Source organism: Furipterus horrens, unplaced genomic scaffold (genome assembly GCF_987537825.1).
Source record: "Furipterus horrens unplaced genomic scaffold, mFurHor1.1.pri manual_scaffold_5, whole genome shotgun sequence".
NCBI lineage: Eukaryota > Metazoa > Chordata > Mammalia > Chiroptera > Furipteridae > Furipterus > Furipterus horrens.
In genome coordinates, this window is record NW_028327175.1 from 202,035,459 (window position 1) to 202,106,077 (window position 70,619).

The following is a 70,619-nucleotide window of genomic DNA, read 5'->3' on the forward strand; positions in this document are numbered from 1 at the left end:
CACCTGTTTCTGCCGCCGGGGGGCAGGGTCGTGCGGGAGACAGGGACGGGGACCCTGAGCTCCCAGAGGGCCCCACTGTTGGCTCGGCCGCCGTTTGGGAACAGGGGCCCTGTGGTCTGGTCTCCTCCGAAGTTTCCGGGCTGTGAGGCAAGGCCACGCCCCGTGCCTGGATGGGGTGTCGCGGACGACAGAGAGGGACTTCCTCTCCTCGTCCTCCGCTAACGGGACGTCCAGCGGTTCTCGATGGAAAAAGTTACCTGAGCCTCCGCGGCTGCGTCCTGGATAGTGTGTGGCCATTTTGCCCTTCAGAGAGCAGCCCCACAGAGAACAAAGAGCAGCCCCCCAGGAAGAGCTCGGGCTGGGCCTCAGTGACGCCCCTCCAGGGGTCGGGGAGGAGGGGCCGCGGCTCTGGGCGCCTGGCTGATGGTTCCAGGTCCGCCTGAGAGCGGCTGTCAGGTGTGACCTGCATGTCTGCTTGTTCTGAGTGAGGACCGAAAGCCAGGTGTCCACTGACACCCGCAGACCCACGGGCCGAGGCAGCCTCCACATGACACCCCCTCATTTCTGTGCCACAGTAACAGGATTGGGGGCGCCTAGGCCCCCGCGTGTGTTCTCCTGCCGTGGGTGTGGGAACGTGGACACGAGATGACAAGATTGGGGACACCTGGGCCCCGGGTATATGTTTTCTCTCTATGGGCACAGGGACATGCACGCAGTTCAGACAGGCCCCGCTCCACACAGGGCCACGCGCTCAGGAGTGGACACCCTGGCGGCCACCTCAAAGCCGATGACGGTGGGTCGTGCTGAGTGGCCGCGTCAGACAGACACTCCTGTAGGTTTTAGGGAAGAACCAGAAATGGTTTGCAGCGAGGCCATTTTTCTGTCCCTGCGCAGGGCGAATGGGCGGGAGAAGTCTGTCTCCAGTTTAATGTTTTCAACTAGTTACAGTTAAACGTTCTGATATTCAAATGCCTACGCACGGGAAAGGCCACGTGCTCTTGCTGACCGGGGGCGACGGCTGCCCGAGGGCTGGGGTGGGGAACCCTGCCGTCCTGACCCCCACTCCCTCCGGTCCTTTCCTGTCACCTAAGGGGCTCTGTACCAGCCTCCCCGGGATCCGGCCTCGGAGCACCCAGGGTGAGTCGGTGAGCTGAACGTGCGTGGAGCTGCGCCCTGGGTGCTCCCACAAGATGGCTCCTGTTCCAGGCAGCGGCCCCGACGGCCACGGGAGGTTTGTAGATGTCTGCACGGGGCGCGGGGGCCGAGGGAGGCAGACGCCCCGGGAACCGGGGACACATAGCCGCCCAGCGGAGGAAGGACAGACGGACAGGGTCCTGCCACTTTCCCGGCTGACCGGTTGGCCTGGCCGCTTGGAGCGGAGAGCACCCTCCCGAAAGCCCCACCCCCGGGCCCGGAGGCGACTCGTCCAGGAGCTGCGTACAGCTCCCCGGGGCAACGGGAAAGAGAGGAACACTTTCTCCAGGGAAAAAGGGCGTTCCACGCGGTCATTTAAAACAGGGTGCTTAAAGCGTAAGCGTGCCCCGAAGGGAAGTGGGAGCGCGCTGTGCGTGGGCGGAGCAGGTGAGGGTGGGGGAGGGGAGCAGGCCGCCCTGGCAGTGAGTCTGGCTGGGCTGGGCGTGGCCAGGGGTGCAGGGCGTCGGGGCCAAGTCACCGGCAGCCTGGGCCCCCCACCCCACCGGTGCTCCTTCCCAGCACCGATCGCCGCCTGCTCCCTGGGGGGCAGGCAGGGTCTCTCCGGGAAGGCCGTCGGGAAGGCCGCCAGGCAGGGCCGGCGCCCAGGCAGGGCCAGCAGCCTCGGCCAGGGCGGAGAGGGCGGCATCGTCAACACTAAATGAAGGGCTCCTTCGCTCTTGAAGAAGCAGAATCTAATTACCTCCTTGTCAGCGCCGGTGGCAGCTGAGGAAGAGGGAAGAGGAGGAGGAGCAGATGGAGCGCCGGCCACAGGTGCGTTTGCGGAAAGCTCAATTTTCTGGTTCTTCCTGGCGCTCATATTTCTTTCTTCTGCCGAGCGTTTCGCTTACTTCATTTATAATAAATAACCCCTAAGTACATCCTGTATTTGCTCACAAGACAGAGTCAGAAATCATGAGAAAATACCACAAAGAAAAATTTTGTCTTGGGAAGGGAGAGCAGGCTTTCCCCAGGAGCACAGCGCGGCGCTCCTGGGCGTTTTCTCAGCTCCCCGAGGTGTGCGTCCAGCTGACACACAGCCCCGTCACACGCGCGCGCGCATACTCTCACGCGTGCAGGTACACACACGCATGCACACAAACACGCAGACAGGCACACTCACATACCCATGCACTCACACACACAAGTGAGCACAGGTGCACAGGGCACGTGTGTGATGCATGTGTCCACGCACACATGTGCGCAACTGCACAGGCACCTGGGCATGTACTGTGTGCATGCATGCCCATGGTCATGCATGTGCCCGGGTGCATGCGCACACCGCACACATGTGTGCATGGACACATGTGTGCACACACATGCACGTGCACACCGCTGCATGCAGGTGTTTCTCAGGAGGAAAGGCCCTTTGGCCTGGGGGTTCCTTCTGCACTAACCTGCAGGAGGCATCCTGACAGCTATGTCCGTGCTTCACTGGTGTCAGGGTCATCATGGCCATGGGGGTGACGAAGCCAAGGCTGATCAGAGTGGTTCTGCTCTGCCCTGGGGTGTCACTCAGTGACAGGGTGGCCCCCTGCAGGAGACCACAGATCCACATGCCAGTGATCATGGCATCACAATACCCTCCCTGGGATTTCCTCCCAAACATCCACGGTTCAGAAACACAGATGGGGAAATGGAAAAAGGAGGACATTACAGGCCCCAGTGGATTTTAACTCAAATGTCATCCTCAGGTTGGTGACGTCTGGAGTCACATGTTGAGGCTTCTGAAGGTCCCAGGCTGGCGGTCTGTCCACTGCTGGGGTGGGGGAGGGGGCGTGGGCCTCCTCCTCCCTCCTCCTGTGCCCTGTGGGGTAGATGCAGCAGGGAAAATGGCTGAAGGGCTTCCCCTCTTTTAGAAAAGAGCTTTCCCGTGTGGGTGTCGTGGTCCTTTGCCGGGTCTCAGGCTGCTGCCGACGCCTCCACCTTCAGTGCCACCCTGCCGCCCTCCAGCCGGGCAGGCCAGGGGTCTGCCGCTCCACAGCGGTCCCCAGCCTCTGCGGCTGCATGTCCCTGTCCTTGGCCACTGTCCAACGCCCGCCCTCCGAGGGCACACACAGCCCAGAAACGAAGCGAGCACTGATGGGCAGCTGTGTCTGCTACAAAGGCTCCGTCTCTTCTCCCTGCAGAGTCTTTATTCTCTCAGATGCCAACAGGATTTCATCCAACCAGCTATCCCACGACTTCGATTTTGCTGCTGTTTAGGCTAAATAATGGACCTCTGGGGTGCTTCTCAACATTCCACAAAGACGAGAGTTTTCTGAGTGATTTGTTCAATATAAGGATGTCCCGCCCCCCACCCCCGGGCCGATGGAGGAGAGGCTGGGGGGCTGTGTGTGGACAGGCCCCGGAGCGCTGTCCCGAGGCAGCCGGTGGGCAGTGGGTGCCCACCCTCCTCCCCCGCCCGCTCCCTGCGGCAACAATAAGGCCACAGGTTAGCCCTTGCTGAAGCAGGACTTTGTCTGCTATGCGGGGGTGAACAGTGTCCCCAGATTCATGTTCACCCAGAGCCTCTGCTGTGGCCTTGTCTGGAAAGAGGGTCTTCGCTGATTTCAGTAGTTGAGATGAGGCCCCACTGGAGCAGGGCGGGCTTTAATCCAGGGTGGCTGGTGTCCCTGTATGAGGAGGAGAAGAGACATGGAGGGAAGGAGCCACGTGAGGACGGACACAGAGGCAGAAGGGATGTGTGTACAGCCCAGCAACCCCGGGACTGCCGGCAGCCACCGGCAGCCAGGAGAGGAGGAGGCAGGTCCCCCTGGGCACCTCTCTCCAGAAGGAGCCCACGCTGCTGATGCAGCGATTTCGGCCTGTGGCCCCTAGCACCGTGCCGGACCACGTCTCTGTCACACCAGGCGCCCAGCCGTGGCGGCGTGAGACGGCAGCCCCAGGACCCGCATGGCTGCCGCCTGCAAAGCTGTGTCCGGGAAGCAGCCTGACCCTTTCCGGGAGGACAGTCCGGGGGCACAGCCCTGCCCACTGCCCACGCACCCCCCAGCAATGGCTTTGGGGTCCGGAAGGAGGAGGGGCCCCGGTACTCAGGAGGAAACACCTCCGGTGTCCAGCTGAAAAGCAGCTCGTACACACACGGAAAACAGGGCTGTCTTGGTCATCAGGGCAAATGCACGTGTGAAAAGTGATTCCATATGGGAACAAGGCCACCTCAGAAAACGAAGAGAACATCCGTCGGAGGAGAGGATCTGGTGTCACTCACGGGTGTGCACTTGAGTCTGTCTCTCTAAAGGGAAGTAATAGTAACCCAGATAGCTCATCCAAGGGTGACACTGTACTCGTCACAGCTGTCATTGTGGCAGCACCTGCCTGTTTTCAGTCCCAGGTGGAGGTGAAATAAACTGGCCTGACTTCCTCCTCGGTGGCTTCGAGAGCGGAGAAGCCAGGGTGGGCAGGCACATCGAGGACCCGGGTCCTCCTGCAGCAACTGGCCAGGGCACGCGTGGAGGGACCCACGCCAGGGGGCGGAGCACACGCCTGGGACCCTGTCCACCCTCCATCCCCAGCTTCTCTGCATTGAGCACCCCTCGCTCTGGCCCCAGATGCAGCAGAGAGATCTTCCTGCTCCACACGGTGGCACCTAGGATATTTCAAAGCTGTTTATATTAAACACTAATAACATTACACGTGTTTCCCCGGTGCTTTGCCTACGATTTCGCTGCTGTTTAGACTAATTAACGTACAAAGTTTTGGTTCTTGAACCTGAAGTGTCCTTTCACGGGTCCCCCGCACCTGACGTAAATGTCTTTGTAGAAGGAAGGGCCTCTCCTTTGGGAGTGGGGGAGGGAAGTCAAGGGCGAATCGGTCCGCCCACGATAAAGCCTGCCGTGCGTGACCCCGGCCCGCAGCGGGGAGGCCTGCAGCCCCTCACCGTCCTGCACAACCCGGGGGCCTGCTGTCCCAGGGGAGCCTGTCCTAAGTTTCCCCTTTGGGGCGCTGGCTCTGCCATTAGCTCGGTGTCGGCTTCCAACGAGAGACCACCTCTGCCTGCAGGGCCGGACCGCGGCCCAGAGCCCGCCGGTCGGAGAGCCCAGGGAGACCTCACCCCGCCAGGCCAGGCCCTCCGGGGGGGCTTCCTCTGGCGTCTTGCTGGTAAACGCCTCCCGTTTGTGTCTTCTCCGTCCTCTCACATGGCGACAGCACTCAGACTCGGTCACGGCGGAAGTGGTTCTGAGGGCCGGCCAGTGTCTGGGTGCTGGTCCCGGGGCAGGTCCCGGCAGCCTCGCTCGCTCGGCGTGGCCCCGGGGCGCCCCTCTGTGGTGGGAGGGCTCGTGGGAGTGGGTGAGTTGGGGGCCCTGAGGCCGCACCCCTTTAAGGCAGAACATCCCGTCCAGGCAGGGCCGAGTGGCGGGGGCGCCGCTGCCCGTGGTCCCCCTGACGGACCCGGGGCCACGCGTGTTTGCGGCAGGGCCACGCGGGCTCCTCCTGGGAGGTGGCTCCCGGACACTGGGCGGTGCCCCTCCTCAGGCCCCCGGCTGGCGCCCCCGTCCCCGCGTCTCTGGGCCTTGGGGGCTGCAGCCGCCTCCCTGTGACCTGAGCTTCTGTGTGTGTGTGTGTGTGTGTGTGTGTGTACACGTGTGTGTGCGGGTCTCCTCGCAGGGTTTGCTCTTAGAATCCCTAATGTGGCCGAGTTTATTTTCCATATTTGACTGTACGCTGTCTCCCGTCAGCTACGCTCTTCGGCACGTGGCTTTGCTGTCCCCCACCTCGAGATGGAGCTGGTGCCCCTCGTCTCCCCCTTGAACCAGGGGGGCAGGGGCTCGCTTTGTGGCCGAGCATGCGTCCACCATGACAGCAGCATGGGCCTTCCGGGGCCCCTCCCTTGCCCGGCATCACGGAGACCTCCTAAGGCCCGTGCACCCCGGAGCTCAGACAGGGCCGTGGCCTCTCCTGCTCACTGGAGCTCAGGTGCCCGCTCCAGCAGAGCCGTCACCACGCAGACCTGCACCGGTTTGCCTTTGAAATGGACACTGGCTCGCAACAGAGGCGCCGAGTCAGGAAACCGCGAGGCTAAACGCCGCTTGTCGGGAAAGGCTGCCGGGACATCACGTGTTTATTGGAAGGCCCTTTGCGCATTCTCCCTGCCTCTGACCCGCTCCGAGGTACCGCCAAGTGGGGTGATGAACCCAACCGGAGTCAGGAACAGACAGCACAGAAGGCTCCTCTCCCCGGATGCTTGTCCCTGGCACCCGACTGTCGCTGAGCGGGCCGCGCCTCCATGCCAGGCCAGCTCGCTGTGCACGGAGCCTTCCGCTCCCACCGCCTAGCACCCCACCCCCGGCCCCGGGGTCAGCAGCCAGACGTCCTGAAGCTGGGACCAGGCGGACCGTTGGCCACGGGTAGGTCCTGGGACGGCCGCAGACAGGGCAGCTGGCGTGGAGATGGGCTGGAGGTGGAGAGAAAGTTATGCGTTAAGTGAACCTGGGGGAGAACGCTCACCGGTTTCCGCTTCTGGAGGCTGAGCCCCGTATCACGGCCTCGCGTTGCACCCCACCCAACAGAGGACGTGGGAACCAGCGATGGGGGGGGGGGGGGCGGGCTGCCCGCAGCGCCTGCGGCTGGGGCCACGCTTTCCTGCCGGCGCCCTGGGCCGCGCGCACCGACCGCGGGCAAAGCCGCCTCCCGAGCAGGTGAGTCTCCCGTCCTCACGCGACACCGGGCGCCGCTCTGCCAATCAAACGCCTTCTTCAGACATGGCTTACGTTCTGAATCTGGTCCGGCCCCGCGGAAATAAATGGGCTCTATCCCACGAACTAAACTGCGCTGCCGCGAATTCCACGGGCTCTGGCTGAACCCGCGCCCGTCCACGGGGCCCGGCCTTGCACGCACCCGTTTCAATGCTTGTCTTCAGCAGCCTCATTTGCTTTAATCGCGTCTGCGTCTGCATTCATTAGTTAGAGTTTAATATTTACCTTTAATTTAAATGTAAGAAGTCTCATCTCAATGTTGCTCCCGGGTAAAAAATGGCTTCCCTTCCTTTTCTCCTAAAGCCCATGTTTCCCAAGAAATCAAACGGAGCAGCCTCAGTCATCAGTCTCAATTTACTTTTTAAAAAGTTTAAACAGCAAGAAACGAAAACTCATGGATACTGTTTGCACGTGAACATGCCTGTAAATGATAACGTGAGTGGGTCACTTATTGTCGAGGGAAAGAAAATCTTATAAAAACCGAAAGGAAGTTTCCATCGAAGGCAGCCAGGTGGGCGCTGCTGACGCTGTTTCTGAGGCTCCCTGGTCATTCGTCCGCAAGGGCGTTACTGATGCTCTCACCCCCGCCGCTTGCTCAGAGCCAGGGTCTCTGCAGGGGTGGGGGTGGGGTGGAGCCCGCCTTCTGGGGCCCCTGCCTGAGCTTCTCTGCCCACGCACGCTGGGCAACAGCGCTCCTGCCTCGCTTGGGTGACCCCACGATCAGGGGGACAGTTTGAGGGCTGAATCTGTGTGACTGCTGGGTCCACAGACCACGTCCTGGGGCCGCTGCCAGGGCAGGAAGGTCATGCGGGAGGTCTCAACCCCACAGCCCCTGGGGCGGAGGAGCCAGACCCCAGCACCCGGTGCCTCTCGGCTTCCAGATGCTGCCAGCCACCCCCGCTCATATCTGAACCCTGCTCACGTGTCCCAGCAAGGCCACCACCACAGTGACGCTGCACCTCCAGCACACCCACCGCTTAGCTCGCGGCCGGCATCCCAGCGGCCCTCAGGACAGCACCGGGGGCAGGGGACCCCTTGTAGGGACGGTGGGAGCCCACGTCAGAGCCAGGCGCAGCGGCCTCAAGCCCAGTGTTTCCAGAAGCAGCCTCACTGGCAGCCGGGCTTTGCAGGTGGGCCGAGCTGGACTGGGGCTCAGTGCTCATGAGCACGGGGTGTGACCCTGGTTTCTCCTGAGCGATGCTCGGATGAGCCAGGAGGGGAGTCTGCCCTGCGACCAGCCACCCCTGCGGCCGGGCTGGTGGGGAGCCCCGGCGTCTCCGATGCCATGGCTGAGTGAGCTCGTAGTCCTGGGCACTGTCGGGCGCCTCCTAGGCTCTGGGGAGACCCAGTGACCAAATCAACCCTCTTGCTGTGACCCTGCTTGATCAGCACCAGACACAAGTGACCTTCGGCCCTTTCCGCTCCGCGGGTCCCGGGGCAATGCCCGCAGTCCCGGTGCTGGTGCTGGATGGCGCGTCCCGAAGGCACGGAGAACAGCACCTCCCCCACCGCTTCCTCGGGGCCCCCGTCTGTGGCCCCAGTGTCCGTGCACCTTTCACCGGGTGTCTCCGTGCAGATGGCCCCTTGTGGGGCAACAGCTGACGGGAGCATCGTTCCTCGTCAAGGTGGCAGCTCCGCTTGCTTTCCTCTTTTTTTTTCTTCAAGTATATTTCATTGATTATGTCATTACAGTTGTCCCAATTTTACCCCTTTGCTCCCCTTTGCTCCCCTCTGCCCAGTATCCCCCTTCCCTCCAGCAACCCCACCCCCCTTAGTTCATGCCCATGGGTCGTGCATGTAAGTTCTTTGGCTTCACTCTTTCCTATGTTATTCTTAACTCCCCCCTGTCTGTTTTGTACCAGCCAATTATGCTTCTTAGTCCCTGCACCATGTCCCCATTTCTCCCCTCCCCCTCCCAGCTGACAACCCTCCAAATGATCCCCACACCTAGGATTCTGTTCCTGTTCTGGTTTGCTTCGTTGGATTTTGTTTTTATTTTTTAGATTCAGTCGTCGTTAGTTGTGAGTTTGTTGTCATTTTAATGTTCATAGTTTTGATCTTTTCTTAAGTAAGTCCTTTTGACATTTCATATGATAATGGCTTGGTGATGATGAACTCCTTTAGCTTCACCTTGTCTGGGAAGCACTTTATCTGCCCTTCCATTCTAAGTGATAGCTTTGCTGGATAGAGTAATCTTGGTTGTAGGTCCTTGCTTTTTATCACCTTGAATACTTCTTGCCAGTCCCTTCTTGCCTGCAAAGTTTCTTTTGAAAAATCAGCTGAGAGTCTTATAGGAACACCTTTGTGGGTAACTCTCTGCTTTTCTCTTGCTGCTTCTAAGAGTCTCTCGTTATCTTTCACCTTTGGCATTTTAATGATGATGTGTCTTGATGTGGTCCTCTTTGGGTCCAGCTCGTCCGGGACTGTCCATGCTTCCTCGACTTGTATGTCTTTTTCCTTCACCAAATTTGGGAAGTTTTCTTTCATTTTTTTTCACATAAGCTTTCAATTTCTTGCTCTTCCTGTTCTCCTTCTGGCACCTGTATGATTTAGATGTTGGCACGTTTAAAGTTGTCCCAGAGGTTCCTAAGCCTCTCCTCATTTTTCTCAATTCTTGTTTCCTCATTCTGCACTGGTTGACTGTTGTTTTCTTCCTTATGTTCCAGGTTATTGATTTGAACCCCGGTTTCCTTCCCTTCACCATTGGTTTTATGTGGATTTTCCTTCATTTCATTTAGCATAGCCTTCACTTCTTCCCTGATGTGTTTGCCATACTCAAGCATATCTGTCAAGCCTGTGAGCATCTTTATCACCCGTGTTTTGAACTCTTCATCTGTTAGGTTGTCTATCTCCTCGTCTGTTAGGTTGGCTATCTCCTCGTCTGTTAGGTTGGCTATCTCCTCGTCTCTCAGTTCTCTCACTGGAACCTTGATCCATTCCCTCTTTTGGGCCATACTTCTCTGCCTCCTCAACTTGACAGGCTCCTGTGTGTGTTTGCCTCTGTGTCCCAGGTAGAGCTGTCGCACCTGTTACATTGTAAGAGGTGGAGCCTTAGGTTTCGTCAGCACAGGGTGACCCATCTCACCATGTTGTGGTGCTGTATGTGGGGGAGGGAGGGGTCAGAGAGGGAACAATGCTGCCTTCCAAGCACTCGCCCCTTTTCCAAGCACTTCTCCCACTTACGTATGAGATTAGCACCCCTCTAGCTGTTGCCCTGGTCGTCATTCCCAGAGTCGGTGGGTCTGTGGATGTTCTAGGACTGTGGGGCCCTTTAAACAAGCGGACTCTGCTGAGAGACCAGCAGTTTCTGCCTCCGCCCCAACCCCCACGGGTCTGCACAGTCAGAAGCAATGAGGCTTGATTTTCCCCGGCGCTGCCGGTGCTGGGACCGTGAGCTGTGCATTCTGTTCTGGTGCTGGGAGCTCTCCCCAGGTGTCCCTCCCCACTTTTTAAAATGTGTGACTGTGCTTTCTGCGGGCCTGCTGTTGCTGCCACCACCGCCACCACACCTCGTCCTCTCCACCCCGGCTCTGCCCCTCCTACCTGTCTGGGTATTTCTTCTTTATATCTTTGTTGGTTGGACTTCCATGCAGCTTGATTTTTCTGGAACTTCTGATTATACCTAGTTTTGAAGTAGTTGTATTCCTCCTTAACTATGGAGGGAGATGCAGCTTGTCTGTCTAGGCCTCCATCTTGGCCCGAAGTCTGCTTTCCTCTTAATGAAGCATCGTGACCTTGAAACCTGGAGTTCCCTGGGCCACCGACCCAGCCGCGTGGAGCACTGTGCTTCAAAGCAGCTAACCGGTGAGTTCCAGAGTGGCGTGCGGGACCGACAGACGGGCTGAGTGTAGAGCGAGCCGCAGGGACACAGAGACATGTGAGCAGCGTCTGCAGATCAGGTGCAGGGAGGGGACATGTGCGCAGCCGGGGTAAGGCGGGGGAGCTGGCTGCCTTTTGTCAGCCCACCTCCAGAGAGCCACAACTGAGGAGCAGAACCATGTTTCCGGTTTCTGTTCTGACCCGATAGGGTTGCCGGGTGTCACCGCTGTTCTAGGAGATGCTCCGGCCCATGTGTGTCATTTGCACCCAGGAGGACATGCCCTCGTCTGTGCGAGGAGCCCGCGGGCACTGCCTATCGGGCCGGAGCCCAGCTGGAGCGTGCGGCTGCTGAGGGTGCTGGGGGAAGCCTCACCTGGTGTGACTTGTGGGGAACCAGAGGTCAGCCCTACCCTGGCCACCCCGTGAGGACCCAGCAGAGGGGTTGCGATCTGCAGTTTGGGGGATCCAAGCTTAGGCTCCTTGCTGCATGCAGAGGAGGCTCTTCAGGGCCTGGAAGGGCACTGACCCTGAGCATGGCTGTCTTGGCAGGGAGGCCGGGAAGCGTATTTCAGTTGTGCCCCGGTCCTGAGGCTGGTGAGCTCGTCCCGCTGAGGCGCTCGGGGCCTCTGCTGCCCCCGGGCCCCCCAGCCTCTTCCTATGCCAGAGCTCTGCATGCGTGTGTGGATGTGCGTGCCTGCCTGTGTGCGGAGGTGTGCATCTCCTCCCAGAGGGCATGTTCTGGACGATGAGGCCGGGCCCTTCCTCCCCCCCGGGCAGCACCAGCCGAGCTTAGCAGGGCTCTGCACACAGGAGCCAGCGGGTGGGCCTTCGCTATTTAAAATATAACGCCGCGCGCAGCAGAGCCCCAACTTCATAATGCCCACATAGATGTTTAAAAACCATGAAAACGGTTGGTTGCTAAGGAAACTGCTTCTTGTAAATTGTCAGTTAGAGGTTATGGCAAAGATAGCCTTTGTTTGGGTGGAAAATGACTCCCCCAAACTGGGGGGGATCACACAGGCACTAATAGACGTGCCCCGAAACCACAGACATGGCCGAGTGTTCACGCCCAGACGTGCCTGTGATCTCTCAACCGCTTTGTAAAACCGCATGAAACATGGACTCTAAGCTCCGAGCAGACTGAGAAAGAGGGAACAAGACAGGAGAGACCGTCACCGCTAAGACCCAGGCAGCCGCCCCCGACAGCCGCGCCCCGACTGGAAACACCAGGCGCAATCGAAACTACAAATTGGAATCTCGTTGAAAGTACCAGCAGGACTTTTGTGGGAATTAACTAGTGGATTCTGGAGCTTACATGGTGACGTGGAGTGAAGAGCAGGCAGCGAGGAAAATAAAGGCTACCTTTTTTAAATCGCAGGCATTTCCGTGACCAGATCCTGAGGCATATTATGAAGCAATAGCTGCTGAGACAGCCCAGGGCCAGAGCTGCCCCGACCTGGTTGTCTGGTTTGTGACACAGATGAGCTGTGACGGGGCTGACGGGGGCCGGTCGCTCGACAGAGTGCTGAGGGTCCAGGAGTGTCTCCAAGGGGAAGATGAACACTGACCCGTACTTCATACTGTGCGCAAAAGGAGGGAACCCTGAGTAGATGGAAAATGTGCGTGTGACAGAGGACAGACCTGCCAGGGGGTAAGCAGGAAACCCCTCGAAGACCTCGGAGCAGGCGAAGATTCCCTAGTCATGAAACAACAGGCATTCACCCTCAAGGAAACGCTCGATAAATCAGACTGCACTGAAATAGACATTTCCTCACCAAAAGTCTCCACGAGGGACGTGGAAAAGCAAGTTACGGAGTAGGCAGAGGCGGCGACAAGGCCGGTGACATGGAAGCAGACGCGCCCTGGGACAGGCCAGCGATGCCACCCATCCCTAGGAAAGAGGGAGGCAGACGAAGGTTTTTTAAATGGACCACCTTGACCAGGAGGTGCTTTATGAAAATGGCCGTCCACATTGGCACTGATCGTGAAAAGGTGTCCGATGTCAGAGGTCGTGTAGAGGTGCAAGTTAGAACCGTAACCGAATTCAGACCGCACCCCGAGAACAGGCCGGCGAGAGGCCAGGCAGCAGGCAGCGTCGGGGGGCACCCGGGGCGCGGGGCTGTGGTCGGGTGTTGGACGGCCACTCTGAGAGCAGGTGGGGTTGTCCCTGAAAGCTGGTCAGGGGCGCGCTGTGCCGTCCGGCGATTCTCATAGGTGGTCAGCCCAGGGAGGGGTGTGAACACGCTACCGTGAGACACGGCAGGCCGGCCCTGCAGCACTTCCACATACATGCACAGGCACCCCCACATGGCACAGACACAGGTATTCCCACGTGGCATATGTGCCTGCGCACAGATACACCCACACAGCACACATGCACACACGGATATTCCCACACAGCACACACAACACACACATGCACACAGATACACGCATGTGTCGCCTTGCAGCCCGGGCGGCTGACTCGCTTTGCTGGCTGCAGTGACGAGAACGCCCGTGGCAGGCAAACTCGGATGAACGCGGTCAGCTGTCCTATAGTGGCCGGGGCAGCCTTGGGGGCCGCGCTGAAACAAAGAAATGCTCAGCACGTGGGAAGACGGCGAGAAGCCGGGCCAGGTTCACGGTCCTGCCCACGCACCGCTTTAACGCCTGTGTGGCAGGAGTGCGCAGGGATCCCAAACGACTGACTCATTTGCACAGCTGACGAGCGGTCACGGAAGCGGGGCTGGATCCCTGGTTGCCCAGGGACCGAGAAGGCGCAGGCCCGCTCTCCTCGCTGGGTCCCGGGGAAGCACAGTGGCGTTACGCTCAGTTTTCGCCGGAGCCCGTACGCGAGGCCTCTCACTCGGGACTGGGGGCACCCTTCAGACTGAGCTGGTGACAGCGGGGCCTTTGATCACTGAGGGGCTCGCCATGTGCCTTTCGCAAGAGAGGGAAGCGGGGGTGGGGCACCCCGTCCTCCATCCCTGCAGCCTGTGCGGCCCTCGTGCCTGCCTCAGCCTGCCCTTCACTGGGGGCTGCAGGGCCCCGCGTGGCCAGCGCCTCCGCCGGGCGCTGTCTGCGGTGTGCAGGCCACGGTCGGAGCCACCAGGGGCTGCGCTCCCCGGCCCCTCCTCCGTCTTGGATTCGTCCATCTGGGCCCGGCCGCCCTCCAGACCCGGCACGGCCCAGACTGCAGTGGGAGGCCTCCTGGGCTTGGCCCTGGCCTGGAACGGGGGCTCCAGCACAGGGTCTGAAAACTGAGGCCCATCCAGGGCCCGGCCATGGTGGGTGCGAGCCAGGCTCTGTGGAGGCTTTGTGGTGTGACCGGGAAGGGCAGGTGGGGCCGGAAGGCAGGTGAACAAATGAGAGGAGGTGCAGGAGGTGTCATCGCGCTGCAGAGTGTGACTGTCGTGGGGACTGTGTGTGCACGTGTGTGCACATGTGTGCATGTGAGTGTGCTGTGTGGGAATATCTGCGTGCGTATGTGTGCTATGTGGGGAGATCTGTGTGCATGTGTGTGCCCTGTGGGTATATCTGTGTGTGCACATGTGTGCACGCTGTGTTGGGATCGCTGCGTGTGCACATGTGTGCACGTGTTCATGCATGTGGGCTGTGGGTATAACTGTGTGTACATGTGTGCACGCTGTGTGTGAACATGTGCTTGTGTGTGGGCTATGTGGGTATAACTGCATGTACATGTGTGCACACTGTGTGTGAACATGTGCTTGTGTGTGGGCTATGTGGGTATAACTGCGTGCACATGTGTGCATGTGTGTGTGCTGTGTGGGAATATATGCGTGTGTATGTGTGCTGTGTGGGTATATCACTGTGTGCACGTGTGTGCATGCTGTGTGGGGATCGCAGTGTGTGCACACGTGTTCATGTGTGTGGACTGTGGGTATAACTGTGTGTACATGTGTGCATGCTGTGTGGGGATCTCTGTGTGTGCACATGTGTATGCTGTGAGGGTATATCTGTGTGCATATCTGTGTGCCATGTGGGAAAATATCTGTGCATGTGTGTGCTGTCCCGTGGGCAGGACTCGGAGCACCCGCTGGGCACTTCCTTTCGGCTCTGATGTAGAGCGTGCGGGTCCCCACTCAGCCTCACAGCGAGGAGAAGCTGCCCACGTGGGGCCCGTGGCTTCTCTCGGACCCGGCAGAGGAGAGCGGCCGCAGCAAACCTGTTCCTGGAGAGCGAGGCAGGCCCAGAGGTTCCAGCCGGGGACAAGCCCGCGGCCACCCCTGGCAGGAAGATGGATGGGCTGCTGGCGGCTCATGCGTGTGAGGGTGACGCCCTCCTGGGGGCTATAGTTTGGGGGGCACCTTCATGGATTTAACCTCCAGGAAGCCCACCATGTTCTCAGAGAGGGGAGCCGAGGGAAAATCCTCATGGTTCTGACAAGGTGGGGGGCGGGGGGCGGGGGGCGAGTAACCACACAGAAACAAGTCCAGCGTGGTCTCCGTGAGCAAGGAGAAAAGCCTTCCTCCACGTGGGGGGGCAAGCACCCCATTCCAGCCCCTGGAACTTCCTGCCTCTCCCATGACAAACTTGTGACAATGAAGTGCAGGGTCTCGGGCCCCCTGAGGGATACAGATCTAGTCGTGAGGTCGTGGAATAGCCTGTCCTCCACCTTCCCTTCCCATCCCGTCCACGAGGGACCGGCATAGTCACAGCATAACACGGCCAGAGTCCCTGAAAGCACAGACTCGATGGAGAAGGGGCTCCTAGGGAACCCAAACCCAACGGAGAGACAGACGAGGACGCTGAGCACAGTGACACACAGGAGGTATTAATCTAACCAGGTCAGTAATCCCCTACATGTAAAGGATAAAACAAACACCCACGGTCCCCCGCAGCTGTACATAAATGCCCGTGTAGATTAATAAGCAACGACAGGAGACAAACATCCATGCGGAACAGTTCCAGGTGATGCACGTAGCCGCGGTCCCCCTGCTCCGTGAGAGGGGCGCACAGTGACTGCCTTAGCAATACCAGCAGTGACTGGTCCTTGAGTTGACCTGAGGAGGGGGTGCTGAACCTCTGTGACCTTTCTCCCCAGAAATCGTGACCCCAGGCCACCCACAAAAAATCGGACAAATTACAACGTGGGACATCCCACCAAATATCTGACCGGTGCTCTTCAGACGTTCAAGGGCATCAGAAACAAGAGCGTCAGAGAAACTGTCTCAGCCAAAAGGGGCGCAGGAGAGGGACGGAATGGAATGTGGTGTCATGGGGGTCCTTGCCATTCGTCAATCAGGGATCTCGCTGCCACTTCAGTTAATAATTGTGTATCAAAACTGTTTATTAATTGTAATGAAGTTGCTCTGTGGTTGAAGATGGTGGAAGGGGTAGCAGGTGCCAGCGTGGGGAAGTCTGTATGCGCTGCTCGGCCTTCCTGTGAATCTAAACTGTTCTTAAAACCTACTTAAACGCGAGCAGGAGAGGGCGGTTACCAGCGATGGCAGTCACGGCGCATTTATAACGCGCCAGACCCCGGGCCGAGCGTTTGACATGCGTCACCTGCTTTGTTGAAACATCTTAGCTTGGAAGAAGGCGTCCCTCTCCCCTTCCACAGGGAGGAAACTGAGGCCCGCAGAGTGAGCCAGCAGCGGCTGGGCGCAAAGCCTAACCTCTGACCCCGCACCCTGTGCCCACCCGGCTGTACTGCACACTCCGCCCTCTCCGGAACCAGCCACGGGGTCACCTCTGCCGCTCATTCCCCCCAGTCCCTCCTGTGCGGTCTGGCGCCTGGTCCCCGGAGGCAGGTGGAACACCCCCGGCGGGCGCGCACACCCAGCCCCGCCTGCTCTACTGTGCGCGCGCCCCGGAGCCTGGGTGGCCTGTCCCCCCCTGTCCCCCCATTCACACTCTGTGCTCCCAGGTTCTGCTCACCATCTGCACTGAGCCAGGCCTCGCCCTCAGCACCTGGGAACAGCATTCGCAGGGGGCAGTGGCTCTTCAGGGCAGGCACCTGCGCCCTAAAATAACACGCATGTACATCAGCTCAGCTTGCGGCCGTTCCTGGTCAATGCCTGTGTGAGGCGCCCTCAGAGAAGGATGCCCTCCCCCACAGGTGCACACGGGCACACACACAGGTGCCCGTGCATACACACATGTGCACATGCACCCAGGTGCGCACACATACTTTCACACATTCTTTCTACACAGCTGCCATGGGCTCTGGCATAGTTTGGGTGCAGGACAAAGACTACATGTCTTTTTAAAATTTTTACTGAATTTATTGGGGTGATGTTGGCTGACAAAGGTATACAGGTTTCAGGGGTACAATTCTATAAAACGCCACCTGTTTATTGTATTGTGTGTTCATCACCCCAAATCAAGTCTCCTTCCATCACCACTTATCCCCCTTACCCACTTCTATCTGCCCCCCCCATTCCCCTGGCCATCGCCCTGCTGTTGTCGGGGTATCTTCACTAATCCCTTCACGTTTCCCACCCAGCCCCCACCCCGTCCGCTGTGACAGCTGCCAGTCTGTCCTCTGCACCTGTGAGTCTGTCTCTATTCTGCTTGTTAGTTTATTTTGTCATCAGATCACACCTATGAGTGAGATCATATGGTATTTGTCTTTCATCTGCCTTATTTCACTCAGCAGAATACTTTTCAGGTCCATCCATGCTGTGGCAAAAGGTAAGATTTCATTCCTTTTTACAGCTGAGTAGGATTCCCTTGTGTAAATGTCCCCCAGTGGTTTTATCCACTCATCTACTGACGGGCACTTGGGTTGCTTCCATACCTTGGCGATCATAAATAATTTTGTAATGAACATAGGGGTGCATATATTTTTTCAAACCAGTGTTTCAGGTTTCTGTGGATTTATTTCCAGGAGTGGAATCGCTGGATCAAAAGGCAGCTCCGTTTTAAAGTTAAACTCCATCCTGGTTTCCACAGCGGCTGCCCCCACCTGCGTTCCCGCCAGCAGTGCGCTGGGGTCTCCTTTCTCCGCATTCCTGCCAGCACTTGTCGTTTGTGGATCTATTGATAGTCATTCTGATAGGCGTGAGGTGGCATCTCGTGGTGGTTTTAATTTGCATCTCCCTAATGATGAGTGACGTGGAACATTTTTCATCTGTCTATTGGCCGTCTGTGTGTCCTCTTTGGAGAAGTGTCTATTCAGGTCCTTGGCCCATTTTCTAATTGAATTGTTATTATTTTTATTTTTGGCGGGGTGTTGAGTTATATAAGTGCTTTATAAATTTTTGATATTAACCCACTATCAGATGTACCTTTGGTGAACACGTTCTCCCATTCAGGGGGCTGACTTTTCACTTGTTGATGGTCTCCTGTGCTGTGCAAAAGCTGTTCAGTTTGATGTGGTCCCATCTGTTTATTGCTTCTTTTGCTTCCCTTGCCCAAGGAGATATATCAGAAAAAATATTGCTACGAGCAATATCTGAGATTTTACTGCCTATGTCTTTTTCTAGGGTTTTTATGGTTTGGAGTTTTGCGTTTCAGCCTTTGGTCGTTTTGAGTTTATCCTGGCGTGCAGTGTGAGATGGCGGTCCACTTTCATCATGTGTGCGTGGCCGTCCCGTGTCCCCAGCGCTGCCCGCCACACAGACGTCTCTACGATGTCTGTTTCAGTTTGAAGTGATGGACTCCTGGCACCGCTCGTCAGCTCTCCGCAGCGCCAGGTCCCTCTGACCGTGTTTGAAGTTGGTACTTTCTGCATTTACCTCGTGATTGGGAGCAAAGCCCCGGGCATGCAGGTGACACACAGGGACATGCAGGGCACACACGGGCGACATGCAGGGGACACATGTGTGACATACAGGGGGTATGTGTGTGACATATGGGAAGCGTTCAGGGCATACACATGGGATGCTGGGGGCACACATGGGACACATGGGCAGACACACAGGGGACATGCAGGGACCGTGGGGGGACACACAGGGGATGTGCAGGGGACACGTGGGGGGCATGTGGGACACCAGGGAAATAGGGGAACACGTGGGTGACACATGGGTGTGGGGACACACATAGGAGACATGGGGGAACACACAGGGAAAATACAGGGGACATATGGGTGACACATGGGGAGCATGCAGGGGATACATATGGGACACAGGGGGACACACAGGGGGCACACGGCACACATGGAACACACGATGGACACGTAGAGGACATGCGGGGACACAGGGCACACACTGGGGACATGCGGCCCATCCGAGGATGAGTTTCCAGACCTTCAGAGGCCTTGGCTCTGGCGAAGGCCCCTCGGTGTTTGCAGGGGCCGTGGCTGCTCAGGCTGCTGCAGACACTGTCCCTGAGCTGCAGGGTCTTTCAAATGGCTCCCCAGGGTGAGCCCCCCACCGCGGCTGTCCCCCGTTGTCAGGGGGCTGAGCTGAGGCTACAGAGGGACCCGCCGAGGTGCGGGCCACCGTCCGTGTGAAACATCGAACGGCGATTGGCTAAGAAAAAGCCAGAGCACCGATCCTTCCCCGTGAAGCCGCTGCCACCTTCATGTCCCCGAAGTGCCGTCTGCAAACACCTTGGAGAAGTGCAGGAGTCGCTCGAAGAGAACACAGGACCACCTCCCTTCTGCACCCACCCCCGTAGCTGGCCGCACCCATGAGAGTCAAGGAGGGTCCCAGGAGGGTCCCTGTCACCAGCCTGGCTGGAGTCCCGTGGGGGCTGAGGGTCCCCCAGGACGTACGTAGGTCCATAGCTCTGAACGTCCTGTGACATCAGGGTGGCCGAGTGCGTTAGCTCAGCGCCGTGAGAACGCGGCTGTTCTCAGCGCGGCCGGACAGTCAAGGCCAGTCAGTGTCAGTGTGCAGATTTGTTTTCTCTTCATTCAAATGTTTTCCTAACGTGAAGCAAGTTCTTGTTCCGACGTTTGGTACTGAGCAGCCAGGCGCCCCCTGCGGGCCACGCCGTCCAGGGGCCTCCCCTGCACTCCTGCTGGGGTCCCTGCGCCTCCCCCGGGATGTTTCCGGCACCCAGACAGAGTTCTCTGCAGACAGAAAATTAAAATTCCACCCACGTGAAGGCTACTTCTGCAGACTTTGCAACTGCCCTACCGAAGGCCTGAATTTGCGCACCAAGAAAATTGGTAATTTCACAAAGCTCAGCCTCCCGTTTCAAGACCGCTTTGCTGATTTTGCACGGAGCAGGCATGGCTGCCCTCTCCCCACCCCCATCAGAGAACGGCCTGTAGAAATCCTGGGACCTCGAAATGGGGCCTCGGCTTTGGGGATGTGCGTACGGCCACGGGGGTCATCCAGGCACAGGTGCAGATACGGGCAGCCGCACGCGGCGGGCACCCCGGGCAGACGTCCTGCTGGGACTGCTCGGTGGCCGCTCCCGATGACGTGGGCCCAGGACAGGGAGAGAACAAAGAACCCGCGCTCAGGACAATGTGACGCAGGTCGGACCGCAGGCCTCAGGGAGCAGAGCGAGAACCTCTGGAGCCTGGAAGCACCAAGGCCCGCGCCCGGGGCGTCTTGGAGGCCGGTTGGCTCGGCCTCATCCATTGACCGGATAGGTGGGCACGGTCTGCCTTCCTTCCAGCCTCTCTGGGAAGTCTGTCCCCCTCCGCCCAGCAGGAGCAGTAGGAGGAGGGGACTCGGGCAGTGGAACCACATGCTGGGGCATGGGTGGATTCTGAGATTTCATCCTGAGAACTTAAGCCAGCGTTTGGCTTAAACATCTGTCTAAATAACAGGCGCGCTGAGGAGGACGTATCTCCACACGCCTGAGCTGTGACAACGGAGGCAACAGCACGTTCTGAGCTGACGGGAAGTGACACAGAGCCCCCTGGCTGCCTCTGCCTGGGGCCCTGCAGGAAGCCCGGGAGCAGTGCGCCTGCTTGGGGACACCTTCGGGGCCTGGGCCGCGGCGCCTCTGACTTGGTAGCAGGAATTGTCTGCGTGAAGACGTGGTCTGCTGGGTCCATGACAAATGGCCTCAGCGTCTCGGTGGCCCCAGATGTCATACATCTTGCTAATGTCTTACAAGTTCCAGGGCTCCAGGAAATGGCCTGCAATGAACACTGTCCCCTGAGAAGTGGACGGGAAGCTTGTCTCCGTGACATGGCCGCCATCAGCTCCGATGGCAGCAGTACCGTGGTACCCGTTAAACTCTGCCCCCAGCCAAGTCAGCGACACCGTCACGACTTCTGCAGAAACCACAGGGACCGCTGTCCTCAGTAAAAACCTCCTCTGTTTAAACGTAGCTTCTGCGTACACACATCCCGGCCCGGCTCATCCCTTCTCGGGCCTGCCGCTGACTGAGTAAAGGTGGTTTCTCCTGGCACCTCGACGCGGTTCCTAAAGCTATTCTCTACGTAAAGAATGGCCGCGCTTACTTCAGGTGACGCGCTGTAGCCTGGGTCTTAAACTGGACAGATTGCTTGATGCTCAGAACCAAGTCAATATTTGCACATCCTGGCTCCTGCAGAAAAAGCATCAATTCAATGAAAAACTGCCTCTCACCGAATCCCAGAAAGAAATGTGAACGGGGGAACTCTTGGCTCTGCCTGCCTCCCGGGGCCGTCGGTCAGTCTCCCGCTCTCTGGCAAAGCGCAGCGGCAGCGAGGGCAGGGGCGCTCAGCCAGGAGGAGCTGCGGCTGCACCTGTCCCTCCCTCCCGGCATCAGGGCCAGGAGCCAGGGCCAGGCCGCAGGCCCCCTGCAGGTGCGGGAGAGAACGTTTTCCCCTGTGGGTGTCAAGGTGCAGGTAGACACCACCCCACCACCACCAGCGTGGGTGCAACTGATGTCGCTGAAAAGAAAATGTTCGTTGTTTTCTGCTCACAAGCCCAGATCGTGGGGAAAGACCGGCAGAGGGGTGGAAACACATTAGGAATGAAGGACCAGCCCATGTCGCCAGGAAGCCAGAAAATCACCTCCCTCCGGGGGACGCTGTGGCATTTTGGTCTGGGTGTGGTCTGTGGGGACATTAACAGCTGAGAAAGGGTCAGAATCACGCTGCCGGGACCACGCGCCCCTCGGCTCGGGGGCTGCTCCCTGCTCCTCCTTCCCGCTCGTTCCCTAGGGCCACTGCCCTCAGCCCTGTGCCTTGCTCTGCAGCAACGGTGGCTGCTGATCCGGCCTCGGACCCTCGGGGCGCTGTCCTCAGTGACACCGTGAGGCCCCGCGCCTGCCGGAGGGCTGTGGGGGCCCTTGCTGTCTGGGGAGACAGCTCCTGTGCTGTAGGTCTCCGCTGGTGGCCGGCGCCACAGGGACACGTGGCGGGAGAGAAGGGCCACGGCCTCCAAACTGCAGCCCCAGACCCAACGAGCTCGTCCTTTTTCTGTTCATCACCGCGGCCAAAACCTCCCGTGGCAGCAACACCCGGTCTGAGCCGCTGCGGAGCCATTTATAATCTTTATCCACCCCTCTCGGTGTGAACATCCAGGCGTCTCTGCAGGATCATGAACGTGTCTGACTCTGAGACGCAGCCCAGATGCTGGCGGGGGCATCGCCTGACACAGAACACGTGGCCCACATTCTGGTGGGGGCGTCGCACTGACTGCGGCACCGACCTGGGACTGGCCGCCTGGCTCGTCCCCCCGGGAGGTGGGCCCCGCACACCTGGCAACAACTCATCTTTCCCGCGTGAGGCGCGCAGGGGCGATGCAATGCTTGTCTGATGCTTTTTGGTAACAGAATATTATTAAACGGTGAACCAGAGGCCCCACACTGTGCAGCGTGGCAGAGCCTAAAATAGGAGCGCACTTGAGGAGGAAAGGTCTCTGTGAGATGGAAGTGGTCCTGGACGGATTTTGAAAACCATGCAGGTCTACCTGGGCTCCTGGGCTCAAGTGTTTGCCTACTCACCCTCCTGGGCACGCACTGGCCTCCGGCCACGAGCCGAGGCCACAAACCTCCGGCCACAAACATCCGCCCACACACGGAGGCCACAAACCTCTGGCCACAAGCTGAGACCACAAGCTGAGGCCATAAACTGAAGCCACAAACCAAGGCCACTAACCGCGGCCATGCACAGAGGCCTGTCGAGGGGAAAAGGACCCGGCAGCAGAGAGACGACGCAGAGGGAAGGCAATGGGTGTTGTGTTTTCTTCAGCAGCTTAACACCAAGAACTGATTCTGTGGAAAGAACCCGCCTGCAGCTCGGTACCAGGTCCCCAGCCCTTCCTCTGGGTCAGCGCGAGCCGAAGCTGCCGGAGTCTCCCAGCGAGCCGTCTGGCTGACAGCTCTCAGCTGGACACAGGTTTTTCGTCATTTTCATCTCTCGCGCCAGGTTCCTGGGCGTCCGATAAAGTCAGTGTGACCTTTTGGTGGGCTCAGCTGGATTTTCACCGTCTAACGTTCCCGAGGCCTGAGTGCCTTCGATGGGCACCCCCACCGGGCCCCCACTCCATGCCCACGGGGTTCTCTGCCCTCCCGCCTCCCCACCCCCACCCACGGAGCAGCGGGCCGTCTCCCACCTGCCCTTCTGACAGCCTCCGGGGCCGGTGAGCTTGCATCCCTTTAAGTAATGAGTCCTGGCTCCACCCACGGCCAGTCACAGTAGAAGGCAAACACTTGTGAACAATGATGTTCTTTTGCTTGGCTGTTAGGATTTTAAAACAGCTTTTAGAGGGACGGTAGTCACCAGCAAGGAGGCTTCTCAAAGGGTTTCCATGTTCCAAACAGCTTTGGTTCCCATCAAAAGCGGAGCCAGAGGCAGCCCCGGGGCCTGGGGATTATGCTAAAGAGGAGGCAGCCCCAGGAAGGACTGAAGCCGGGGTATCAGCTCTGGCCTCCATCAAAGCCACTGACCAGCTTTAAATACGGTCCTGCCCACGCCCCGGGTCCCACATCACATGTCCTACATTCCCCAGTCCCCAGAATCAGTGTCTCGGGTGAGACCAGGCAGCGGGTGGTTTTAGGGTCTCCTGACGCAGAGTGGGTTGGGGCCGCAGCAGCAGGGGCACCTCCTCTCTCACGGCTGTGGGCCTGGACAAGAGGGAAGAGGTGAGGTCAGCCCAAGGCCTCGCTCCTCCGCGAAGCTCAGGGTCTCAGAGGTGGGGTCCGGGCAGGGCAGGTGGGCGGGGCCCACCCTCCGCAGGGGCTGGCGGGGGACCTGCAGCAGCAGCCGGCACAGAGGAGGCTGGGCAGAGACAGCCGAGGGCCGACTGCGGGCAGCAGAGGCCCCAGTGTGTGAGCCCTCGTCACGTTTCCCGGCCCCGCGGAGGGGCCTGGGGCGTGGCTTCTCCTCGCGCCTCACCTGCCCATGTGCAAAGGGCTGGGAGCCGGCGCAGGACAGCAGGAGGGGGCAGGGCCACAGGCTGCCCTGCTGGGGTCAGAGGGACCCCATGGTGCCAGGACAGCCGCAAGCTGGAGCCACTGACCCCGGAGAAATGGGCACGAGGTCTCAGCAGGTGGGGACGAGTGACTGTCAGCCTGCCCGGGCTCCCAGAGAGAAACACGCGCGCGCCGCAGACCCTGTGCCTGGGCGCAGCCCACGCCGCGAGACTCTGGAAAGCTGCCTGGGAGGTGTTTTCTGTGGACACCGGGGGGGACCTTTGGGCCCACAGCTCCCAGACCTCAGCTTCTCAGCAAAACTCCCTGACAGCGTCAAGGACCGTCCCATTGGGCAACGTTTACAATGTTTATTTAATCTTCAGGGTCCTGGACAAGACCAGCCCGCCCGTCTGACATGCAGCGCACCGCAGGGGTTTAGTGCGGGCCCCGCTCCCTGAGACGGCACGCTGTCCTCCGTGCCGGCCCTTGTCCCGTTTCCTCATGGACGCTCGGCTCCAGCCTTCGGCCAGCGGTGGCGAGTCTGCCTCACAGGGACAGAGAGCAGTGGGCTGCGTGGATTGAGCCTATCTCTGGGACATGCCCTCCACGGCGACCACCCGGCGGGTGGACTCACCCTCACCCCGACTCGGGTCACAGTGGCGTCCTCCTGAGCCCCTGCGTCCATCCGGCAGAACTCCCTGCCCGCCCCCAGGCCAGGAGACGCTGGGACTCTCCTCCGGGGTGGGGGCCCTTGGTGTCTGCACGAACCTTGCAGTAGGGGTGGCTGGAGGGAAGAATCGGCTCCACCTTTTCTGGAAATGGGCTGTCTGAGCGCCCACGGAATTAACGTGGTGAAGCTTTCTCCAGCCGCTCCCACGCGTTCCTACCCGAGAACCTGAGCACGTGCCTCTCGAGCGGGCCACTACCGCCTGGCGCGACGTGTGAATCGCACCCCATGGCTACTTCCAGGGGCCGGGGGAGAGCAAGTGGACCCATCACAAACTTTCTCGATCCGGCCCCCACTCAGGCGCGTGAACTGAGACACAATCAGCGTGACCGATGGGCCGGATCGGACGCTTTCCCGGCGGGAAGGCCTTCTTGGTGAATTACAATGCACCTCCAGCGCCGTAAAAATACTGTGTCTCCCAGCCATCGAGACGTTTCATCAAAATGTCACGGTCTGTCTCGTTTTTCTCGCACGTGGGGCGTAGCTTGGCCTTCCCAGTGCCGCGCCACGGCCGGGATTGTGTCTCCGCTTCAGTGTCGAGACGGCGGCTCCTCTGGCACGGGCGCGGGGACGCCGGCTGAACCAGACCTTGGGTCTTCCGGCAGGCTTAACCACCACCCCCCGACATGCTGCTTTTATCCAGGTTTCACCCTAAAATACTGTGGACGGTGGCTGCCTCTGTGTCCCTCACCCGGGCCTGTGTCCCCTGTGCTCACTCCAGCCCCCACCCCGTTCGCCAGGACCCGGCAGCCCTGGGGTCTCAGTCAGAGGCCTACAAACGAACGGAACGGCTGGCTGGCCAATGTGCAGGTACAGCAGGTGTCCTTCACCGGGAACAGAGGTGTCCCTTATGTAAGGGTGATGGGAGCACAGCAGGGTGTTTCCCGAGGGCTGGGAGAGGGGCGGAGAGGAGGGGTCCTTGGGCATCTACAGCAGAGCCCGTGACCCGGCAGAAAGACCAGGGGGCAGGGCTGGCGTCTCCTGCCGGTGCCGGTCTTCGGAGGATGAGTCCAGGGCCATGCAGAGAAGGGACTTGGGGAAACCCCTGAGCTCCGGGCCCCTTCTGCGGTGCAGAGGCAGCCCCTCAGGATGGACGGCAGGGGTGGCACGTGGGGGGAAGAGTCCCGCACAGCCCTCCCCATTCGTGCCGTCCCCAGGGCTACAGCTTAGTCTCCAGCGGTCACTGCTGCAGGGCAGGTCTGTCACCTGCAGGGAGAGGTGCCACGGATGGGCCCAGAAGGCACGCCTGTGGGCAGAGACCAGCCCCCACCCAGTGTCTGCCCACCGCCTCCCCCACGGCGGGGAGGGCTGGGGGGCCACATTTCAGCTTACCCACTGAGGACCATATTTAATGCAAGGTCCTTCCTCTGAACATTATCCCTAAAAGCTACACGTAGCAGGCAGAGTCCATGTAAAATTTTCGAGACTATTAGACCACTGGAGTTTCTGCAAAAGCAGTGATTTTGCCTCCTCCGCTGTTGAAAGAGCACTATAATTTTCACAAAGAAGGAAAAAGGATACTTTGCTTGGGGACTGCTCCCTGCTTATTGCCTTTTAGTTTTGGATAATTGTGTGTCATACCTCCTAACCTGGCTGCAAAGTAATGGAAATGGGGGTCCACATTAGTAATACGCCTGAAGGTCAGAACAAAGTTGACCGAGCTCTCGGGGGAAGAGGGTTTCTTCTCTAACAGCCATGTCTGCAGTGAACTCGGACGTGGAAAATGCAAAGTTACACAGACCTGGATGGAGACCGCCTCCAGGCAGGTCTCTGAGCACGTCCACACGGAAGCCCGTGGGACACTGGCCTGAGTACTGGGACCCACAGAGGCATGGGACACTCTCGGCACCGGACGCGGGATGGCGGCAGGAGCGCGCAGCAGCTCCCTGCATGAAGCACCGGCTCAGCACAGACGCGCCGGGACTCTGCCGGGATGAAGGGACTTTTCCACGCAGGGCCGGGGACGCAGTGATGTCAGTCGCCTGGGTGCACAGGGAGGCATTGGAGCCAGGGGTGCGGAGAATCCTGCGCCCCGTGGCCTCTGGCCGGCCCGCACTGCTCCCGTCTGCGAAAGGACCCCTGGCCGTCGGGCTGCTGCTTCCTGCACCCAGGCAGCCGAGGGACTGTGGGCTGGGCGCTAGTTGGATCAACCCTAAGGGCTCTTCCAGTATTCGGAGCTGGTGGCCGTGGAGGTCAGAGGGCAGAGGTTAGAGAGGTGCAGGCAGAGGTCTCACAGGGAGAAGCCTGGAGGCACCGTGTGTGGATGGTTTCCCGTCTGCAGAGCAGGTTCAACCTGGGTTTTCCTCACGGCCCTGAGGGGAGAGAAGGGCCCCCGGCAGGTGCTCCGCATGTCAGGTACAGCTCTGGGGACTCGATAGGCTGCCGGCCGCCTGCTGTCACCCAGCGACCGTCCCGAGTGCAGACACACCTCTGTCCTGGAGCCCCCGTCAGTCGGTACACCTCCCGTGGGGAGACTATGGACAGGAAAGACCCTTGTCATCGTCCTTAGGGGCGGGGCAGGATGGTGCCCGCAGGCTCTGGGCGATGGGGGCAGGGTGGGGACTCTGCCCGAGGGAACTTGAATCCCCCCTGGGTCCCAGGGACACGTGGAGGCCGGAGGGGGTACAGGCTGGCGGGTGGTTGTTGTCACGTGCAGGCTTTAGATGCCCGGTAACATTCTCTACGCTGAGCCTGTGACTCAGGCTCTCGAGGCCTAAAAGCCACGCTCCCGTGTCAGGACGGCTCAGCGCCTCGCGGCAGGTCTGTCATGGCAGGCGTCTTCCCGGCGCCGCTCGTGCACGCGTGTGTCTTCCCAGCTGCGCGTGAGTCTGCTTTGAGCATGAAAAGCAGCCAGAAGGTCTGAGTGTTGTTAGTTTTTCCCCAGGAAGGGAACCTCTGAGACGCTCCCCGGTGTCCGGATGAGGCAGGCCCCGCAGGGACGGGCGCTGAGCTCCCCGTGATGGACGGAGGCGGGGAAGCCGAGCGTGACTGCGCGGACCGCTGGCCGCCCCATCCAGGCGCCCACCCACGCCTCGGTGGGCGAAGGGGAACGTCCTGTCGCCGGCGCGCTTTGCCCCGGAGGCTCACTTAGGGGACGTCTGTCTGCGGTGCAGCGTTTGCAGGAGACGCCTGCGGGACTCTGCAGGACGTACTGTTTCCAGTTGCTCCCCGGAACCTGCGCCTCTGCACACCCGCCGAGTGCAGCGCGCCAGCCCGCAGCGGGGACGCTCCCGCCTGTGCCCCCCGGGCGGCAGGGCCGAGCACGGGCCCGTGAAACAGAGCACGCGTGTGCAGGCACCGCCTGGCGCCCTCCCAGGGCTGCTGGAAGCCGTGGGCCGAGGTCAGCGGGGACCCAGAGAGAGAAGCCCGCCCGAGGGGGAAGGGCCGAGAATGGGGAGAAGCCCGGGCGGTCCGAGGAGGCGAAGCCGGCCCGCCTGGCCCGCGCGGCTCCTCCGCCTCTGACAGGAGGTGACACAGCTGGTCCTGGTCATTGAGGTGATGCTGCGGCTCCGCTCCTCTGGGGCCACAGCCTCGTGACTGCAGCGGCCGGACGTGGCGGTGCCCTGAGACACTCTGCCCTTCGGAGCGGCCGACACTAGTGTGGCCGCTGCCCCCGGCAGGTCCCGGCTGTGGGCCCGATGCCGTCTGCGCCCTGCGTCCGGCACACCACGGTGGCCGCCTTTCCTGTCGGCACAGCTGGTGGTGCTTGGAGACCGTCTCAGTAGGCGCCTTCAGCTCCTGTGCCCTCGGGTACGCAGTGACTGCGGCCCCCGGACGCTGGCGGGGACTGTGTGAGGGCCCCCAGCACACGCCGGGTCCCGGCACCCCCTTCTCACAGCTCACAACACTGCAGAGATTTAGAAACTTTCTCCTCCATCACATCCATGGAAATAACACGTGCCCCAGTGTGGTTCTCTACACGGTGTGCTGCGCAGGAGCGCTGCGAGCACCTGGGGACGGGGCACACGGAGGAGCAGTGACGCCTGGAAGTCGGGGGCCGTGTGTCTAACCCCCGCGCCACCAGCAGCCGGCCGGGCAACGGTGTTACCCTCCAGGCCTCGGCCCTCCGATGAAGACATGAGGGGACCGACTGGATGCGCCTGTGAGCATGTCCGGCCCTCCTCTCCCGTCTCCCAGCTGGGACGGGCGCGAGGAACAGCTGTCGATTGACGCTGATGAGCCCCCAGGCTGTGGTCCCGGGAGCTGTGCAGGCCGGCGGGACAGCGGGAGCCGGGCAGAGGGTCCCAGGACCCCCGCCGCCGTCTGCCGCCGTCAGAGACTCGGAGCTCATGGCCTTTGCCCTGGACTCGCCTGCCTTTAGCGGCGATGTCCCAGGCGCATGGGGAGGACTGTCACCCCGGAGCTCCCGTGGGGAAGCCTACGTGTGGCCTGTGCTCAGTTCCGCTCCTCAGGGGGCAGACACGCCTGGTCACAGCCCTCGGGGACTTTTCGTCCCAGCCGTCCTCCGCTCCAGAACTTCCGCAAAGGTCGTTTGGTGAAAAGTGTAACAGGCCAGTCAAATTAAACATAAATTTTTTAAATGGCGCTTGTTTGGGGAAAATACGTGGTTGCTGATTAATGAGCTATCTGTGGCCCAGATCTAGGTCACCCCGAAGTGACACTGACGTTAACATTACCTGTCACGGCCCTGCCTCTCCCAATGGCCTGGTGACTCCCTGGGGACAGAATCTCGTTCCCACAGGGCCCAGCTGAAACATCAGTGCTGGTGGTGATACGTAAATCTACGGAAAAGTGTGTAGTCTCTTCCTAGATTGTCATCCTTGGGTCCCAGGCCACCGACAGGGGCTGTGGAAGTCGGGCAGCTGCCCCAGGACAGGCCGGCCCATGGGGCAGGGGCGCTCCCGTGAGACGCTGAGGAAGCTGCTGGGCCGGCTTCCAGGCGCTTTAAGATGCTATCGGCTGTGATCTCCAAATAAAGCCAGACCTGGGTCGGAATTTATCTGCCGTCACACTTTTATCATCGTTATAAACCCCATCAGGGCTTCCCAGCGCCGTGACATCGCCTTTATCCACGCCGCAGATGGATGGATGGCATCGCACGGCTTTGCTTTATTATATCGCCGGGGCCCAGAGAGATTAAATGGCCCCGGGTCCTAACTGTGTCTGAGTCACGCTGCGTCTCGTCCTCGTGCGCCGGCCGCCAGTGCAGCGACGGAAGTGTTTTCCACAGCGGTCTGCCTGCCCCTTCAGGGCTCTAGCTCTTGTTAATTCGGATAGGAGTTTCGACCCAAATCAAAGGCAGGGGTCATGGGTGAGCCGTCTGGCCCCGTGTGGCTCCTCCGAAGTTCCGATGGCACAGACCTCAGTGACGGCACTGACCTCAGTGATGGCACCGCGCAGAGCGCGAGAAGCGACTTTCTGGGGGACCCTGTCTGTCGCAGGGGTTCACCACCGGGCGTTCTCGCCCGCAGGTGCGCGGCCTGGGTCGACACGTCCGGGGCCTGAGGCTGCATTTCTCACAAGCCCCCGTGAGGCCAGCAAGCCCTGCCGATCAATGACACAGGCTGCCACACACCACGGGGCCTCGTCACACCAGCAGGCACACAGGACCTGCTCTGAGCCGCGCGGGCCCCGCTCGGGGTCCTCCCCTGCCCACGGCAATGACGTCCCTGCCAGGACAGCGCCTGGCCATCGGCCCCGGGGCTCCGCCTCCCTCCCGGAGCAACTCGGGGATCTCGTTCGTAAGCCGGTACACAGCGAGCAACCTGGAAAGCTGAGGCGCCGAGGCTGAAACAATGCAGACTAACACTGGGCCTGGGCCTGCGTCCCGCTGGACACCTTGTCGTACAACTTGCAGGTCACCGGTGGGCCCCCTCCTGAGACAGCCCTCACCTGACGGGCAGTAGACCTCGGCCAAGGTCCCCCAGGCAGACGCGGGGATGCCGAAGACGGGGTCTTGAAAAGAGGCCCGAACACCAGAGGAACTCATTATTTTTCATTAAAAAATTTCACGTCTTATTTCAACGTTGGCAAGTGCTTGACAGCAGTACACATAAAATGAAGGGTGTATTATTGAAATAGAATAAACCCACGTCTCCAACACGGCCCTCCAGAAGTGGGCCTGCTCACCTCAGTCTCGCCCCAGCCCCGGAGCGGCCGGCTGACGTCTTCCTGTGTCTTCAAGCCCAGGCTCGCGTGTGGCCCGGGGCACGGTACACGTGGGTCCCTGCTGCTTCAGGAGAAGGGGGCGTGTCACAGTGGTGTCACAAAGGAGGGTGAGACCCCTTGCGGGCACAGAAAAGGGCATGCTCCTTTCTAACCAGCGCAGCAACCCAACGGGGCCTCAGCACAAGGAGGAAGACTCTGGAACAGGCAGGCACATGGCAGGTCCTCAGTCAGGGTCAGGAAAAAGTCAGAATAACGTTCTTTTCCTGGAAAGTAACTGAAATGTGAATCACGAGCATTTGACCAAAGAACTCTATCTCAAAGAGAACATCTTTTATTCATCAGATGTGGACAAGGGTCTTATTTATACAGCTAAGAACTAAAATAAATACCTGACAACATATGGGACATACATTCAGTGAAAAAAGTCTGGTCTCTGATAATGTTGCTCATTGAATGCTTTTATTTTCTGTTCACAGGACCATAAATTGGGAGAAAAAATCGGGACAGTGACAGGTGACCAAGAACTCAAAACACATTCAGAAGCATCTCGCTCTTAGAAACGGACCCTAAACCCATAATCGGCAAGGACTGAAGACGTGTACAAGCGTGTGGACTGCAGGCTCGTTAATCATCGGCCTCTTCGGCGGGAACTGACGTGTGGGCCGGTGTGAGGGCGGCGGGTACACGGTGACACTGGGGGCCGCGGAGGCAGACGGCCTGCTGGCGCCTGCGTGACCTGCTGAGGAACCTTGTGGCTCTGTGTTCCCTCTTCCTCGTCCGTAAAACGCACCTGCTTTGCAGTGGTGGTGTCAGACTGACGAAGCCACACCTCTGCCTCACGGCAGCCAGGGGACAGTGGCTCCTTGTCCGTATGAGGCACGCGGGTGGCGAGATGGCCTCCTGTCCAGCAGAGCACCTCGCTCGGAGGTCAGCAGGACACAGGCAGGTGAACCCACTTCTCCGCCACTGACTGCACAGCAGACGCTGGGTGCCCCCGGCTGAGACGGTGCCTCCTTCCACCTTTGTTTGTGATTCTGTTTCCAGACGAAGAGACTGAGATGGGGAGGCTCGGCCCCTCGCCCGGGGCCACGCAGAAGGCGGTGGCCAGAGCTGGGCCCTGACTCCGGGCTGCCCTCATGCTGCGGGCGGCTGTGGGAAAGCTGCTTTGAGCCACTGTTACCAGCCCAGGAGGGGGTGCGCACGTATACTCCCCAGAGCGCGGTTTCCATCAGGAGAGGGCAGACCATGAATCATACGTGCATCACATATGCAAATGGCCCAGTGTGCTGGAAGGGGGTAAATCCCGGGGGTGGGGGGTGGTGCAGAAAGAGAGAACAGGAACGAGGTTAAGTGGGGGTCTGGCGTGTCCCAGAGCAGTGGCTCGGTGACAGTGCAGGTCACGGCAGAGGTAACACCGGCGGGGCACGGAGCACCTTACAGGTGTTTGGGAACTTCCACGGGACTGACGTGAGCAGGGGTCGCCAGGCTTTGAGCATCTTACTAACATGATGCGTCCCTTTTTTATGATGTCATTCTGGCTCCTGAGCGGAGCAAGGGGCAGTAACTGCCATCGTAAAAGGTGGCAGCTTGTTGTAGGTGCTGAAGGCAGAGCAAGTATAGCTGTGGGGGCTTGGATGCGGATGCGGGCGGAAGCCGTCCAGGACGGCTGCCAGGTTTGGGCCGGACATGGAAGGGGGTGGGGGGAGGATCTTCGCAGCTGTGCTCCCAGGAAAGACTGGTCTGTGGTTTTCTTGCAGCGGCTTTTCCTGGCCTTGGAATAATGGCGATCCATGAGAACGGGATGCATCGGGAAGCACTCCCTCTGCAGCCACCCCTGGCAGAGGCCGTGGAGACTCGGTACAATCCCTTCCTTAAACGTTCAGGAGCGCTCACCAGTGAGCCCGTGTGGGCCGGGTGCCTTTCCTTGTGGAAGGCTATTCACTACTGACGCAATTCCTTTGATAGCTATAGGCCTGCTCAGATCATTTCTCTTTTTTGTGTGATTTCTGGCAGAGCGTGTCTTTCAAGGACTGATTTATGCCAAGTAGATTATCGAATGTGTGGTGCTCCAGGTTTTCATAGTACTTCTTTCTTATCATTTCAGTTCCATCCTCTGTAGTGAAGTCTCCTCTTTCCTTTTGGATATTAGTAGTAAGTGTGCTCTCTCTCTGTTTCTTAGTTAGCTTGTCATGGGGTTTGTTCATTTTACCGATCACCTCAAAGAACCAGCTTTTGGTTTCGTTGCTTTTCTCTGGTGACTTCCTATTTTCAGGCTCATTGATTTCTGCTGTAATTCTTACTTGTTTTCTTTTGCTTACTGAGGATTTCAGTGGCTCTTTTTTTCTAGTTTTGTAAAGTGAAAACAGATTATTGAGTTTAGATGCTTCCTTTTTCCTAATCTATGCATTTAATGATGTAAATTCCCTTTCCAAGTGCTGCTTTTTACTATATCCCATAAATTTTGAAATTGCGCTTTTATTTTCATTTAATACTATATGTATATGGTCTTTCCAGAAAGTATCTTGTCACATAATATGAAAAGAGAAATTTACTGAAGATGATACAAGACACAAGACCCATTGTACACAGGACAGTGACGCCTCAGTCCCCTCGGCAGTCGACACCTGGGGCCCCACACACTCTCCCATCGCCTTCAGCTGCCCTGTTGTCTCCTCCTGAATCTCATCAACCATCTGAAATCACTTCCCTTTAGAAGGTGATTTAGTGTTGGGAGAAGCCAGAAGTCCCAGGGCACCCAGTCTGGGCTGTAGGGGGGCTGAGTCACCTGGGTGATGGGATGTTTCATCAAAAACTGGAATGAGTCAGCAGGTCCTCCCTCTGCACGAGACGTGATGCATGAGCAGGCGTGTTGTCGTGATGAAGCTGCCCGTCACCGGGTGCCCACAGCTGCGGCCTCTGAATCAACTGAATAGTTTCCGCAGAGGAATGGTCAAGCTTAATGCAAAACATGATGCAGATTCGTTGCTCTACTCACTCAGTCACTTTGAATGGGACGACCACTCAGTACACACGCTTTCCACAACGTGCCCCGCCCCCCCGACCAGTACAGTGAGGTCGTCATTGTTCACACATGCGCATTCCAGCCCATGCTCCTTGGTTGCCAGGTTCCATCCATGTTGCACAAACTATTCTCGTTATGTTAACAATGGCCGGACTCTTTCCGGACAGACCTCCTCTATTTAATTTCTCTTTGATCCAAGGACTATTTAGAAGTGTGTTGTTTACTCTCCATCTATCTGGGGATTTTCAAGCTGCCTTTCCATCATTGATTTCCTTTTAATTCCATGGTGATCTGAGAGTAGACAATGTATAATTTCTGTTCCTTTAAATTTCTTAAGGTGTGTTTTCTGGCCCAGAATAGGATCCATCTTGATAAATGTCCCGTGTTGAGCTTAAGAAAAATGGGAGTTCTGCTGCCGCGGGCTGAGGCAGTGTCGGGATTCCGTTGCTCACAGGTGATGGATGGGTTCTCGGGCTCAGCTCATCCTCACGGACCGGCTGCCGGCTGGATCGGCCCCTTCCTGGGGGAGGGTGTGCAAGCCCCCGCCATGCAGAGGACCTCTCGGCTCCCCCTGCAGCCCCAGTCGCCTCTGCCTCCTGCAGCTGGACTCTCCGTGGTCAGGCGCCCCCGCCTTAGGAGTAGGGTCTCCTTGGGGAGTCGGCCGTGTCCTTCCGTAGGCGCCTCCCTGTTCCTGGCTCTGAGGGTCGCTCTGGGCGACGCTCGTGATGCTGCCCTGCTTTGCTCTCATCGGCGTTGGCTGGTGCACTTTCCTCCATGCCTGCTTTTGTTTATGTGTCTTTCTGCTTAAATGTATTTTCTGTAGACAACGTGTGCTTAAGTCGGCATTTTTTTTTAATCCTCATCTGAGGACATTTTTTTTTTATTGCTTTTAGAGAGAGGGGATGGGGAGGGGGCGGGGGAGGGGATGGGGGATGGGATGGGGAGGGGGCCGGTGGGGGATGGACGGGGGAGAATCATCAGTGCGAGAGAGGAGCGTGGATTTCTTGCCTCCCGTCGCTCCTGGATCGGGGACCGGGCCTGCCACCTTTTGGTCACGGGACGACACCCCCAGCAGCTGAGCGCCACCGGCCAGGGCGCGGGCTGCGTGCGGCCGCCACTGACGGTCGCTGCCCTGAACCGGCGCGTTCCGGGGTTACCGACCCGGTGGGTTCGCCTCCGCCTGGCCGTCGCTGCTTCCTCTGCGGCCCCGGCGCTCGGCTCCCGCTGCTGCCCCCGCGCTCCCCTGCCTGCGGTGGTTTCGGCGGCTCGTTTTATAGGGTCCCGTGTTCTCCCCGTCACCCGCACACCGTCTTGCTTCATTTCTTTTACTTTCTGTATCAGCTGCCCCAGAGTTTGCACCGGACACTTACAGCCCACCCACGCCCACGTTTGAGCAACATTGTGCCGCTTCTGGGGCGGCGTTAGGGCCTTAAAACCACGGAATCGTCCCAATTCCCTTCGGCCTCCTGTGTGTCAATGATTTCTGTCATTTGTTTTAGTCAAAGATAAACCTAAATTCAGGACATTCCTGCCTACTTTCGCAGCCTCCATCAAAATCAACGAAAGGAAAAAAAAAACCTCCCTTATAAATAAATGAGTCAAAAGAACTGCAAAAGCTGTTTTGTATTCTAGAGCCTTTGCAGCTTTTAAAAATGGTCTGTTTTCTGTAATAAGAGCAATGACTATTTTACAGAAAATTAGCAACTCTAGGCCCATAAATCCAGGGAGAACTAAACGTACCCCGGGGGGCCCCCATTTCTCCATGAAGGTGCCCCCACTGACAGGGACCCAGAGCCCCCCATGCCGGCCCCCACGCCGGTGTGCTCCCCTGCGGGGTCACAGGCTGAGAGCCTGGGATGACAGGCCCACCCAGCCAGGGGGCCGGCTTCCGTGCCAGCCGCATCCTGGGGTGAGATCTCGTGGGACGGCCCGGGGCCGCCATAAGGAAGCACGTGGTGGTTTTCTTTGGAGAGACGGACCCGCTGATGCCCTCCAGCTGTCGGGGTTCACGGGGAACGGCTGCAGGGATCGGTCCTGCTGCTGACGGGGGCAGAGGCGAGGGTGCGGCTGGGACCCGACTGAGTGAGATGAAGCATGTAGTTACCCTGATCGCTGTCACAAAAACGTGACGCTGAGGTGCACATATGTGTGCACCCCCCGCCCCCTCGATCTCTCTCTCTCTCTGCCCCGGCCTCTCTGAAGGCTCAGGAGCTGCTTTCCCTGCTCCCGGTGCTCGCTCAGCGGGGACCAACCCCAGAAGCCTGCCGGGTGGAAGCGCACACACTGTTTGTAAGGAGTGTCCAGAAAAGGCTGATGGAGGGAAGCAGAGAGCAGAGTGGTGTTCGCTGAGGGCTGGGGTGGGAGCGGGGGCTCAGCGGCCGCTGTGCCCCCACCCTGGGTGACTCTTGTCTCAGGTAAGTGATCCCTGAGGAAAGCGGTTAGGCATGCGTGTGAACACACACACACACGCACAGGCACGCACACACACACGCCCATCCATCTCTCTCCTCGATCCTGAGGGTTTATCCAGGAGAAGTAAAAAGATAAGAAGACCTGGGTGCACTGAGACCTGCTTTTAAGTGCTGGCGTCAGGTTCATCCGCGGAAGCCGAGAGCGGGCAGCCCTCAGCACGTGACTGAGCGGTGGGGGGGCACGTGGCCACAGGCCCGGACGCTGGAGCCCCCTCCACCCCTCCATCAGAAGGACAGACTCGAGGCACCGGCCACAGGGCGGCCAGGCCTGCAAACAACACTAAGTGAGGGCGCCAGCGGGTTTCTCTGTGAAAACTGTTAACTTGTAGATGTCACTCTGGGTTATGTTACCTTAGGTTTATAGACACAGCGGCCCCTCTCTGTCGCGGCTCACTCACCGCGGCCTCACTGTATCGCGGGATTTTTAAAAATGTTATATTTAATTATTTATCGCAGATTTATCACTATATCCCAGGATTTGGAGGTACTGTACACGTACGTTGTTAAAGTGACGTAGGTTTAAGAGTGGAGAATAAATATAAGGTTCCTACTTCGTGGGGGGGTGTGGGGTCTGGAATGTAATCCCCGCAATAAGTGAGGGGACGCTGTATCTTTCAGCCCCTGACAGTCCTCGTTTTTTAAATACATCATTTCTTCCAGTGTAGGATTTGGAAGATTTTAATGGAGTTGAATTAGTCTTCTTCAAAGCTTTCTGCTCTTTGTGCCTTTTTCTTTCTTCCGTCCCCTTTTCTGAGATAGTCACGGAGTCTACGTTCTCTGGAAGGAGTTTTAGGTTTGGCTTTCCCCACGTGGTTTCCCCCGTGCCTGGGTTTGTCTCAGCCCCGTCTGGCCCTGTGGACTGAACGGCGCTTTTCTTCCTGCTCTGGAAGCCGCCTGCCAGGCGTGAGGACCCGCACGCGGGCCACAGGGGTCCCCGGCCGTCTGGCGGTCTGTGGCTGCAGCTGCACCACGTGCTTCTTGTCCCTGGGACTTCAGAGCACGTCCCGACCTCTGCTGCGGTGATGTGCTTGCTCCCTCCCGGTTTTCAGGGGTGCTGGCAGCTCTTGCCCCTTTCTGTGGACTTGCACACGACTTTTTAGCATTAGAGCGTCTAGATCCGTGTTCCTGCTTATTCAAGCTGGCTTTTACGTCATTTAAAGGAGCCTAGTTTTGTCACATAAAGCGCTGTTTCGTGAATCCACAGTGAGTTACTTTATCTTCCGCGGTGCGTGACAAGATCCGCGGGGACGGTGCCTCCTCTCTGAGGCCGCCGGGTCTGGGCCGGGTCTCCCCTCGCCTCCAGCAGCCTGAGCGAGCACTCCCGCCCCAGAGGGCCATCTGCACAGCGCCCCACCCCCACCCCGCCCACAACCTGCTGTTCTTTTTTCACTCTTCTCTCCAGAAATGCAGACGCAACGCTGGCAGGCACCGAGGGAGGAGAACCCCGCTTACCTTGTTTCTGACTAAAAGGAGGACACTTTCCGTCTCCCGTGTGGCCTTTGGGGCTTTGGTATAAGTTACCGGGGTGCTCCATGCTGTGCCTGGTGGCACCGGCCCGGCCCTCTGAGGTCCCTGCCGAGATGGACGTGGGGAAGCGGGTTGACGAGGGGTCGCAGTGTGCGAGGGGCCGCGGGACGACTGGGCCGAGGAGGGAGAAGCTGAACAGAGATCCGCAGCCTCCAGGGGCCCTACGTGGGGAGGACCGACCCCAGCGTCATTCTGCACTGGCCCGAGGGGAGCACAGCCTCTGGGACAGGCACCTGCGCTGGGCGGGCGGGCAGCGGGAAGGGAGCGCTGTGCCCATGCAGGGACAAGGCAAGAACTGGGGTACAAGAGCACCCCTGCGTGGGAGACCTCCGCACCCCGTAACCACAACGGGTCCTCTTCTCACTTCCCGGGTCTTCCTTTTCCACCAACAATAAACCCATTAACGCTTTCCTGCAGCTATTGAAAAGTGTCCGCTTCCTTCCTCTGACACTGGGATAAATTGCCTCTCCTCCGAATACGTGGGATAAACTCTGCGTGGACAGAATGTCCCTTCTTAGCCTCGCAAAGTGCTGGATCGGGTTTGTAATGCGTTTATAGAAATGTTGGCTCTTTTTCACAGATGAGACTGGACTGAATGTCCTTTCTTCTTTTGTCTGGCTCCGATCTGGTGTCTTGGCTCCATCAGCCAGAAAAGAGGGTTTCTGTATGTTCCTGTTTTGTTATTTAGACTCCGAGACTGTTTGTGTCAGACGAGGATTGTTCTGTTCCCAAAGGTGGCTGGAACGTTTGCATAATGGCACACAGACCTGGCCACATCTTCTTCGGGTGACGTGATCCTGGAGAATAGGAGACCTCTGTTGGGTTTTTTACTTAAAATTTCACTTTGTTTGTTAATGGTTTTAGGTCTAACGCAGCCACCAGCTCCCGTCCGTTTCTCATTTTATCACCTACTGTTTTATGTAATGTATCAATGTTCTGAAATTGTATTTATTTGTTTGCCTGCTAGAGTGCAGGTTCAGTGGGGACTCGGCCCATTTTCTACGGTATTTCTAGGTAATGGCACAGCCCTGCCGTGTCCCAGGCGTGTAATGAGCACGCGGGTGACCGTGTGATGTTGCAGAGTTAGAATAGAGAGCTTTTCCTAAGAAAACTGGGATTAGTCGGCATGTTCCTTTATTGTTTCCTGTTGTTTACAAGGTCCTCGCAAAAGAAAACAAAATATATTCAGGTAATTAATATTTTTTAGATGAATCTAAAGATTTATAAGAGTAGCTGCTACCAGGGAATCCAGTGTTGCAAGTGCAGGCACGGCGGGTTTCTCCTGCATCTGTGAATCTTCCTCACGTGTGGAATGTGCTCCCATTTCCACGCCGGCGGCTGGGGGACAGAGGACACACAGCGTCTTGCCCGCGGGACTTACAGTTACACCCCCGCAGCCTGAACCCCAGTGCCGCCAACAGTGTGGCCGACGGTGAGGTCTCTGAGGAAGCCAGTCGGAGGCAGGAGAGGGTTTCCTCCTCAAGGACCTGAGTGGGCAATCACACGTTTACCAGACGGGAACAGAGTGCACTCTTAAACGGTGACTTTCCTGTGCAGTTGGCCCTCGGACGGCATGGACTCGACGGAGGGGATCCACTTGCAGGAAAACCTTTTTTCCATAAATGCTCTAAATGTATTTCCTCTTCCTTATGATTTTCTGAATAACATTTCCTTTTCTCTAGCTTCCTTTAGCCTAAGAACACAGTGTACAATACACAAAACATGCACGGTGCATGTTAACTGAGTGTCGGTCTCACTGGTACGGTTTCCCGTCACCGGGGCAATCCATGATGAAGCTTTCAGGGAGCCCGGAGTCACATGTGGCCTTTCGCCTGCGCGGGGAGCAGTGCCATCCACCTGTGCGGCCCCAGGGTCCGCTGGCCGCGGGCCTCAGGGCGCTGAAGATCGCAGCCACGTGTGTAGAACGCATTTCCCCCCAATGCGTTGGCCGTGTGACTCCTTTTGATGCAGGGCACCCCCCCCCCAAAAGTATGTATTTCCAAATGAGGAGGAAATAAATACACTTTCAAACACATAAAAGCTAAATTTTTCAGGACCCCAGACCTGAGCTAAAAAAAAAATCATATATCTTGTGTTTGAAAGCTTTAGTGGCTTCCTGTGTCACTAAAATAATAATAATAAACAACAATAATAATAATTAATAATATAGATGGGGGAGGGAAATTGGTTGCAATGTCTTTCCAAGAACATTCAGCGTCCGGCCATAATTTCACGGGGGATAGAATCCAGGTTATGGGTCCCCCCAGCCCCTCCTCCAGTTCTTTAAAGGAGTTGCCCCGTTGATTCCAACAGAAAGGATTCCGCCAAAGCTACCTTTGTTCTTTCGTGTGTAATGCGTCTTTTCTCTGAGCAGTTTCAGAGTTTTCTCTTTATGGTTAATTTTGAACAATTTGATTAAGCTGTGTGGGTATAATCCTCCGTGTATCTGTTGCACCTCTTGAGTCTATGGATTTATAGCTTTCATCAGGTTTGTAGCGTTTCTGACCGTTATTTCTATTAATACGACTTTTCCCACCCCGCCCCATTGAGCACCGGCCCTCTCGGCCAACGATGCTGTTCTCCTCCTTTTAATATTCCTTTTCTCTGTGTGACCGTGGGATGGTTGCTCCCACGGTGTCTTCAAGAGACCTGGTCTCTCTTCCTCAATGTCTGCTCGGCCGTGAGCCCCATGGGGCGAGTTCCTGAGCCTCAGACGATGTGGAGGCCCCTCTGGAAATTCAATTTAGATCTTTTTCTGTTTCCACTGTTCCTACTTGACACGTTCCGTCTTTCCTCTGACTTCCCAGACACGGGACTCAGTTACCATGACCGTTCCGTGTTTGTATCCGCTCCGTCCTCGGCACCAGGTTCCGGTTTGGGCAGATTCATGGGCTTGCCTGCTGTGGACTGTGTTTCCTGTTCCCGCCGGTGCCTCGTGGGCTGTAAACAGACTGTGTTGAGTGTTGGTGTTTGGGGGTTTGTCCCAGGGTGCAGATGGGTTACTGGGAAACAGTTTGATCTGTGTAGGTCTTGATTGTCAGCTTTCTTAGCTGGGGCCACAGCAGCCTTTGGTCTGAAGCTAACTCTTCTCGTTCCTGAGGCAGGACCCTCCGAGCTTCCTACCTGCTGCCTGCAAATGGCCCAGTTTTCCACCGAGAGGAAGTGAGAATAAAAATCGGGCACGAGCAACGTTCCAGAAGCCAAGAGAAGAAAGTGTCTCAAGAAAGGAGGAGTCAGCTCCAAAGACTATTCCATGGCCTTGGGAGGGGGAGCCCAGGCCCCCAGGCACCCCAACGGGAACTCAGTCCTCATGCCCCTCCGCACTCACCGCTCCCGAAGCTTCAGCTGCACGTCAGGCAGGGTCTGGAGGGGGGTCAGTACGCATGGAAGTGTCTTGGAGGAACCACAGGGAGCAAGACTCATAGGACATGTGGGCACAGGGACCTCTGCAGAAAAACCCTTATTTTGGGCAGCCTGGACCTCTTCTCCTTCCTCTGGGCTGGAGCACGGGGGGCGGGGGGAGCAGGGTCAGAACCCCTGCCTGGGCCTTGCCGCCGCGTGCCCGGGCTCCTTCCTGGTCCTGGGAGTCCGGTCTCGTTCTCACCTGCCGGTCGGGCTGCTCCCACAAAGTGACCAGATTCACAGTGAGAACCTCAGTCCCCAGACTCATGTCTCTCTCTCACAAAATGATGGATCGGCTGTCGGCCTTCTTAGCTGAATTACCTGATTCCGGGGAGGTTGTGGGCACTGCAGGCCGGCCTCGGGGGCAGCAGGAGCCGGGAGGTGGGTTTATGATGCTGCTGAGCCTTCGTCTCGGTGACGGATGGGCTGCGTCCGCGGCCCGCCGGGGAGGAGGGCGGTCCTGTGTCGTCAGTTACAGGACGCCTGAAGGAAATAGGACTCACAGTGGTGCAGCGTCAGGCGGGATAAAAAAATCAATGTATTATTTCATCTGTTCCTGAACATCACTTTTTACCGTCTTCAGGCCGGTGCTATTCTGAGAAGCAGAAGATAGCTCAATAAAAACCACCTCACGGCAAGATTTCTGCCAAGTGAGGTCTCTCCTCTCCTTCCTCTGACCAGTGGTTAGAGAGCAGCTCCGGGGAGTGAGTGATGTGCCCTATCAGTCAGGGTGGTCATGCACCTGTTCGTGTCTATAATAAATGGGTCTCCCTTTTGTGGCCGGCCCCTGGGGGGTGCAGATGTCTGGTTGATGGGGTCCCTTCTGGTGCTGGGCGCCCCAGTCTGGTTCTGCGCCATCATGAGGACGTGAGGGTAAGTCTGAGGCCTCACCCTGGGGCAGAAGGGTCAGCCCCCAGGTGGTTCCTACTTGGACTAGCGGTCGGATGCTCGGATTCCAGGAACTGGCAGGTTCCCCTTAAGTCTCCATGAGAGTAAAACTCAACTCTCCCCCAGGGACAGGGTGGACCGACCTCAGAGTCCGGGATGAGAGGAGTCCCCTGAGCCCCCAGCACTGGCCGCCCCACCTCTTAGGTAAGGAAGGGTCCCAGGACTGCTCCCCAATCCTGGAAAAGCCTTTCTCCTGCTGACCAGCGCCCGCCTTCTGCCCTCGGGCTCTTTGGCAGGGACTCTGGGGCTCCCTGCGCCCTTTGAAGTCCGGAGTGCACCTTGAATGTCAAGGTTCAGCTGTTCTCATCTTCCCGAGGGTGAGCTGTATCCCAGCCCAGCACAACGCAGGCGGGGCCGGCGGTCGGACAAGGCCCCGGAACACCTGCAGAGGACATTATAAGAAGGAGTTGAGCCTTTTGTGGGGTCCGTCCCAAGCCCAGGGGGGGCCAGAACAGCTGGCCGCTTCCCTGGGGTGCTTCACACTGGTCTCCCCGCCCGGCTCCCAGTTACCGGGAACCGAGCTCCACGGAAGCGGCCGTCTCCCTCCTCCTTCCTTCCTTCTCCCGGCCCCTAACCGTCCCTGTAAGACGACTGGGCCATCAGGAGCAGCCTCTGGGAGCCCGACCGCTTCCCGGGCCAGGACCGGAGCCAGAGCCGCGCGGGTGACGTGAAGCCCGGAGCCCAAAGCCCGGCGGTGGCAGTGCAGGCCACCCGGGGAGCCACGGCTGCGGCCTCGCTGGGCCTCCCGTTCCTCCTGCTGCCTCTCGTCGCTCCGGCTGCTGTGGGGATGGCAGGACCCTCGGGGCTCCTTCAGGTGGCGTACAGGCGGGTGATCTCCACTCAGGGCGACAGCACAGCCCAGCGGGCGCAGTGGAGCGTGGCGGCGGGGGCGGCGGCGGGCCGTGGGCTCTCCCCGGTCTCCCGCGTGAGCACCGAGCCCACGGCGCCGGCCCGAGCCGCACTGCACAGGTGCCCCCACACCCCCCATGTGTCCTCTCCGGTCGCCAGGCCCGCTCCATGCCAGCTGGTTAGACTCTCCCTGACCTCACGCGCCTCTTCGTCCACCTGCGGTGCCGCTGGCCCTGGGCCCAGGAGGCCCCCAGACTCACCTCCGCGGCCTCAAACACGCTCCCTCTGTGGCCTGCCCTCCGGTGGTGTCCCTGAGCCCCCACCGCGGCAGGCCCGGGTGCCCAGCCCCACGGCCACTCACATCCCCGCTCCGAGGCCCCGGGGCTGGCAAGCGACCCCAGGATGAGGTCTTCTTCAAAGAAGCTTCCGGGGGCTGGTCCGGGGCAACTCATGTTCAAGACCGAGTCAGGGCTTCCCGGGGCACCGCCACGTTCCAGGGTTTGGCAAATCAGTGTTTTGTCTTCAAAGCAGGCTCCGTGGTCCATGGGGGTGGGGCAGAGACCCAGGCTCCTCTGACTGTCCCCAGGAGTGGACATCTGAGCATCCTGCCTCCCAGGGCCTCCGGCTCCATTCTGACCCCGTGTCTGAGTGCTTCCAATCCCTTCCCCCCTTCCGCAGCGACTCTGTTCCTTACGGGCGCACGGGACTCTCAGTGCTCCTGGGCCAGGGTGGCAGCAGTCAAACACCCACTGGGGCCCTCACCTGCCCTGGGGCACAGAGAGGGTGGCCTCTGCCATGGAGCCCCCTGTTTCCACCACCGGTGGGACCTCCCCGCCACCCCAGACCCAAGGAGCACCAGCTCCCACACCTGCTCTCCTGCCTCCTCAGCCCCAGGGCAGGAGCGGCCCCTCCCCTCTCAGCACAGGCACGGGGGACAGGAGACAGGGTCCCACGGCCCCCAGGCCCCCCATGGGACTGGGGACGCCTCCCAGGAAGAAGAGAACCCATTACCTTCAGCCTCTCCTGATGGAGGGCAGAGCAGACTGCAGCGCGACGTGTGGGAATGAAGAGTGTGAGCGTGTGTGTGTATTAGTGTGCATTCGTGTGTGTGAGTGTGAGCTTGCATGTATGGTTGTGTATGAGGCTGAGCGTGGGCGCATGAGTGCGTGTGTGTAGGTATCCGTGTGAGTGTGCAGGATTGTGTCTATGAGTGTTGAGTGAACGTGAGTGCATGCATGTGTGTATGAGCGTGTGCATGTGCATGTGTGTTCCTGTGTGCACATGTGTGTACACAGAGGACGTGCCCAAACCCCTGGCACCGTGCGGGGGCCGACCCTGCTCCGTGGTCCCTCCCACGTCTCGCTTAGCCGGCGGCTGCTGTGAGCAGCTGGCCTGCATTTGAAATCAGGAGGAACGGCAGGAGCTCTCAGAGAGGACCCGAGGTGGCTGGGCAGGTGTGTGGAGCAGCAGCCCCCACCCCACCCCCGCTGCCCTGTCTTGGCCCCCTGCCAGCCCCCCATCTGTCCCTCACATCCTGCAGAGGCACCCCTGGAGGCAGGGCGCGCTGACCCCCAGCGAGGCGGGGCAAACCCGCCGGGAAAGGCGCAGCGAAGGTCCCTGCACAGCCCCGCTCCCGCGGCCACACCCCGCCGCCCTCCTGCCCCTGAGCCTGTGTGCTGCCAGTTCTCCTCCTTTCAGGGCAGGAAGCGGAGCGGAGAGGTGGTCTACCTGGGGCGCCGTGCTGTGGAGCCGTTAGGAAGCCGAACAGGGGAGGTTTAAATGAGCGCCAGCCCTGGGCAGAATGGAGAGCCAAGGGAGAGCCCCGTGCGTGCCGAGCGGAGGAGGAGGGACAGGCTGGCAGAAGGCGGGGTCGCCGGGCGGGCTCCCTGCGGAAGGAGGAAGGACGGTTTCCAGGGCCACATGGGATCTCCTGCCCACAGCCCTGGCCACGCCCAGGAGGGAACCCAATGCCCTGACCAGGACCCAGCACATGGGGCCCTGGGGCCGCTCACTGCATCCCCAGCCGTCCCTGCAGGGAGCACGCCGTCCTGGGCTGGGCTCAGACCAGCCACACCAGAGCCAGCTGTTTGCGGGCGGAGGAGCCCTGAGGTTGTGGACTGGGAGGAGCACGCAAGCTGCCACCTTGGCCAGATGGTGACCATGTCTGCAGAGCTGCGGGGGCTTGTTGGGCCTACGGAGCTGGGACAGACCTGTCGGCCCCCCCCAAAGGGACCCCTGGAGTCTCCCCAAATCTCAGCGTCTTTCTCGCTTCATCCTGGTTTTTCTCTCCACTCCTCTCAAGGCAGAATTTGCCAAAAGGACTCCTGGCCTGCCCCACATTTGGGGGGGTGCCCTTTAAAATGACAAGCTGTTTATCCAACGACCTGATTCCCAGCCTCTCTCAGCTTTAATTAAAAACATTTGTAAACAAGCTAATGACGGTCACAAAAGTCCCATCTATGGAACACTGAGAACGGGAACCATCCGCTCAGCATATAACGGGGAAACAGTTTTCTTGTGAACTTTCCAGATGGGACTGTGACGCGCAGTTTAATGGAGGGTTACGGGCTGTGGTGCCCGCCGACTCCACAAATATTTGCCTTCCGCAGGCAGAGGCTCAGCGGGAGTCGCTTTGCAACGCCTGTCCTGCAGCATCTACGCCTGCGCCAGTGCCAGCAGACAGAGAAGCCAATTAATTCTGGACACATTTAAAAACAAATGTGAGCGGCCACCTGTTTTCTGGTGGCAGCCTAATGCCGCTTCCCTGGCTTCGAAACGGGCTGTCAGCGCGTCTGTGTGTCCGTGCGGCCCGGCCAGGGCTTATTATCCTCCCAGCCCCGCGCGCGCCCCGGGCGGGCCGCCCACTCAGGCCCATCAGTGTCAACAACGGGCAGCTGTGAAAGCTCCGCCAATTGGAGAGGAACTTCCAGAATCACTTCCTTTCAGCAAACAGAGAAAGTTGCTGTAAAAAAAGTGTTATCTGAATGAGGCACTCTTTCAGGGGGAAACAGATCCCAACATGCTGAAGCGGACGTCATGGGGTCCCCGTGAAGTAACGTCACATCTTCAGAAGCTGCCGTGATGGACGCTCACGGAACAGATCTTTCCAGTCCGCGTTTGCCCAGAAGGGTTGGGATTTCCATCATCTACATAAAGACGAATACTTGGAGCATCAGGAGCAGCAGCGACCCGGTCAACTGCGACAGGTCAGAGTCACCGGGACGCAGCCTCGAACAGAAGGACCTGCATTTGGATAAAAGGAGCAGATCTCCCGAGACCTGCAGAGGAGGTCCCCCCACTGCCCGCCCCGGGGAGCCGGGATCTGAGGCTGTAGACACGGTCAATGCTGCCTGGTCCTGGCACCTGCTGGGTGCTTGGCCTTTTATGAGAAGAAGGCGCGCTGGAAGGGCCCCGTCCCAGGGGGGACGGAGGTCACAGGTTGGCAGCTGAGAGGTGCTTCAGGTCACAGTTCAGAAGTCCGTGTCCTTGCTGTGTATTTAGGTGAAGCGTCGCAGGTTTTCTCTGTATTCATGATAACTACATATATGCGTAGTTGTATACATGTCAGTATCTGCATGTGCACACCCATGCAGGGCTCCGTGCACCCACGTATGTCTGTGTGTGTGTGGACAGAGCGGTACAGCCGGCTGTTTAAAAACTGATGTTGTTCAGATGACCTGAGCCAACAGTTTTATAATCTTATCATAAATTCTGTTCCCGAGTTGAGCTGCTTCATCAAGAGGGGCATTCGGGCCCAGCTGCTCACCAAGTTGTCCTGCACTGTTGGGGCTCTGGTGACTGAATCCGAAGGTGCCAGGGAGCCCCCCGCCCCCAACCCGAGGCTCCGGGGGAGGCCGCCCAGGGCCACCACCTTCTGGAGGGGTTTTTGCTCCCAGTCCCTTGAAGGCTACGTCCTACTCCTGCTAAACGCTGACCAGACAAGGCTCTCACCGGACATGGAAAGCTTGCTTTCAGCCCAGTTTTGACCGGGTAATTCACACCCGCTGCCCCACACTTCTGTGGGCAGGTCTTCCGGATGCATCCGTCACGTGGGGGGTGGAGTGACAGTCACGCAAAGACCCCGTTGGCCAGAGGAGCAGCCGCATCTCCCTCCCACTCCACCTCCAGAGTGACGAGATGGGCCTCCGCCCAGGTCATCTTTGCTGAGAGACACAGGCCCAGGGGTCAGGCAGGAGGAGGGGACCGGACACCTTGCAGGCTCGTCCAGCTCTCCCAGTGTGTCTCCTGCTCAGACCTCACTGGCTAGAGGGAGCTCCGGGCGCTCACTCTCCATCTGGCCTGGAAGGGTCAGAACTGGAGAGAATGTCCCCCTCACAGAAAGTGCCAGAGAAGCTGGTGACGCTGGAGGGGAGGGGAAGGCCCTGTGGCTCCCTGCGGTCTGACCATGGACGGCCAGCCACCTCCTGTGGATGGGGCGGGGGGTGGCGGTGCTCACGCCAGAAGCAGGGCCTGCCGACAGTCCCTGTCACTGCTGGAAATGGAACGGGGGCGGGGAGTGGCAGTCACGGCAAGCCGCAGCTCCCAACAGGACACCCTTCCCTTCCCAGGAGCCCCGTTCACAAGGTTCACTTCCCCTCCCCCGCTCCCCCACACCTCGCACCACACATGACCTTTGAGCCCCTTTGTTAGACAATGCAGGGCCCTGTCACCTCCCCTGCCGGAGGGGCCCTGCAGGCTGGGCCACCCCTGCGGGCTCAGAGGCCCTGCAGATGCACCTCCAGCCCAAGGGGACACTGGGCAACACCCTCCTGCCTGCCTGCAGTGTCCCCGGGCCTCAAGTGACAGCTCCCAGCACCTGTATGCTGCCCCGAGGACAGCCCCGGATTCCCTGAGGATGAGGACAGCCTGGAGGGGCAGCCGACACGTTATCAACCCTCCGGGGTCAGGTGATGGACACTCGCTGTGCTTTCCACACATTCGTGCCGACGGGCGCCGCCTGGGTCATCGAGGCCCCTGACCCTTCCCCTGAACTCAAGGAAGCAGGTGACACCTACGGGGGCAGAACCGGCCTGGAGCCCTGGGCGCCCGGCAGCATCACCGAGGCCCTGCACACGGCCCCTCCGCCCCCCACCACTGGGACGGGCGGTCTCCAGCCGGCAGCTGAGCACCAGCATCTGGCAGGGACCGGGGACGGGGAGGGACAGGGGGTCCAGCCTGTCCCTTTGTTGAGCCCGAGGCAGCGGCGTTCGTGTGACCAGGAAACCAGCCGGGTCCCCGGGACGTGGACAGACAGCGCAGGTGTGAGAGCCGTGACTGCCCGTGGGGCCCTCAGCTGCAGGACTGGAGCCTATGCGGCCAGGACGGTGGTGGCCCCTGTGTGAGTCACCGGGCTGCCTAGTCCCACTCGTCCCCTCCCAGCTCCGGAGGCCAGGGGTCCGAAGCCACAGTGACAGCAGGGAGCTCCTTCTGGAGGCTCCAAGGGGGCACCCGCTCTGGCTCGCAGCAGCCCCGACGTCCCCCTCGCCCTGGCCTCTGCCTCCACACGCCTCCCCCGACACATGTCCCCATCAGGACACGCCCTCTCCTTCCCTCCTGTGGACGTCAGTCTTGGATTCGGGTTCACCCTAAATCCAGGCTGATCCCACCTTGGGACCTTAACATACTTACACCTGAAAAGACTCTCTTCAAAGCAGGTTGCATTCCCAGGGAAGGGGGTTAGGACATCTTTGGGGGACACCGTGCAGCCCTCACCACCGCCTATGCTCTCTGGGGGCATAAAGAGAAGGCTGCTCAGTGACCCAGAGCCCACGGGGACAAACTAGCTTGGAGAGACCAGAGCCCTGGCAGGGATGGGGCCGGCGGAGGGGCAGCCCTCTGCGGGGAGGAGGCGCCGGCCTCAGGGGCGCTGCGCACGGCCCCTCCCAGACGGTCAGCGGCTCGGCGCTGGGCCCAGCTCCCAAAGGCTGCGGCGCTGTTCCCGCGACCGGGTGAATAACTGAGCCAATGATCCGAGTCACTAATTTACACTCCGAGGGTTTCAGCATTCCATTTGTCAAGTTTAAACTGAGAAGAAAACAGCAGCAATGAGACAATTTCCCGTTCTCATCACACGCTGGCGTTCCTCCACACCCCTCACATCACAGCGCCGGACACGTGATGATGCTGGAAAATCAGATAATGCAGCTCAGGTTAGAAGGCTCCGAATTAAACCTCTCGGAGGGAAACAGACCGAGAATACCCACGTCCAGTGCGGGCGGACCCGGGCTGTGCGCCGTCCACCAGGCGTGACTTCCTGCCCCAGCTGCCCGTCCGAACGGCTGCCCTGCGTCGCACCCGGACCCCACTAACAGGGGCCGGCGGACCCCGAAGCAGCTCGTGCGGGTGCTCAGGAGAGGCCTGGGCGCTCCCGGAAGACCTGCTTCAGAGGAGGAGAGAGGAGGAGTCAGGGCGGGTGGCAGGGACAGCGCAGCGGGTGCCCGGCGGGGTCAGGACGCTTCCTGGGCACCCAGTCCTGAGAACTGCGCTCCGCCAGCCGCTGAGAGCGCGCTGTCTGTCCCTTTAACCCACTCAGCGTGTTGCTTCCCACGCAAGCAGCCCTGTGGTCAGGCGCGCACACTCCTGCGCTCAGCTCTTCCCAGCCTGCGGGCCTTTCATCGCGGACCGTCCTCCGAGCCGGGCCAGGCTTCCTGCCCCGAGACCTGGTCTGCGCGTGGTCAGTCACGCCGCCGCTCCTGTGTGCTCATGGCTACTGTTGGCCTGGACGCACACATATGATCAATGCGGGGGCGGTGGTGCGCACCCACACACAGCCACAGGTGTCACTGTGCGGAGATACCTGTGTGAAGCTCCCCTCTGACCCTCCGCGCACACAGCTCCACAGGACAACGACGTTCGCCTGCGGTGCGGCCCCAGCTCCATCTGGTTCCGACACTTTCCATCACCCCGAACAGAAACGCTGTTCCCACGGAGCAATAGCTGCCTGTTTAGGGTCTTTCTCCCGTCCCCGCAGAGTTAAGAGTCTTCAAAAATGAATTTTTAGTCCAGATTTTGTGATTATTATCGGCGACGCTGTTAGCTTGGCTCAGCCCGTCGCTCATTAACCTCTAAAAGGTTTTTGCTGAAGAGCCGGTGAAATGACACTGATTTTAGATTCTTAAGATTGTTTTAAAGCTGTATTTTCACACAAAAGCTAGAGGCTCCAACTGATGGTGACAATAGCCTTCTTCACCTCCACTTGTCAGCTTAGAAGAAACAACAATGACCCTGCGGCTAAAAGACGGGGTGCTAGACCAGAGGGGAGGTGGGGGGACAGTCACACCCTCCATGCCCCTCACGCCCTGGCCTCGCTTCTATGCTGCCTGACAGGCCAGTCGATGGCCCTGGGTTCCAGCGCTCCTCTGCGGACGACAGGGCGGCCCCCGCTGCGAGCTCCTGGGCTCCTTCCAGAAGGGCACCCTTGGCTCATGGGACACCAGGTGGACCCATGGCATGCAGGGCCAGCTGGCACACACCTGACGTTGGAGCCCAGCCCCACGTGAAGCTGGTGGGTCCTGGCTGGGAGGTGGCATTTCACCCCCACAGCAGCGAGGAGCAGATGGCGTGAGACCTGGGCTTTGCTACTTTGTTACTTTCTGTGTTTGTCCTTTGAACGATGGGCAACATAGTTGCTGAGACACCAAGGGGAAATGGAGGGAAGGGAGAGCACACGGTGACGGGGAGAGTGCTCCTGGGACAGTGCTCGTGGGACAGGCGGGGGGGGGGGGCCACGGGGGACAGTGGCTTTCTCTCTGTTCGAGTAGAAGTGGAGGAAGGAGGAGGGACGGACGCAGACTCCTAAGACGGCGGGACACCCTCCAATAGACGTGACCTCTCGCTCCCACTCGTCCCGGCCCAGGCCTCGGAGACGCATGAGCGTGGCCATCCGTCATCAGAGCCCCCATGCGCTGTCCGAGGGCCATTAGTGCGGTGTCCCCGCGCCTTTGGGGCAGATGCAGCCTCTGTGTCAATCGCAGCAGCAAAGTCTCCCCTCTGAGAAACCATAGCTCCCAAAGAACCCTGCCCCCGCTGACGACAGGCTTCCCCCCTGGAATTCCTGGGGCTGCGTGGCTTTGATGAATTGCTCCAGCCTCTTGAAGCCTCTGGCTTCTGGCTTTCTGCAGCGGTCAGTGCTCTGGCTGCGTCCTCAGTGGCTCCCGGGGCTCTGGGCCCAGCAGTGGGCATGGCCGGGGACGTTGCTGGGGGCGGTGGGGAGGAGGAGCGTCTTTCTTCTGCCTCTGAGCAGCAAGCTGCTTCCCAGCGTGGTAGGAAGCCTCCTGCACGGGGGGATTTGGTCCGTGTGGTCCGTGCAGCCCAGGGGTGACCCCCATACCCGGCATGAGGCCGCTACTCAGAATTCGGAACGTAGGACCACATCCTTACTGGTTCTGCAAGGAAAAGCAGCCTCACGCAAGCTCTCTCGTCCTCGCTCACTGGACACCGACGCCGGCAGGCAGCGGGCTTTGGCAGAGGGCTTGGTGGGCGCACACAGCCTCCTGCTGGGCCACTGGAGTCCATGAGCTCCATGGCAACGGTGTCCTTCCCTCCCCAAGTCCTCCGGGAGCGCCGGGCCGGAGGCCACGCTGCAGCCATCTGCCTCCTGGCTTTGCCCAAAACATAATCCGGTCTTACAGTCCGGTCTGAAGGCAGCATCTTGGGAGGCAAATCTGTCAACAAATCCTGTTCACCTTTGTCTGAACGGCCCAGCAGACGCGTACCTGCCTCGGGTATTGTCAGGTGACACGGTGCTGTGGGGACCAGGCGGAGGAGGGACGCAGCTGGTGGCCCCCCCGTGCCGAGGCTGCCCTCACAGACTGTCGGGTGTCTCCAGCCCACATGCTTCTGGTCAGTACGCGGAGCGATTCGCGGGCAGGGAGGGGAAGACGCAAACAGCGCAAAACGCACGCGAGAGCCTGTTTTGCTTTGGTCGCAGGGGCACGAAAACTGTAAGTTCCGGTTTATGTCACTGGAGAAGTGGCCTCATGGAGTTTTCCCACGGCCGCCATCTCGGCTCTTCTCTTACAAAGGCTCTCCGTGGATGCCATCGACTGGGCCCCGGTTGGGGGACAAGAGAGACCACGGCCCTGGGAGCCGCCAGGAGCCCGGGCCCCGCGGCAGCGTGTGGGGTCCCAGGCTTGCAAGAGGGACTCTGTGTCCGGCACTCGCCCTGCATGGCCCCGGGCTGGGAAGTGAGGCGCGAGCTCCGTGTGCCCCCCGCCCGCGGCCCCTGCCTGCGTGTGCCCCCCGGTCTCGCAGGTGACCCCGTGCGTGCTGGCCTTCCGCAGCAGCGGGTGAAACGAGAGCCTGTTCTGAGGCAGATTGTCTCCTCCGCGTGGATCAGTACGTTCTGTAGTTCAGACGTTAAATCACCTGGCGCTGACCTTGAGGGGCTGCAATGCGGACGGTTCTTACCCGCTGGAGAGGAAACCCACCACATAACACACCCGAGTCCAAAGGCGCGTGGCAAATAAATGCAGCACTAATGGCGACGGAGCGTCTGCTTCGCGGTGCCAGCCACGGGGAGAGAGCAGCTTTACGCTCCAGAGGAAGGGAGCTGAGGCCCTGCGCAGGCCCGGCCGACGGCCTTCTGCGCGCACTGACTCCGGACCCTGGACCTCTCCTGGGGCCTCACTGCCCCCCACCCCCCGCGGAGGCGCACCTGCCCTCCCTGAAGGCGAGGCTACCACTGAGCTGGCACTCACTGCACTGAGCCAGCCCCGCACTCGCAGATGCTGGTGGCGGAGGGGCAGCCACGGTCACAGCCGTGGGCTCCTCTGGTCCTCGGGGCAGCAGGAAGAGCAGACGGCACGTCGAGGGGAGCTGAGGCCGGGGCGCAGAGGTTCGCCCACACTGCCCAGGGGACGAGCCAGTACTCCCCAGTCTCGTGGACATGCCTGTGGGCTTTTGTTAAATCCTGGGGACGACTTCGAGAGTCTGAACTTGACTGTGGGTCCCCGAGAGGCTGGGAAACCGATCATTTCCGGGTGGCAGGCCCTAAGGCAGCACGTGTGCGCGGTGCCACGAGGAGCGTCTGCGTGTGGCCCCGATCACGTGGCGGCCATTCCTATCGGTTCTCTCTGCGCTGCCTCGCGAGGATCCGGAGGGTCTTTCAGCCGTTTTGCCCCCAGGAAGAGGCGGAGACAGAGGTCCCTTTGGGAAACGCGATGCCAGGGGCGGAGAGGGGGTGGCCCCCAGGATTCCCGCCCATGGCTGCTGCGGGCGAGAATTAGTGCAGTTACTCCGGAAACAGTCTGACGTCTCCTGCGCTCCACGCGGTGGGCACTTCACTCCGAGATCAGCCCCCACAGGGAGGGGGCGCCGTGAACACCTGGAGACCCCCCCCTCACGGCCACAGGAGCCCTGGGAAACAGCTGCATGCCCGTCGGCAGGAAACGGGGACTGAGCGGGGGTGCCGGCTGACCGCGGGGGGTGCGGGCCGAACACGGGGGGGTGGGCTGACCACGTGGGGGGGGTGCGGGCTGAACACGGGGGTGTGGGCTGACCACAGGGGGGGGGTGTGGGCTGACCACGGGGGTGTGGGCTGACCGCGGGGGTGCGGGCTGAACACGGGGGTGTGGGCTGACCGTAGGGGTGCAGGCTGACCGCGGGGGTGCAGGCTGACCATGGGGTGTTTCTCTCAATCAAGTGAACAAAGGCAAAGGCGCCTCCCAGCGGAATAATGGCTCGTGCAGGAAAACGCCATGTTTATAGTTAAAAATGATAAAATCAGAACCCGTAATTTTAGGGGAGTCTAAGTCGGCAGACAAGCGGACAACGTGTGGGGGCGGAAGGCGTTTCCTCAGGGGGGAAAGGAGGCGAGGAGGCGGGGCCTGTAATGGAGACAACTTTGGCCAAGACCCTCGCCTTCCACGGGAGGGACAGTGGGTTTGCGGGTGCTCACGGTTTTGTAAAAGGCAGTGAGTGAAATATAAATAAGGAAAAGGGCCGCGTGCTCTAACGAAAGCTGATTCTCGTGGAGCAAGACGCTGCCGCACAGAACTGAGACCGCAGCTTCCTCGGGACGCAAATGCTCCAAACGTCAAAGGAGGACGCGAGGAGCTTCCTAAACCCAGGCCACCCGACAAGAGCCCCGTCCGTGGTGGACGGTGACTGCGGGGGTCCCCGGGGCGGCAGGAAGGACGTAAAGGGAAGCGAGGAAGGTGGGAGCCCAGCGGGAGAGGCTCCACAGCCGTGGTGTCCCCGCTGACTCTGCTGTCAGGCCCGCCGGGGGTTCCAGCCGCAGGGCAGGCTGCGTGGGCCTGGGACGCACCTGCAGGGGGATCAGTGCAGGCGGGAGAGGCCAGCTCCCGTCCCCCAAAGCACACCGCGGCGACGTGGCCGGACCCGCAGGTGCCCGAGCGCCGCTGAGCCGCCCCCACTGCCTGCTGCCCACCCCCCCCCCCCCCGGGCTCAGATGGGGCTCCTCCCGCCCGGAACGCACGCACCAGCGGGGCAGCGCGTCACCGGCAGAGGAAGAGCACTCCCCGGGCGGCGCAAAGGCAACACGGAGGCTCTGCCGTCCGCCCGCGTTTTCCTTGGCGTGGCTGTGCCGTGCTTTCTGGCATCGAACACGCCTTCTTAGCCATCACAAAATGGCGCCTCAGCAGTCAGTTTCCGTGTGTTCTCCCCAGTAAAACATGACTCGTCTCCACGGCTTTGTGAGCGAGCCTGGGTGAACAGGGGAGGAATACGCTCTTCTCTGGGTGAGGCCCGGGACGCCACCTGCAGCGGCAGAGAGCGCCCGCAGGGATGACGCCAGGGTCTGCGACGTCCAGACTAAACAAGGACGGCCACACATGGCACTTCTCCTCCTGCGAGACGGCAGGACGGGGAGCCTGGGCAGTGCCCCGCATCTGCAGAGCAACACGTGTTGCATAAAACGTAAGCAGCACGTCTCCTGGGGGTGTCACTGAGGTGACAGAGAAGTGAAGAAAATCCGCCAGGGCAGGTGCCAGTAGAAGCAGGAAGCCCTGCATCGTCGCCGGCCCTGGTGACCTGGAGCACAGGGGACAGCAGGCAGAGCCCACGGCCCAGCCCGCAGGACAAGGTGGACAGGAGCCACTAGAAATAAAGCAGCTCACCCCCTTGTAAGAAGGAATATGAGAAAACGCACCTGGTGATGGGGCGGGCTCATCGGCCCTGAGAACCCGCAGGCGACGCGTTATCCAGGTGTGAGCTGTCGGTCTGAGGTCGCGTGACAGGAGTCGCCCACAAATTCTCAAGTTAAGACTTGACTTAAAAGGGGGTGCAGGTGAGTGATGTTCTCAAGTGCCGGCGAGCCGCGGGAACAGTGTCGGGGGAGGCGCCTTCCCTCCAGGTCCCTGGGGGCCTGCCCAGCCAGGGCTCCACCGAACAGGGGCCTAAAACAGAAAACAAAACCCAGTAAGTAAAAGCCGCAGACACACGCAGACACGGACGCCGGGAGACAGGAGAGCCCTGCGCCAACAAACCCCGCGGTGCTGGGGCCGGGCCGGAACGAAAAAGGCGAGTGTCTGCTCCGTGTAAAGCGGTAACGATGTCACAGCCATGGGGACGTCCGGGGACGCCTGGCTTCACTGTGTTTTGCAGATACTGCTTTTTACAAATGGAAAGTAAGACCCTCCACCGGGAAAAACACTCAGACTCGCTGAAGGCTCAGATGACGGTTCGCGGTTTTAGTAACAAAGTGTTTCCTTAATTAAGCCACGCACGTTTTTACAGTCGCGCCACTGCACGGGCCCTAGACTGCGCGGCGTGCATACAAGTTTTCTGCGCACCGGGGCACTGAGAGCGTCGTAGCGCCTGCGTTACCGCCGTAGCCCTCTGCTGCGGCGCCTGCAGCTGCGCCCGCGCGTCTCCAAGCTTTGCGTGTGTGTAATACGGGGGTAGGAAAACTGTAACAATGAAAGATGACTACTCGGATATAAAAACTGACTAAATAGACCTTCAAGGGAATAAAAATGATAAATATTGAAAACTCGGCAAATGCACTAACTGCGAAAGAGGAAACAGCCACAGGTAAGTTTAGTGAACCAGGAGGCAGAGCTGAGAAGTGGCACGGAGAGGCCGCAGGAGGCCACAAACGGGGGGGCGGGGGACGGCGTGAGGAGACGGAGGGTGAGACCTGCCGGCCGTGGGCCGTCAGAGATGCGGAGGGTGGGAATGGGGCAGCGTGTGTGGGCGGCCGCCGACACCCGCCGCAGGGCAGGAAGGCGCCGTGGGGTTGCAGGTGCTTTACCCAAACTGTGTCTGACTGTGGCGCGCCCTGCCCGGAGGGACCCAGGCTATAGGGACACACCCCCCACGCCCCCACCCCGCCTGGCACTGGCCCCGGCTGCCGCAGTCCCAGGCATTAGCAGTGCCGATGGCCGGGCAGGACAGTGCCGGGCGGAGCTGGTCCTTCCCTCCCACACGGGGGACTGAGCGCCCATGGCAGGCCTCTCCCCCCAACCCCCATCACTCCCGGGGCCCTTCCAGCCCGTGCTCCCTGCGCCCCGTAAAAGGGCTCACGCGGCGGCCACTTCCTGTTTCTCACACTAATGCGTTCTCACCACTATCTTCCTATCTTCCCACAGTGTCACCGAGACTCGGCATTGCTGGACTCAGGAGGGAGCATTTCACTTCCTTTCCAGTGACACCTGGAGCTAGCCCCGCAGCGGCCCCTGCCATGCGGGTGTCCCTCGGGAGGACTCCTGGCCTGCGCTCCCAGGCAGTCTCCGGCGAAGTGCGGGCCTCTGTTTAATCTGCTCCACCCAGCCAGGCACTGCGTCCCGAGGTCCCCAAGACGCTGAAATCCCACCCGAACCTGCAGCCCAAGCAGGGGACACTTGGAGGAAGACGAAGTGAGGCCAGCTGCCTGTCCTGTGTGGGCTGCAGCAGAGTCAGGGTGGTGGCCCCAATGGACCCCGGAGAGACCGAAGAGCCCAGGGTCTCTGCCTGCCGTCCCGGGGGGCATCCGGAGTGAGGGGCCCGGATGCCTGTCGGTGCCCTGGGCACAGGGCACGAGGAACTTCTCCAGCACTCACAGCAGAGACCCCGGCTTGGGGCGTGTGGGCTGCTGCCTGGGGACCGGGGCGGGGGCTGCCCTTGCTCCGCAATCTGGCCGCCTCGACTGTTTTGCAGACAAATAAATCACTCACCATGCGAATGTTTTCCTCCTGGAGAGAGACCGCATGACCTGATTTGAGAGTCAAGTGCTCAGAATCGGGAGTCTGTGTAGGCAAAGGAGGAAATTGGAGCTATCAACAGATTCCTCCTCTCCAATTGTAAAGGCAATAAACTAACGGTGATTTTGACGGTAGCATTTCACAGCTACGCGTCCTGGTGGGGCTCCCCAGCTGCCGCAGCCCACATCACGGCACGGTCGCGCTGTGTGTGACACGCGGCGGGTTAGGGGCCAGAGCGTAAAGGCAAGTCCCCGGGACCCTCCCCGGAGTACACCTGGTGTCCAGAGCCCTGGAGGACAGTCCATGCAGGCTGATTATGGGAGGCGGGGCGGGAGGCGGCTGTGTGTCTGTCCCCCACTGCCATTGCCCAGCCCTGCCCCCGCTGCGACCAGCCTGGGTTCCCATGAGCCTGTAGGGTCCTGGCTACAGGACCCTCTCAGCTGTCACGGCCCCGCCCCCAGCATGGGAGGGGTGGGGCCAGGTCACATTGTCATCACCCCCCACCCCCGCCCTGCCCCAGGGGACACTGCACTTTCCTGTCGCACCCCGGAAATGACGTCAGCCCCCTTCTCTCCCCGAAGTGTCCTGGTCTGAGCAGTGAAGCTGAAGACCACCCCAGGCGGACATGGGTCCTGACCGATCCGCACCGAGCAGCTGTGGCCACGCGGGAGACGCTGCCCAGCGTGACCCCTTCACAACTGGCCGCAGGGTCCTCCCATGGGGACCTGCCCCTGGGGCTGGGGGTGGGGGAGCACAGGCCAGGCCTGCCGGTTCATCCGTCCATTTTCTTATTCACGAAAATTCAGTTATTTTCAGTTCTGCACATCACGACACCCCACGTGTGTCCCCGTGAGCATTTGTGCAAGTCTCTTTCTAAAGGGTATTTGCTGAGAAGGGCCCTTGTGAGGGTGTCTTCAATGTCATCCCTTCTGGCTGAATTGCTCCAGCACATGGGTGCACAACTCACTGCCCCCGTCAGCCCCAGCACAACACTGTCCAGTCAGGCGTTAACCCTGACCCGACCAGCGGGTGGCTTCCTGTCCCAGGATGCATCTCCCGTTACCTCCGAGGCCCCGAAACCCAGAGTACGGGTTTGAAGCCCGGGTTCCCCATCTGTAAGTCAACTGTTTGTCTATTGGGTTTTGCCTTTTTAAAAGTTGATCTGCGACCCTTATTTTTCTTAGACATTGATTGCATGCGATGCAAATACTTTCTCTGCCTGGGCCTCGTGCTTCCATTCTGTTGATGGGATTGTCTGCCGTTGGAATGTAACGTTTTGATGTTACCACATTTATCTGCCTTTTCTTCCATGATTTTTGTTCTGTATCTTATTTAAGACAGCTTTCCCTACCCAGAGTCAAAGATACTCTCCTGAAAGTTCTTCTAAAACCTTTAAAACTCTCTCTTGGTTTCGATTCTCTCTGACCCCTAGAAGTGGATTAAAACGATTCTGAGCTGGACTGCGTCTCTCTGGCTTCCTTTTCTCTGCAGCCGCGTCGCAGGTCTGCACAGAAAGCCGATGGTGCGCCTCGCAGCCGCGCAGGCAGCCTTCCGCTCAGAAGGTCGCTGCGGCCCCGCGAGACCGGCGGTGGCTGTGGAGCCGCCAGGAGGTGGGGGCGAGGAGGAGGTGGCCGCTCTCGGCCTCATTGCCGGAGGCTGAGGTCCGCAGGTGAAGCTCCCCGGCCTCTGTTCTCATCCCTGAGATCAACAGAAGCACTTGGCACCTGCCCAAGCGGTTCACGCCTTCGGTGAGGGTCATGGGTATTAAGCGTTTATCTGTCTGTCTGGCTGCCTAAGGCAATGGCCTTGACCTTGTATTTGCTGGGGAATTGGGCCTCTGTCAGGGCAGAGGTTCACAGTGCCAGTTTCTCCGTCAGTTCCCAGCAGGACATGGAGCATACGTGCCTCAGCTAACCTAGTCCCTAGGGAGCCGCTGAAGCACCCCGATGAGGCGCACAATCCAGTGATGCTTTAGTGAAACCGGGCAGGGGCGGGGACAGCCCGGTGGCAGGGCCCAGGGTCAGGGCTGCTGGCCTTGATCGTCCATCCTGATGACAACGGGGACAAAGGCAGGAACTGAGCGGGTGCCGCGCTGCAGCCATGCCCGCAAAGCAGCAGGTGCAGGACTGTGGCTTCACGCTCTTCCCTGGGTGGGGGAGGCGGCGGCCACCGGGAACTTGCCTGGTAGCTGCCTGTCACCCAGGTGAGCAGGCTCTCTCTCCCCACCCCCACCCCATCACCATGGCAACACGAGCAGATGGCTTCCTCCCCTGCACCCTGCCAGAGCGCTTGGTGGGTTCGGCTGAAGCTCTTTTGATCACTGAGTTTTGCGACTGCACTGATCACAGCCACAGGAAAGGGGTCGCAGGGTCGGGGGAGGGACACCCACACGTGCTGGGCCCTCAGTGAGCCGAGCCTGTGCCAGTGCTGGGGACCCACAGTGTCCTCGCAGCAGGACCAAGACCGGGGCTCCAGGAAAGGCTCTTCGCAGCCCCCCATCCCCTCCTGGTGACTGAGGACCCCCACGGTTTCCTGGGGAAGCCTGCCGGAGTCCAGACGAGGCCCGAGCAGGGGCGCCCCTGCAACCTGGTCAAGGCTGGTTCCAGCCAGATGGTGCTCTCGGCCACAACACCTGCAGGGCGGGCACGGGCCATCACTGCCCTCCTTGTCATCGCATTGGGGTCGGGGAGACGGGGGGGGGGGGAAGAGACCTCTTACCTGAACTTCCCATCTTCCCTCTTCTCCGTCTGGATCCAGGAAGTACAGCTGATGAGTGAGAACTTTCCCCATTTGAAAAATTCCACACAAACAAATATTCAGTAAGGGAAGCAGGTAAATTTCATACCTTAACATGTGACCAGGAAAATATTTTTTTTCCAACAAGTACATATTTAACCTGTGCTCTCTGCCGGACACATGTGTACTCGCTCTGGGGTAGACGGTGACCAATGAAGAACAGTATCTCCCCCACCCTCCTATGACCTAAACCCTAGCAGAGAGATGACTTTTAATGGGAAACTACCCATTAAACTAATTACTAATCTAATAAAACTAGGTGAATTTGCAATCCCTTTTTCTTTGCTTATTCAGTTTTTTCCTGTTAAACACCAAGATCAGTCGTAGATTGATTCCAACTTAAGAAATCCAGATAAATCTGTGATTTTCCACTCCTTGCTCTCAGGTGCATCTCAGCCTGGTTACACATCTGAAGGAAGACATTTGACCCCAGACGCTTTCAAGTAGAAACGTATTCAGAGAAGGCTTGGCTCAGGGAGAGCGCGGTCTCCCCAGCTCCTGTGCCAGCCCTCCCCCGGAGCCCCAGACGCCACGGCGGCCGCCCCACCCCCAGACACGCGCCGCCAGACGCCCTCCCATCACTTGTCGTCCTCCGGTTACCCCCCCCACCCCGGTTTCCGGCCACCGCCACGGAGCCTTGAGCAGGAGCTGAGTCCCCGCCACGACTGCAGCTCATATCCACCTGCTTCCTCAAGTCCCATGGGGAGACGGAGAAGGGGGGAGACAGAGAAGTGGGGGGATGGAGAAGTGGGGGGACGGAGAAGTGGGGGGATGGAGAAGTGGGGGGACGGAGAAGTGGGGAGATGGAGAAGGGGGGAGACAGAGAAGTGGGGGGACGGAGAAGTGAGGGGACGGAGAAGTGGGGGGACGGAGAAGTGGGGGGACGGAGAAGTGGGGGGACGGAGAAGTGGGGGGACGGAGAAGTGGGGGGACAGAGAAGTGGGGGGATGGAGAAGTGGGGGGACGGAGAAGTGGGGGGATGGAGAAGTGGGGGGACGGAGAAGTGGGGGGACGGAGAAGGGGGGAGACGGAGAAGGGGGGGGGACGGAGAAGTGGGGGGACGGAGAAGTGGGGGGACGGAGAAGTGGGGAGCTTGGCAGAACACCTCCGGGGGCGCTGCCCCAGAAGAGGAAGCAGTGCGGGAGAGATGAGCTTCCAGGACGTCCAACTGATGGACAGACACCGTGTGCCCAGTTCCCCTCAAGTGCGGGCGGGGGGTGGGGGCAGGGGGGGCGGGGGGGGCAGGAGCAGGCGGGGCGGCAGGCACCCAGGAGAGCAGGCTCAGGCAGGGAAGCGTGGCCACATGTCTGCGTGCGCTCGGGGGCGTGACTCTGCTCTGGGGAGGAGGGTTGTGAGGTGTGGGCCCTGTGGCCCCGCCACACGTACCCCAACTGTGGGAGGAGTCAGAGCACCTGCCACCACGTGCCACCCCGCCCGCACAGGGCCTCAGTAGTTACGGGGCGCACTGTTTGCGGGAGCGGGCACAGGAGGCAGCCTGGGTGTCCCTTTCACGGCGGTTAGCTGCTGCTGTCACAGACACGAGGCCTCCGCTGGCGTGTCCTCCTCGCCGAGCGCTCTGGTCCTCTGGAGTCCTGCTGCGGGCGGGGCCGTGAGGACCCAGGGACGAGGCCACCTGCGCAGCCCACCCGGCGGGACGGCCCTCCGGCCCTTCCAGACTGCTCTCCCGGACACGGCTCAGCAGTGCCTCCGTCACGCAAGGACTCCGCGTGGACACCCCAGCAGGGGACAAACACTCCCGCAGGCTCGGGGCAGGAAGTCACGCAGAAAACGGATTCAGGCTCCGAGGCGTGAATTTGCGGCGCTGCAGGTGTCACTGACCTGGCAGGGAAAGGCGAGGGGTCCTCATCCCACAGGAAACAGCCCAGTGGGCAGGGCACAGGGAAAGGTGGGGGGACCACAAAGTGTGGTGGGCGGAGCACAGGGATGGGTGGGCGGGGCACAGGGATGGTGCTCCTGAGACTTGTGTGACCAGGTGACATGCCCAGAAAAGCAGCTGTTTAGTAAGAGAGCCAGTGTCCTAGCTCCTCCTCCTCCTCCTTTTACACCCTCTTCTCTATGGGGCACGTGGTCAGACAGCATCTGGGACACAGGGGACAGTCAAGAACAGTCCCGAGCAGAAGGAGCTTAGGCGGCAAGACGTGTGAGAACCACCATCCCGAGAAGCCGGAAGTGAGCGCCCAAGGAGGGTCCCTGCCTCCCCATTAGGGAAGCGGGGCCTGGCCAGGAGCCCGCAGGGACAGGGACGGGTGGCGCTGGGAAGAGGAGGTGGGGCGGGTGCGAGGCGCGCTGCCCGCTGTGTCCGGAAACGTAGAAGTACCTTAAAAACTCTACTGATGAGTAAAAAATAAATGCAACCCCGCACAAACAAAAACCCAAACTATTTAACAGCATTTTGAGTTTCTTATTTTGATGAAAACCTCTATAAGCCCATTTCACCATACACACCGCCTTTGTTCTGTCTTTCTGTTAATAATTAAAAAAGAAAAGAAAACAACTTAACCCAAAGAAGGAGGTTTCATCCAAGATGCAGAGAGACAGGAGGGCAGGAGGGCTGAGAGCGGGAGGGGACAGGAGAGAAGGTTCACATTTCAGAGGACGATGCCGTCACGGGACAGACAGTACATATTAAAATGAACTCTGTCTCTACACCCAGAAATTATTTTGCAGTGACTTGCACAAGGGGCCACACACAGAGAAAGGCCGGAAAAGCAAAGGTACAGCCCCAAAGACAAGGGGAGTGAGGAGATACGTACCAAACACCGGAGGTGACCGCGTTACGTGAATAAGCAACACACTCCGTGCTGGTTGCTAAAGAACAGCTCCTCGACTCTGACCCAGCAACCCCACTTCTAGGACAATATGAAATTGGGGTTATTTAAAGGCTGAAAAGCCAAAGTTCACCCAAATGCCCAGCAATGGAAATGATTAAGTAAATTATTCTGCACTAACGGGGAAGAAATCACAGTCACCGTAGAAACTGCTGTACAGATTTTAGTCTGTGAAGCAAGTTTATTATGAAGTGAAAAGAAGGGTTAGTTAGAACTAGGTACGCGACAGGACCGCAACCCTACAGAGAGCAAGACCACGGGGGGCGGGGGGCACAGTTAGTGCAACAGGGGACCCAGGAAGTGGAACGGGTCCCAAGGGAATGGGTGGGAGAGCTTTGAACACCCAGTGGGAGAAGCCGGGGGTGAAGCTACCTGGTAGGTCATTAGAACTTGGGGTCAGGAACAGAGACGAAGGAGCTGGTTGGACCACAGAGTTGGGCGTTGAGGACAAGACGGAGGGGAGGCCAGGAAGGCGACAAGGCTGGCTGCAGGGAGGGAGGAGGGACGCAAGGGGTCCCCCGGGGGGCGGGAGGACATGGCAGGGGCAGGCCGTGGCAGCCGGCAAAGGCATCTCGGAAGGGCAGCGTGGGGGGCCGGCGGCGAGTCCCCCCAAGGCCCGCGCCCCTGTCGGTGCCGGCTGAGCGCCGAGGAGGACGGAGCCGGAGAAGGGGGTCGCGCTCGGGACGCGCGTTGCCCAAGGCGAAGGGTGGGGGTGCTGTGGGGACCCGGGGCTGGGCGTGGGCTTGCGGGAGAGCTTTTTCAAAGAAGAGACACAAGCGTGTGAGCGGTGGGGAAGGAAGCTGCTAGAAGGCTTGGCGGGGGGACGCGAAGACGGGGGGACGCGAAGACGGGGAGACGCGAAGACGGGGGGACGCGAAGACGGGGGACGCGAGGAGGGGAACCGCGGGAGGCGGTGCCTGCGTGGGAAGGCGGCCCCTCCGGAAGCAGGGGCGCCCCTGAAAGCCAGTGCGTGGGACGGAGCCAGGGCAGGACGGGAAGGAGAGAGCCTGCGGGTCTGATGTGGAGACACGGGCGGGGCGCTCCCTGAGGAGGAGCCCAGGGGACGACCAGGGCCCTGCACCCCACGGCCCCGGGAGAAGCCCCGGCGCAGCGTCCAGTGGCCCCGTTCTGTCCCAGACTCTGTGACGGCCCCGCCGCGCGTCCCTCCCGAGCGCTGGGGCTGCGTCCGCGGTGCACGTGCTCGGGGCCCAGCTACGAGGGGTCAGGGTGCAGCTGGGACCGCTGGTTCCACGAGGCACGTCCGTGGACGGACAGTTCCCGTCCTGGTGCAGGGGCAGCTTTGAGGGAACCTCCCCGACCCACGGTGACGGGTCCTCGGGTATAGGGGCATCGGGGTGCGGGCCAGGGTCCCGGGCAGCACGACCTGGCTCGGGGCGCCAACCCCGGGAGAAGCTGGATGGGGACGGAGGACGCCGGAAGCGCAGCGAGGGAGAGGCCGGCCCGCCGGAGGCTTTCCCAACCGTCACAGGGCAGAGGCTGAAGGGGAGGGTCAGCCCCCATCAGTACCTCTCCCCGGGGGTGCTCAGTGCCGGAGCGTGACCAAGTAAAAATGCACCACCGATACAGATGCTCCGTGGATCATACGTTCCAGATCAATAGGGAGGTAGATAGATAACAGATAAGAGGTAAGTAGACAGATCTATGATGATAGATGATAGATAATATTCTCTGTATGTATGCTGTATGTTCTATTGCATGAATTTCAGTTAGAAGTGATTACATATATAGCAGCTATGTATATACGTAGGTACATATATGTACGTATAGGTATATATAACTGCTTTTGACTAAAGTGACATGAACTATAACTTATAAGAATTTCTATTCTGTAGGACAGGAGACCACACGTGTAATCCTCATTGTTAGCTCAGTACGGTGCTGTCACGCCCCCAGGTAAACTGACGGGGAAAACACGAGTCTGCGTTCTCTGCTTATGTGACGTGACAGGTCCCGTCAGTGAGGACAACACAAAGCTCCTACCGCCGAGTCCATCGATGACAAGCTGGCTAACGACGTACTGACAGGTCCTGAGCCCTTGAGATCAGTGGCTGCTGCAGAAGTCAGCAGGCCCCGCAATCTTACTGCTCACGGGCAGAAGGGACCCGAGGAGATCGCCTTCCATGAGCGTCCATGACATTCCCGAACACCAGGGATGCCAAGGCCACTTTTCTAAACTATCAGTTAAAACATGCTTTGGTCTACCACGCCGGGAGAAAAGCCAATTCGTTTTCCCAGCCCACTCAGAAAACGCTTCTGCAAAACCACGGTAAACGAAGAGTCCCATGAGAGCACACGGCCCCACACGCAGTCACAACAAAAAGGGCGGTGGCAGGTCAGGCAGCCAGTGTGTCTGTGTGATGGATCTGGAAGGCCGGTGACACCTGGTATTTGTGGAAACTTTTTAAATGTGTAATTTGTTGTGATTTCCTTCATCCTTGTACGTATGCACTTTGGTACCTAACTCATGTTTGTAATTTTATTATCCTTCCCAAAGATGGTTTATTTCTGGAGTTTTACATTTAATATTTCTGGACCACAGTTGGCTGTGGGTAATGGAAACTGGGGTTGGAGGACCGTAAAATGAAGACCCCCAGCAGACATTCACCCCAAAGAAAAGACAACCCCCACCTCACCGAGAAGTAGGAAACTTGATGGCAGAGTGACGTCTCTCTGCAGTGACAAAGCACAATGGTGCCCCACCCCACAGGCGCAAACAGTGTGGGTGCCTCTGTGGCATCAGAAACAATAAGGAGAGGACTTCCAGCCAACATGGAGGCCTAGACACTGGGTCTCCCTCCACAACTAAGAAGGAACACAACTACCTCAAAAGTAGAGACAACCAGAAGTTCCAGAAAACCAACCTGCATGGAAGTCCAGCAAACAAAGATATAAAGAAGAAACACTCATCCAGGAAGGTAGGAGGGGCGGAGCTGGGACGGAGAGGACGTGGTGTGGTGGTGGCAGCAGCAGCAGAGGTGGCAGTGGCTGGCAGCGGAAAGTGCAGTCACACATTTTAAAAACTAGGGGAGGGACACCTGGGGAGCGTTCCCAGCTCCTGACCAGACTGCAGAGCACACGGTCCCAGCACCGGGGAAAATCAAGCCTCATTGCTTCTGACTGTGCAGACCAGTGGAGGTTGGGGCGGAGGCAGAAACTGCCGGTCTCTCAGCAGAGTCCGCTTGTTTAAAGGGCCCCCACGGTCCTAGAACGTCCGCAGACCCACCCACTCTGGGAATGACAGCCAGGGCTGCAGCTAGTGGGGCGCCAGTCCCGTACAAAGTGGGAGAAATGCCTAGAAAAGGGGCAAGTGCTGAGCAAGTGGCATTGTTCCCTCTCAGACCCCTCCCCTACATGCAGCCCCACAACATCGTGAAATGGGTGACCCTGTACTAATGAATTTCTAAGGCTCTGCCCCTTACAATGTAACAGGAGTGACAGCTCTACCTAAGACACAGAGGCAAACAAACACAGGAGCCTGTCATGATGAGACAGAGAAGTATGGCCCAAAAGGGGGAACAGATCAAGGTTCCAGTGGGAGAACTAAGTGACGAGGAGATAGCCAACCTAACAGATGAGGAGACAGACAACCTAACAGATACAAAGTTCAAAACCCTGGTGATAAAGATGCTGACAGGCTTGACAGATATGCTTGAGTACGGCAAACACATAAGGGAAGAAGTGAAGGCTATGCTAAGTGCCCGGCAACCTCAGAGGTCAGGCGCTGCCACCCCCCAGTCCCGGCCCACGCCCCCACTGACCGCCGCTCCCTCAGAGGCTCAGATGGGGGGGCTGTGGGGGCGGCCAGGGGGCCAGTCGCACCCCAGCGCTCCCGGGTCGGCACCTGGGGAAGGTTGCTTCGCTTCTCCAAGCACGTTCCTCGTCCGTAAAATAACGCCACGTGGGTTCACTCACGGCCTGCTGGGTCATGGCCCTGCGTCTCCGGGAAGCTGAGCGAGAGACCCCCCAAAGCCCCGGCCCCACGCAGACGGCGCCGCTCTCCCACGGCAGCCACGACTCTGGCCCGGAGCCTCCCCGTCCCCTGTCCCCTCACATCATCACAGCCCCACGGACGCTCCAGCCCGCGCCCTCCGGCTGGTCTCCTCCCCGCTCCCCTCTGCTGTCCTTAGCCCCGTGCCGCATTCCCACGATTCCCCTACTAGCATGTCACTAGGAGTAGGTTCACGTGACACCGTATCAGAAAGAGCCCCGTCTCCTCTGAGCCGCCCTGTAACTGGTTGATAAAGGAGCCTCACCTTGTGTCTGCCTTTGCCTCATGCTCTGTGTTTTACACACAGGCGGCTTCCCTGGAGTCCGAGGACATTGCAACTCCCACGTGACGCGTCACCGAGCCACCAAACAAGTGATGCGCACGGGCTGGCACATGGGGACCGTGCCCTGGGGAGAAATGTTTGGGACCAGCGTTTCGTCACCCGACCGCGTGAGCCCAGCAGCTGCATCCCTGGAGGCCAACACCGCAGCTGGTGAGCCTCTCCCGTGCCCTGGTGCCCCTCAGACAGTCAGTGAGGCCCCCCGGGGCCAAGGGCGCGGCCCCCACTCCAGACGCCTGCTCTCCAGCCGACAGGCCACAGCTTCACACTTGAGGGTTTCCGGACCCTCCCGCTCTTGATAACTCGCTGGAATGACCAGAGGACCCAGGAGAGCGCTCCGCCTAGCCTTCAGCGTCCGTGGAAAGGTGACGAACTGGAACCAGCCACGAGAAGACACACCCGGGACGAGGTCTGAGAAGGTCCCAAACACAGAGCGCCCGTGTCCTCACGCCCGGAACCAGGACAGGTCGACTTCCCGGCCTACTCAAGAGTTTGCCGACCAGCAAACACATCTGAGCTTAGGGACCTGGAGTCTTTATTGGGGTTTTGTGACATCAGTGTGACTGGCTGAACCACCGGCCAAGGACTGAAGTCCGTCTCTAGCTCCCCAGCTCACAGCCCCAGCCCTCTAACCACGTGGCCGGTGGCTCCCGTGTGGCCTGCCCCCTCCCCAAGACTACCTGGGGTCCCACCCTGAGTCACCTCATCACCGTGAGCTCAGATATGGTCCAGAGCCCACCACGAGGGACGAAGACACTCCTGTCACTCAGGAAATCCAAAGGATGGAGAGGCTGATCCCAGGACCAAACCCATTAGACCTGGTCAGTGTGGCTCAGTGGGTTGGAGCCTCGTCCTGGAAACTGAAAGGCTGCGGGTTCGATTCCCGGTCAGGGCACAGGCCTCGGTTCTGTCTGAACGAGAGACACCTGATCGGTGTTTCTTTCCCACACCAATGTCTCTCTCCCTCCCTCCCCCGCTCTCTGAAATCAATAAGCGTGTTCTTGGGTGAGGATTTAAAAAGGAGACTAGACTCATTATTTATTATGTAATAGCTAGTCATTGCCAATGCACTGGAAATTGAGTTTTTGTTCCCTGTTATTTATAGTAACTCAAAACTTATTGAGTTCTCCGTTCTTTCTAATATTATGAAATAAAAGTTACACACAGGCACACCATTTTATATGCGGTCACTGGGTAATAAAAAAGCATTCTGCACCTTTATGCAGATGAAAGTAAGGGAAATCCTGGAATTCACACACACATGTTTAAAATACAAAATAAGCTAATCGGATATAGACAATTCTGTTGGTGGATCTATATTTTTGAGCCTAAAGATAACAACTGTCCCAATTGCCTAAATCAAGACCATCGAGCGCGCCTGCCTCTCCCTGAACGACGGGCTTGCGGGGTCCTGCGGTCTCCGCCACGGGGTTTCACTGCAACCAGCCGACAGGAAGCGGGAGGACGGGGTGTGGGCGGGAAGTCCGCTGTTTCCCCAGGCTCACTGCAGGCTGGACTCTTATTTTCTGTTAGGATGGAAAGGTAACTAAAAACAAAACAAAACAAACAAACAAAAAATCCTCTATAGCCCCCGGCTGCTGTGGCTCAGTGGATTGAGCGTCAGCCTGCGAGCCAAGTGTCGCTGGTTCGATTCCCAGTCAGGGCACATGACTAGGTTGCACTTCAGGTCCCCAGTTGGGGGCACGAGTGAGAGGCAACCACACAGTGATGTTTCTCTCCCTCTCTCCTTTCCCCGCTCTCTAAAAATAATAAATAAATAAATAAAATTATTTTTAAAAAAAACTATGATTCTTCTTTAAAAAAAACAACCAAAAACCCTCTATAATCTGAAGGCCTCGGGCAAAGTAGGACATTTCGGCCTTCAGGACCCTTCGTGATAAGACTTGACGTGTGAAGCGTCTCGGTGCCTCCAGAACCTCCCGTAAGATTTCCATCCTAGGGCTTTGGTCAAACCCTCTCAGCACGAACCCTGGACAGAGAGCTCAGTTACCTGGAGCATCATCCCCACGTGCCGGGGTTGGGGGTTTGATCCCCGGTCACGGCCCAAGCAGGAGCCGACCAATGAATGCCTGAGTGGGTAGAACATCAAGGCCTCTCTCTCAAAAAGGGAAAAACCACACCCGTTCTTCAGCCTGGTGACAGGGCCCCTCTCTACGTACAACTTTTGCTTTGGGGCGGAAATCAGTCTGTGCCTTCCGGAGGCTCAGCTGGCTCGAGCCCTGTTCTCCTTGGGGGGCGAGCGCCACTCAGAAGAGGGGCGCGGGAGCTCTTCCCGGAAGGGCCGCTGGGCCCGTTACAAATCGCTGTGTCAAGGAGTCTCATTAGCATGTGCTTTCCCCTCCAAGCAGGGGACCCGCTGCACAGGCTCCCGTGACATGGCTGTCACCACCGCCCCTGACAGCCTCTCATCATCTCATGACCGGCGGTAGGAATTAGAGACACCGACCTCGCCATTATTGATGGGTTTTCTTACACTTCTTTTGATGTGATCGCGATCAGCAAAGAAAGGGAAGTTCAACAGAAAACAGAACGCAAGGGTGAGTGGCGTCCCCTTCGTCCCCGCACGGAGCCGGCGCCCAGGCGCCCGGGGCCCCGTGGGAAAGCAGGAGAAGCCACGCCACTGCGGGAAACGCGGCAAACCCCGGGGTCCTGGGAGGCGCTGCGGGCGTGGGGCTGGGCGAGGGGGAGGGCAGGGCAGTGGCCGCTGCGTGTGACTGACCCACCCACACCTGCCGCGCTCTGTCCCCTTTGCTGTCACCGAATCTGGGGGCCTCCTGCCCCGTCGGCCTTTCTGCTGCTTTTCTCAATTTCAGAGGATGCTCATCCCTTCGAAACTGTAAGGTCACTTTTCCAAGGGTCACTTTGGCAGGAGGACAGTTCAGCATCCAGGACACAGATGCGCGGCCACCTTGCAGCCCCCTGGCTCGGGCGCTGGTGTAACACGCACTGCCGCCTTTCCTTGTCCCCGAGACCAGATGGGGCTCACACCCCACCTGTAATCCAGGTGACATCTCAGCTCCTGCCATGGGATTGTCACAGGCGTAAGGGACGGTCTGGAATAAGCGCCTTTCCAGAGATTTCTGTTAAGAAATGCCAGCAGAGTGTACGATTGTTCTCCACAGAAATCCTTTTCGTTTTCGGAGAATCTGGTCTTGAGGGCCGGCTTGACGTCCTGCGGATACTTCACTTTGCGGGGGAGAGAAGAGCTGCTCTGGGAGCCATCTGACCGGGAGCGGGGGCCGGGCCTCGGCCCGCTTGGCGGGTTTTGCTGACAGGGGGCAAGGTGGGCACCGAGGTTCAGGGCCCTGCCGTCCCGTCCCCACAGGGAGAGCCGCTGGCAAGCCTTCCTGGGAGGGGGGCGGGACCCCGAAACCTCAGGGCTGCCGCTCGCATCACCCTGAAGGCAAAGTCCGGGGAAAGTGGTGACAAGGGCTCTTCTTGTCTCTTAAAGAGGAACCTGGGCTTCTCCCAGGAAGGTGGGCTGG